Raw genomic sequence first — 72089 nt, forward strand, 5'->3', positions numbered from 1 at the left:
GAATGTTTAATTTTAAGCCAGCTTTTTCACTGTCTTCTTTCACCTTCATCAAGTGGCTCTTTAGTTCCTCTTCACTTTCTCCCACTCAGGTGGTATCATCTGCATATCTGAGGTTGTTGATATTTCTACCAGCAATTTTGATTCCAGCTTGTAATTCACCATTTTTCATGATGTACTCTGCATATAAGTCATGCCGCATCTTGGTAAGTCATGTTTGGCAACATTTGGCATTACTTGCCATGTACCTGATTAGATCTCAGAATTACAAGTTACCATTTTCTGCTCTGTGCCTTTTACAATCTCTCTTTGTAAAAATTGTCTGTTTTTGCTTTCCTGTCCTAATCTCAACAATGCATACTGGATGTGTGTGTGTAAGTTAACTTGTCTACCTAGTTTAAAGGAATTCAGATAAAGTGTTCTGACATCTGAAGATCCTTATACACAACTGGAACTCACTATATTCCAAATCTCAAACCTGACATCTTGACTGTGTTACAAAGAGACATCTGCTGTTCTGGGGTGGGGAGTAGAGAAAGTGAGTGTATTTTAATGTGGGGGAGAAATGTGAGTCCTTCAGAGACAAATGGTATACTACAGTTATCTGTTAAATGATGATTGCAAATGAACTATGCTCTCAGTATTAGATTCTTGTATTGTCTCCTTCTGAAACTGGGATGGGCTTGAGGGTTACTTATAGGAATGGAAGGTGGCAAAAATAATATCAAGCCAAATCTCTTAGAAGGCCTAGACATTACTGGATTTGGGCTCTTGGAAAATATGACCACATAAGCATTTTTTTTTTTTCTTTTTTCCCAGCAGGCTGGAGAGATACAATGGTTGGGGCAAAGGATTGAGAGAGGAAAGTGAGAGAAAGATCATTCAGTGAGACTCCAGCTAATCCTCCAGCTTTCAAGACTAGTGGATTCTTTCAGGTGAGCATAGCACAGGTTGTAGGATCTGTGAAATAAACCATTCTTATTTTAATAATAATGAAAATATAGCAATAAATAATCAACTTTTCAGCCATTAGTTTGCTTATTCATTATGCAGCAGTAGATAATCATGATATCTTTCCCCTATGATCCTTTTATTTCTTAATCTTAGACATGATACCCAGTGTTACTGTAGAATAATGGTTACTAGAAGGCAGCAGAAATGAGGATAAAAATCACATGATAAGAACCAGAGAAGGAAAAGGGAGGAAAACCTGGTTATGTGCTTTTATCATGGAGATCCTACACCAGTTCTACGCTGTCTTTTTCTGGACTTCTCTTATTATATGAGAGGAATCCCTTTTCCTGGAAGCCATGTTAAATCAATTTGCAGTAGATCACATTCTTTCCTAATAAAATGTGCCCAGGCTACGCTATGATATGGGGCTTATCATATGAGTTACTCTGGTAACTCAGCTGGTAAAGAATCCACCTGCAATGCAAAAGACCCTGGTTCGATTCTTTGGTTGGGAAGATCCCCTGAAGACTGGATAGACTACCCACCCCAATACTCATGGGCTTTGCTGGTGGCTCAGATGTTAAAGAATCTACCTGCAATGTGGGAGACATGGCTTTGATCCCTGAGTTGGGAAGATTCCCTGAAGGAAGGCATGGCAACCCACTCCAGTATTCTTGCCTGGATAATCCCCATGGGCAGAGGAGCCTGGTGAGCTACAGTCCACGGGGTCGCAGAGTCGAACACTGAGTAAATATGACTGAGCAAACACAGCATATGCTATATTATATTATAGTCCCTGCTTTTGGTGAGGATTATATTATATGACTATGAATATAAGCCACATAACACATACTTCAAAAACATAGATTCTGAGAACAAGACACTAAAATAACAATCATAACACTGGGTTCATGAATTATCTTTTGAAACATGAACTGATGGAACAAAAGAGCATGAAAATCTTTTGGTCTCCAGGCAGATTTGATGAACAAGCAAACCAAAATATTATGCTAGGACCTATATGGAAGTATTAGGAGATTTGGGACTAGTCATTCTTCTTCTCTGTAAATGGAAGTTAGCCAGAACATTATTTTTCTCCTTTTGTTTCATTTATTTTTAACCTTCTATTGTTACTGTGCTGCACTCACCAGCAGTGTCTATCCAGAAGAATTTTAAAAGTTAATAAAGCAGTAACAAAAGAGTTACAGCTAAATGTGAAAAAAAAAAAAATGAAAAGACAACCAGATTACCTAGGGAAAACTAAAAAATAAAGAGTTTTCATAATATAAAATTTTTTTCTCTGTATTCCAGCTTTGCTTAATAGCAGAAAATAAAATATTGTGAGCAAATATTCAATTTCAAATATCTAGTACATTAGAATACAACCCCAGCAGCAGTGGTTTATTATACAGATAATGTGGGCCACAGTATTTTATTTCTTAATTATGAAATATCTTGCTTGAGAGTAGATTCGATAAAATATGTGAGGTCTAAAACAATTTATTAAAATCAGAGCATCCAAATCATGAAGAAGTTAACACTCACCAGCTTCTGAGAAAATATTATCTCCATTAGAGTCACATTCATTAAAAGAATTTCTTTTGATTAGGCTTTGTCATCTTCAATGGAAATTTTCAGGTCCATTGAAAAATTTCACACATTATTTTCTGTGTCATTCTAAATTCTTTAGAGAGTGAATAAGGAAGCTGAATGGCTCTGTTAGACGTTTTTCAGTCATCTTTAAATGGGTCATAGTTTTAAATAGGATATGTCAAATTGGAACGATGTGAACAAAATTATATCTAAATTTCACTGTATCATCTGCCTAATGAATTCTTAGCAGGGGGTCAGTGTGTCATCAAATACTAATTGCAATTCATTTTTGAAAATGTCTAATCAATGCATATTTTTCAACTGAAGTGGAGGTGAAAAATTAGCCCTCAGGAAATACTGAAAAAGAGGTAGCTGAACAATGGCCATAGGTATTCAGTGTCCACAGCAAACAAAAAATCTCCTTACTAATGCCTCATATATAATTTGTTGCTAAATTTAAGCTCCTTTTTTATTTAGTTCCATAGCTGGGTTTTTAACAAGGACACATAATTAAAATAATCAAGCTATTAAAATATCTTTGACCTTTCAAATGTCCCATAACTTATGTTTTTCTATGTGCACAAAACTTATATTTCATGTAATAGTTATATTATTGCAATGTTGACCTTTTCTTATTTTCATTATCTATTATTTTTTATCTCTTTTAGACTTTATCAGTTTGAAATGTACATTCTATTTTAAATGTTCAGTTTCTTAGTTAAAAACTTTTCATAACCAAATTTCATAAAATTAGATCTGCATTCTCCTTCTGAGCTATATAAAATATAATTAGGATTTCATTCCTTCTGAGCCATTTTCCTTCTAAAATGGCATTGTGTCTGTATTTTAATTCCATCTTTATAACTGCCAAACATCTAGCATCAAATATTTACTTAGTGTTAATACTTGTTTAGATTCACCACCATTTTTACCTATTTCTGATATTACAGTAAGATATATGTCTATTTCTGAATGCTATCACTTAAAAAATACAATAACTTCACTGAAAGTCTGTCAATGTTAGGCTCTATGCTCTTGTTTATTTATAACATTTTTATTTTCCCTAAATTTTGTTTTATGGTTAATTGTGTATACAATTTTAGGCTGAGAATTATTTTCTTCCATCTTTCCTTCAAGGAAATGATCTAATTTCAATTTTTTTCATTGAAAATTCTGTTGTCATTTTATTGCCATGTTTTTAGGAAATCTAAATGAACATTAGATTTTAAAAACTTTTCCTTACACTTGATACTTCATAATTTTATCTTTGCTGACAAGGGTCCATATTATCAAAGGTACAGTTTTTCCAATAGTCATATACAGATGTGAGAGTTGGACCATAAAGAAGACTGAGCTTCGAAGAATTAATACTTTTCAACTGTGGTGTTGGAGAAGTCTCTTGAGAGTCCCTTGAACTGCAAAGAGACCAAGTCAGTCAATTGTAAAGGAAATCAATCTTGACTATTCATTGGAAGGACTGATGCTAAAGCTGAAACTCCAATACTTTGGCCACCTGATGCAAAGAGTCGACTCATTGAAAAGACCCTGATGCTAGGATAGTTTGAAGGTGGGAGGAGAAGGGGACAACAGAGGATGAGATCATTGGATGGCATCACCAACTCAATGGACTGGAGTTTGAACAAACTCCAGGAGATGGCGAGGGACAAGCCTGGCATGCTGCAGTCCATGGGTCACAGTCAGACACAACGGAGCGACTGAACAACAACAACAATTCTACCTGAATGTTTTTGGATTTATTCAACAAATCTTTGTTGTTATTTAGTTGCTAAGTTATGTCTGACCCTTTTGAGACCCTGTGGGCTGTACCCCACCAGGCTTCTCTGTCAATGGGATTCCCCAGGCAAGAATAGCAGAGAGGGTTGCCATTTCCTTTCCCAGGGGATCTTCCCTATCCAGGGATCAAACGCATGTCACCTGCTTTGGCAGGCAGGTTCTTTACCACTGATCAATGAGGGAAATGTTTGCTAAGTCATTTACTGTTCTAAGACTGTTGGATACATCAGTTTTGGAATCATGTTACCTCAGTTTGGGGAATGACATCCTCCATCAGACATATCTCAACTGGTATTCCTTAAGGATTCCTTCTTTCACACTCCATGGCTTCCTAGACCTTTTTCTAAGATATGTGTTAGACAGTATTGATCTGCATACATGTCTCTCAAACTGTCTTTCATAACCTTCCATCGTTGCCTTTCTGTGGTAATCATTGAATATGCCTTTTCACTGATATATATATATATATATATATATAGTTGTGTCTTCTCTCAAGCTGAATCTAAAGTCTGTTTTATTATATTAATTTTAGGCATTTCTTCTTTCTTAATACAATTATTTAGAGCTATAAATTTCAATCAGAGAACTGCTTTAAGTACTTCATGTAATTTTATTGTAACTCTTCATTTACATTCATCTCTAAATATTTTCAAATTTCCATTGTAATTTCCCATTTGATACACTAGCATTTAAGAATAGATTGTTTAATTTTCATACAGTTGTAAGTTTCCTCCTAATAATGATTCATAGTTTTAAGAGAGTAGATAATATATTTTATATTATTTCAATCTTTTTTTCTTTTTATTGAGGCTATTTTTAGGGCTCCACATATGGTTTATCATGGATAATGTTCCCGGTGCACTTGAGAAATGTGTACTGTGCTTTGCTGAGTGGAGTGTTCTATAGATGCCTGTTCAATTTACTTGGTTTATACTGTTATTGCAGCTTTCCATTTCCTTGTCTATCTGCCTAGGTTTTCCATCCTTATTGAAAGAGGAATATTAAAATCTTAAAATATAATTTTGAATAACCTATTTTCCTTTGGTTTTTTCAGTTTTATCCTAATGCATTTTGGAACTTTGTTGAATAGTGTTTATATATTTAATTTTTAAAATATATTCCTGTTTGATTTACTCAACGTTATATACTCTCCCTCTTATCTCTAGTAACATGCTTTGTTTTAAAGTTTTACTTTTTTAATACTAATAAAGCCACTTCAGCTCTCATTATTGCTCTTCACATAGTGTATCTTTTTCTAGTATTTTTCTTTCAATATGCCTTTATGTGGATCTAAATTGTCTCCCTTGTAAACAGCATAGTTGGATGTTGATTTTCTTTGTCAAATTTCACAGTCTTTGACTTTCAGTTGTTTTATACAACCATTCACATTTAATGCTATTATCAATATGGCTGGAGTTGGACATGACTGAAGCGACTTAGCAGCAGCAGCAGCAGCACAATATTTTAACTTCTTAAATGATATTTAATTACATTGTTTGGTTATTTTTGTGGTTGTTCTGTGGATTAAAAGTGGCTACTAAAACCACCAAATCTGCTTCGCATTTGTACTGACTTGAATGCAGTGAAAGATAGAAACTTTGTTTCCATATACCTCCACTCTCTCCTCCATCTGCGTCTGCTATTATTCTCATAAGTATTAGATTCATATATAACCGACACTTGGAAAAGATCCTGATGCTGGGAAAGATTGAAGGCAGGAGGAGAAGAGTATGACAGAGAATAAGATCGTTGGATGGGTTCACTGACTCAATGGACATGAGTTTGAGAAAACTCCAGATTTGGTGATGGACAAGGATGCCTGGCGTGCTGCAGTCCATGGGTTCGCAAAGAGGAGTTGGACATGACTGAGCAACTGAACTGATAACCTACCAACATATTGTGAAAATTACCATTTCATATAGTCTTATGGCTTTTTAGAGAGAGAAAAGAGAGAGAGAAACTTTACCTGGTAGCTCAGCTGGTAAAGGACCGGCCTGACATGCAGGAGACCCACTACCCACTCCTGTATTCTTGGTCTTACCGGGTGGCTCAGATGATAAAAAATCTGTCTGCAATGAGAGAAACCTGGATTCAGTCCCGGAGTTGAGAAGATCCCCTGGAGGAGGACATGGCAACCAACTCCAGTATTCTTGCTTTGAGAATCCCCATGGACAGAGGAACCTGGCAGGCTACAGTCCATGGGGTCACAAAGAGTAGGGCATGACTGGGCAACTAAGCACTTAAAGAAAGAGAGAGTTTAAAGTTCATTATATTAACCTTCTTCTAATTTATTTCTGTTTATCTTCATTCTTTATGTGAATTCCAGTTACTGTTGAAAAAATCATTTTTCAATACAGTTTTCTTTCTTTTTTTTGGTAATAATTGAATTTATTTTTATTTTTGGTAAATATAGTTTGTTTTTAATACCTTAAACACACTTTTATAAATAATATACTATAAATGTTTGGAAGAATAAATGGTGAAATTAGAGCCATTAAGACATTTTTAGCAACACAGCTTTTTTTGGGGGTAGGGACTATTTACAGAAAACACTGAAATTGTCTACACTATTTTTCAGTTAACTCTGTCTTCATAGTTTCCATGGAGATATATATAATTTTTTCTAAATGAAGAAACGTGTGAGTGGGGTGGGCTGGGTATAGTGTGACCAACTTAGGTCACAGAGAAACATATTGCTTTCCTAGTGACAGAGCACCAATTTATTTCCAGAGTCAGTTTCTAGTAACAGCATCCTTGCTTGATATTGTTGATTTTATTGTTTATTTAGTTGTTTATTTTTTCTAGTGACTGATTGAACTATCTCCATGAAGCCTATTCCCCTTACTTTATGCTGCCTTTGATGCCCCAGTTCAAATTGCTTTGCTTGTTTATTGTCATCTTTTAAACTGGCTACTTACAGTCACCACTGGGTTGTTATATACCTCTTATTGGTCACAGGTTGTACTTAAGCCACTTTAGTCAATTAGACTTGTTTTTCTTCTTTGACTCTTATTTGTGTGACTTAGAAGCTGCTACAGGGAGTTTATATTTTTTGCTTCATATTCAGACAATGACTGATTGTTTGGGGGGAGGGGGGTTGTTCTCTGATCACTCCTGAGAAGGTGAATCCTTGAACAAGCACAGTCCTGCAGACTGACAGGGATCTGTGCAATTTTAGTTTTGTCTGACTTCCTAAGAGTTGCCCCTAAGAGAAGTTCATGCTTCAACCAGTTTTCATTAGAGATTGTGCTTAAGGTCCTTGTGCCTGCAAGGCTTCTTCCTTGCATTGATGGATCTGTGTGTCAGCTGGGAAATTATTTTGAACTAATTCATGTCCTACTCTGCTGCTCAGCAGGTCAACCCATCCCATGCCACATGGCATTTCCCAACCCCCAAGGGTCAGAGGCTCTTTGGATCCCAGGATTATTTTTCTTGGCTGACTGGGTTCTCTCTGAAGAATTTCTGGCTGCTCTGTTCTTTCACTTGTTGCCACCAGTATCATGAAGCTACCAAGATCCTCATATCTGCTCTCCACCAAGCTCTTCATTCTTCTTGACAATGTCTTTGTGTATAACCTTTTTCATGCTCTGTTTTAAAGTCTGCTTCAGCAGAGCAGGGGCTATCTTTGTACAGCTGACTTACCTCTCCCCTCGGAAAGAAACTCTGCATCAAAACAAAGAAGCTGGGAGTGTGGGGAACAGCTCACTTCTTCTGAGATATATTCCTGCTCAATGAGCAGGCATTATTGGGGTGGGGCAGAGTGGACCCTCATCTCCTTAACTTGCCCTTCTCAGTATTAAATCTCCTCCCTATAAGTGAGCTGGGGTAGGATCCACCAGGTCTCCGGGATTCATAGCCTTTGCTGCTTGGGAATGAAGCTTCTCTACTAATACGGGCAAAGTGGGACAGGGATCCTCCATCTTTTAGCCCAGGCCACCCAGGGTAAATTTTCTGCAACAAGGGGCTGGAGTGGAGAGGTAGCATAGATGGAGTGAAGAAGTGCCAGCAGTCTGTAACTCCAAGAGTAAAACTCTAGACTTAAACTGGAAACTAGAGGAAGAGAGTCCCTTTATTCTTAGCCATCCCCATACAGACGCTCTCCAATAGAGCATCTGGAGGAGAGCTCAGATAACGTGGGGAACTGGTGAGGAAGCAGGTTGAAGCTGACTGGCTGTACTTACCAAGATTTAGGAGGTTCTCTTAAATTAATATTTCTCCATATGTCATGTGCCCTTACTTCAGTTTTCTAAAAGTTAAACCATTATATTACACATATAGTTTTTTACCAATTAAATAGCTGGTTTTTTTTTTTTTTTTTTGCTGGGGAGAAGTTCTGCCAGGATCCTCACTCTATCATTCCAGAAAATGAAAGTGTTAGTTGTTCAGTTGTTTCCAACTCTCTGACAACCCATGAACTATAGCCCACCAGGCTGCTCTGTCAATGGAATTCTCCAGGCAAGAATACTGGAGTGAAAAGCCATTCCCTTCTCCAGGGAATCTCTCAACCCTGGGATCAAACCTGGGTCTCCTGCAATGCAGGCAGATTCTCTACCATCTGAGGCCACCAGGGATCATTCCAGAAACCCTACCTCAATACCTGTCTTTTAATGTGAATACTTCACCTTGGAGACCTCAAGTCCATGCAGGAGAATATTTTTCTCTACAAGCCTATATGTATAATTTTAAATTTTGAAGCATCGAAACTAATATACTCACAGTTTCTTGGAATCACATTTTTTTATTAGGCCTATGTTCTAGGTTCTTTTTGAAATAACTTCTCAGAGGTCCCATCTTTATGTGGGACTCTCAGTATAAATTTGTCCTAAACTTGGTGTGAACTCAGTATCAGTTTCTCATGCTTGTACAGCAACAAATATCATATTCTTTAATTTCCAGGAAATTGTTCTCTTCCAGATGAAGCCTTAAACCTCAGTATAACTTTCGTCTTCAGTTCCCTCTTTTCTGTTACTTTCTTGAAGTTCCAAATATTGATTTTAAAAGGATATTTATTGTAGTACACCTATCATTTTATGTTTTGTTGTGTGAGGATTTTCTAATTAACCAATGCTTTATTCAGATTATATAATTCTCCATTAATCAGCACAACAGAGCAGTTATATTTTTAAATATATAGTGTGTGGTAAGTCAACATATGATTATATTATATTTGAAAATGTGAAGAATATACTTGACCAGTTATTTTCTTTTCAAACATGACTCATTTTTAATATTTTATTTTAATAACATAGTAAAAACTAATCTTTAATATTTACTTAATTCATAAATTTATTAGAATAATTATAATTCCATTTTATATTTTACAATGTATATGTTTATAATAGCATAGTGAAATATATAATGTGAAATACTGAAATTCCATCCCCCAAATACACATATATTTGCTCTTCATTTCCTCTTGAATTTTGCTGAGAGCTTACTAAAAGGTAAGGTAATTTAAAACCAGAATTGTGTTTGTACTTATACTTGGAGAAATTGAGATTTTTGCTATTTGAAATATGAGTGAAATAAACTTGGTAAAAGAAAATTAAAATTGTATTTTTTAAACATGAAACTTACAAACCATAAAATGAACTTGTTTACACTGTTCTAAGCTAGAAAGTGGAGAGTTATTAAATTATTCTAATGAAATTATGAATTAAGTAAATATTACAGATTTTTTAGGTTTTACTATTTTACTAACATATCCATATTCCAGGGCCTTAGGCACTGTTTTATGGTACTCAGAGAAGGTCAGCTGGGCCCTGGTCACCCTCTGCTGTCTTCACTGTTGATGTCTGTGATGTACTGGAGTATGGATATTGGGAGGGGCTGAGAAGGACAGTCTGTTCAGGTGCTACAGGTTCACTGCTGGTGGGACTCAGCCACTCCTGCATGTGGCTTGGGCTCTCAATATTAGAGAATTAGCTGGGGCTTCAACCACTTCACACAATTATCACTACCATAGAAAGCAAAACAGGCACCTGTCCATTTTCAGTCCCTTCCAGACTGCAGTTTAGTGTGCAGGAACACATGGATTTTCCCCCAGATACCAAGGGAGAAAGAAACACAGCAAGGGTGTAAAAGGCAGCTTCATCAAGTCCTTTCTAAGTCTCAGCCTAGACCTTCCTTACACACCATTCCACTCCAGCATGATTTCATGGGTGTACCACCTATGTACTTGCCCAGGGTCCCAGCCTCCTAAAAGCCCCTCATTTGGATTAGGGCTCTGTTGTCACCATCTTGCAATCCTTAATGATTTTTGAATAAGGAGACTTCCATTATTATTTTGAAATGGGCCTCACAAAATTTTGTAGCTGGTGTTGATTCTATGTGCAGCTGGGCTATGTCATTGAAAGAAAGTCCTCAGGAAAACAGTCTTCTTCTAGAGATCAGACAGAAAATAAAGACTACCCTGCTGTTCTTGGTTCCCTAAATTTCTTCCTGGAACTTTGCACCATTCCTGTGGAAAATGACCCAATCTGGTTTGAAATTTTATCTTCAGCCTTTTTTGTTCCCCTCTGTAAATGTTTTCAAGTCTCTCAATTCTTGAAATGATTTGTTTAATCTCTGGCACTGGGGAACTGCTCTTATCATTTGATGGCATTTACAGCTTTTGATTAAAATCATCCTGCTTGCACCCCTGCCCCAGTGGCTACCCCCCAGACCCCACACAAATGTGTACAAACATGTGTGCATACACACAGTCAGTGAAATCCACTGACTCATAAAACAACTTTTAAAAAAATGCAAAAAAATGCTAGCTTTTTCACTATTAAGTTCCCCTTTTTAAAAATTGAAATAATATGTCTGCTTTTGATCTACAGTAAATGTCAGCAGAATTGTTAAACTGAGAATGTACTTTTAAAAAAATCAACAATTCAAACTCTTGGGACTTGATCAGTGTGTAAAGCCTCCTAGTTGTTACCCTCCCCAGGGGGAAATCTTAATCTACCTTAAAATGCCAGAATGTCACTGATATTTGTATTAAAATCTGTCACATCTTTCTACAGAAGGGAATTATCCCAGTGTTCTGGCAAGATTTTCCCTTTTTGTCAGACCCGGTACTGCTTTGAAGATGAGACATCAGGGAGACTGTGCTGAAGAAATTTCTCCAAGCCTGCTCCTCCAATCCTACAAAGACCACTCTCTGTTGTATACTATGCTTGGGGAAATCTTTTTATCAGTAGCTGTTTTAATTTTCTACTGCTTCTATAAGAAAGTAATACAAAATGTGTCACTAAAAGCAACACAAAAGTGTTTCCTTACAGATCCGGAATTCAGACTTCCAAAATATGTCTTGTTTGGCTAAAACCAAGGAGTCCTAAACCAGCATTCATTTTTAGAATTTCTAGGAGAGAATCCATTTTCTTGATTTTCCAGCTTCTAGAGACTGCCTGGTGTTTATGAATTGTGCTCCCCTTCCATCTTGAGAGACAGCAATGACTGGTCAAGTGTCTCTCTTGGCATTACTTTGGTATGGATTCTCCCTCTTACCTCTTCCATGTTTTGAAGCCTCTAATGATCCCATTGTACTCCACAAGATTATCCAAGATAACCCCCTATTTTAAGGTCAGTTAGTTTACAACCTCAATTTCATCTTCAACTTTAATCCTGTCATGCCATGTAACTTACATATTCACAGATTTTAGGCTTTAATAGGTGGAATCCTTTGAGAAGGACATAACTTTATCTACCATAGTGCTTTATTTTTTCACATAATTTCCTGAACATAAACATTAGAATTGAATTAAAATCAGGAAATAGATCAGTCCATTTTTATACCACTTCAAAGGAGTGTCCTATAAAAAATATCAGACCATTTACAGCAAAGTGTAGGCAGCTAAGTGGTACAACATATCAACTTTAAACATTTGCATCATCACTCATGTATGTTTCAGAACTACAGTATCCAGGAATTCAAATAATTCTAAACTTCACTAATATTTCCAGAATAATATTACAGAATCAATATTTTATGCTAAAGAATGTCAATTTTAGTTGATGATATTTCGCTTTAATTACAGTTGTTTATAATCTTATGAAATTTTTGTAAATTAACTTTTTCAGAGTGGAAAGCAAAATGAAAACATTAGAAAAGAAAATATTAGAAAAAGGTGATAAAGTTAACATTGAATACATTCACATGTGAAAATGGTATAAGTCATATATATCAATATAACATATTTTTTTGTCAAATACACATATATGCACACTTATATCCTTAGGTTATGGGATATAAAAGAAGAATTAATGATGATGTGGTTTCTACTTCTTGCTTCAGGAAATCTCACTGAATCCCCCTATCTATCCAAATTTACTGAAGGCAATAATTCTACAAATCTTTGATACACTCTTAGACAGAATTAATTAAAATCAAGAACTCCTTCCATATCTCCTTAAGTGATTATCCGTGTTCTAATAAATTCTGATAAATACTTTACTCAGGCCTTCGAGATAACTATTGTATGGTTGTGTATGTGTGTGTGTACTTATGATAGGCATGCTCAGGATTTGAAAATTTCATGTCATCTTATGTTTTAATATTGACATGTCTTGCACAAAGGAATAAATACAAGATTACTGCTCTAATTTCAAAATTTTACCTGCTTTTTTTAAACAAACATATTTGCTCTTGTAAAGATTTGCATAGATGGAACAAAGAAAATAATAATGCACCTAAAGTATATTTTTCATATATATATATGTATATATATGCATATGTGTGTATGTGTATGTCATGGTAAATAATATTATTAATTCTTATATTAATCAAACTGCATAAGAAAAAATAAAAATCCCAATGGCATAGCACAATTGGCACTTATTTTCCACAAACCTAATGGTCTGCTGAGGTAACTCTTCTTCTACCTCTGTTTTATGCATCTTTTCCACTTCCCATGAACTGGGACCACTCAGGTTCTGCATGCTTTTCTAACGGCAATGAGAGAAGATGAAGTGGTCACAGTGAACTTCACAAGCACATTTCAAGGCTCTGCTTGAATCAAGTGCTAGCATTTTATTGGTCAGACCAAGCTTAACATGGGTGATGCCCAAATCGAGAGAGAGCAATTTTGCAACTTACAAACTACTACAGGAACTGCAAAGTTCCATGGCAAAGAACATGCATAGAGAAAAGGATAAACAAATGGAGCCAAGAATTTACTATGACCCAATTTCATTTTTTTTCTCTTTCCTAAAATAGATTAAAAAAATTGATAGTGGCTGAATTATTACTAATAGTCAAAAACAAAAAGTTCCAGTGACAGAAACTTCTATTGATGATGACTACTGGTCAGATTTAGTATTCCTTAAAAAGATTCATCTGGTTTTCAAAATAATTTTTGTGGTTAGGATAATTAATAACTATTAACTATTTTGGGTATGTCAAATAATTTATTAATTGCTTTATATTCATTATGTAATTTAAACTCTTTAAAGATGTTATGTTTTTCTATTCCGATATAGATACTGAGACATATATTTCCATGCCCAGTAATATCCAGTTATTATATATTGGTGCTGAAATATGAACTCATGTCTTCACTGACAGCTAAATATTTACAATAATATTGTAAAATATTTTGTTTAAAATATTTCCACAAACTATTAATTCTGCTTTGCGAGTTATATGTTTTTTTAACTGTGTTTTATTGCTCTCTCAGGAGAAGGAAATGGCAATCCACTCCAATATTCTTGCCTAGAGAATCCGGTGGAGAGAAGAACCTGATGGGTTGCCTTCCATGGAGTCGCACAAGGTCGGACATGACTGAAGTGACTTAGCAGCAGCAGCAGCATCTTTCTCTCTTTTATTTGTGCAGAGAAGAAGGGAAGGAAAAGTAGAATATAATGGGATAACTTGTGATAATTAACCTCCCAAATATAACTGGCAATCAGTTCAATGAAAAAATAGGTATAAAGTATTGCTTGAAAAATCAACTCTAGAAATGTGCAGGCAAGCCTTTGGTTTAAAGTGAAAGTAACTTGATACATCTTCATGTGTAATATAATCATTCACAAGATTTTTTTTAACGTCTTGTATCTTATTATAGTGAAAGTGAAAGTCACTTAGTCGTGTCTGACTCTTTGCCACCCAGTAGAGAATATCAGCAGAGAAGGCAATGGCAACCCACTCCAGTACTCTTGCCTGGAAAATCCCATGGACAGAGAAGCCTGGTAGGCTGCAGTCAATGGGGTCGTTAAGCGTCAGGCACGACTGAGCCACTTCACTTTCACTTTTCATTTTCATGCATTGGAGAAGGAAATGGCAACCCACTCCAGTATTCTTGCCTGGAGAATCTCAGGGACAGAGGAGCCTAGTGGGCTGCCGTCTATGGGGTCGCACAGAGTCAAACATGACTGAAGCAACCTAGCAGCAGCAGCAGCAGCAACAGACTATATCAGTTCGGTTCAGTCACTCAGTCATTTCCAACTCTTTGTGACCCCATTAACTGCAACATGCCAGGCCTCCCTGTCCATTACCAACTCCCGGAGTTCACCCAAACCGATGTCCTTTGAATCAGTGATGCCATCCAACCATCTCATCCTCTGTCATCCCCTTCTCTTCCTGCCCTCAATCTTTCCCAGCATCAGGGTCTTTTCGAATGAGTCAGCTCTTTGCATCAGGTGGCCAAAGTGTTGGGGTTTCAGCTTCAGCATCATCAGTTCTACCAATGAAAACCCAGGACTGATCTCCTTTAGAGTGGACTGGTTGAATCTCCTTGCAGTCCAAAGGACTCTCAAGAGTCTTCTCCAACACCACAGTTCAAAAGCATCAATTCTTCAGTGCTCAGCTTTCCTTATAGTCCAACTTTCACATTCACACATGACCACTAGAAAAACCATAGCCTTGACTAGACAGAACTTTGTTGATGAAGTAATGTCTCTGCTTTTTAATATGCTATCTAGGTTGGTCATAACTTTCCTTCCAAGGAGTGTCTTTTAATTTCATGGCTGCAATCAGCATTGGCATCTGGAGCCCCCCCAAAACAAAGTCTGACACTGTTTCCACTGTTTCCCCATCTATTTCCCATGAAGTGATGGGACTAGATGCCATGATCTTCGTTTTCTGAATGTTGAGCTTTCAGTCAACTTTTTCACTCTCCTCTTTCACTTTCATCAAGAGGCTCTTTAGTTCCTCTTCACTTTCTGTCATAAGGGTGGTATCATCTGCATATCTGAGGTTATTGATATTTCTCCCAGCAAACTTGATTCCAGCTTGTGCTTCCTCCAGCCCAGCATTTCTCATGATGTACTCTGCATAGAAGTTAAATAAGCAGGGTGACAATATACAGCCTTGATGGACTCTTTTCCTATTTGGCACCAATCTGTTGTTCCATGTCCAGTTCTAATGGTCGCTTCCTGACATGCATGCAGGTTTCTCAAGAGGCAGGTCAGGTGGTCTGGTATTCCCATCTCTAAGAATTTTCCACAGTTTATTGTGATCCACACAGCCAAAGGCTTTGGCATAGTCAATTAAACACAAATAGATGTTTTTCTGGAACTCTTTTGCTTTTTCGATAATCCAGCAGATGTTGGCATTTTGATCTCTGGTTCCTCTGCCTTTTCTAAAACCAGCTTGAACATCTGGAAGTTCATGATTCATGTATTGCTGAAGCCTGGCTTGGAAAATTTTGAGCATTACTTTACTAGCGTGTTAGATGAGTGTAAATGTTTGGTAGCTGAAGCATTCTTTGGCACTGCCTTTCTTTAGGATTGGAATGAAAACTGACCTTTTCCAGTCCTGTGGCCACTGCTGAGTTTTCCAAATTTGCTGGCATATTGAGTGAAGCACTTTCCACAGCATCATTTTTCAGGATTTGAAATAGCTCAACTCTAATTCCATCACCTCCACTAGCTTTGTTCGTAGTGATGCTTCCTAATGCCCGTTTGACTTCACATTCCAGGATGTCTGGCTCTAGGTGAGTGATACACCATCGTGATTATCTTGGTCATGAAGATCCGTTTTGATTTTCAGTTCTTATGTTTATTTTTGCCACCTCTTTTTAATATATTTTGCTTCTGTTAGTCCCTACTATTTCTGTCCTATATTGAACCCATCTTCGCATGAAATGTTCCCTTGGCATCTCTAATTTTCTTGAAGTGATCTCTAGTCTTTCCCATTCTATTTTTTCCTGTATTTCTTTGCACTGATCACTGAGGAAGGCTTTCTTATCTTTCCTTGCTACTATTTGGAACTCTGCATTCAAATGGGTGTATCTTTCCTTTTCTCCTCTGCTTTTCACTTCCCTTCTTTCACAGCCATTTGTAAGGCCTCCTCTGACAGCCATTTTGCTTTTTTGCATTTCTCTTTCTTGGGGATGGTCTTCATTTTTGTCTCCTGTACAATGTCATGAACCTCCATCCATAGTTCATCAGGCACTGTCTGTCAGATCTAGTCCTTTAAATCTATTTCTCACTTCCACTGTATAGTCATAACATATTTGATTTAGGTCATACCTGAATGGTCTAGTGGTTTTCGCTACTTTCTTCAATTTAAGTCTGAATTTGGCAATAAGGAGTTCATGATCTGAGCAACAGTCAGCTCCCGGTCTTGTTTATGCTGACTGTATAGAGCTACTCCATCTTTGGCTGCAAAGAATATAATAATCTGGTTTCAGTGTTGACCATCTGGTGTTGTCCCTGTGTAAATGTGGCGGCTGAGATGGACAGCGTAAGAGCGTGACAAAAGGAACTACACCACGGCCAAGGTCAGGGGCGGTGGCCGAGAGGAGCTACCCCACGTCCAAGGTAAGAGAAACCCAAGTAAGACACTAGGTACTGAGAGAGGGCATCAGAGGGCAGACAGATGGAAACCACAATCACAGGCAGCTAGACAATCTGATCACATGGACCACAGCCTTGTCTAACTCAATGAAACTAAGCCATGCCATGTGGGGCCACCCAAAACAGACTGGTCGTGGTGGAGAGATCTGACAGAAATGTTGTCCACTGGAGAAGGGAATGGCAAACCACTTCAGTATTCTTGCCTTGAGAACCTCATGAACAGCATGAAAAGGCAAAAAGATAGGACACCAAAAGATGAACTCCCCAGGTAGGTAAGTGCCCAATATGCTGCAGGTGATCAGTGGAGAAATAACTCCAGAAATAATGAAATGATGCAGCCAAAGCAAAAACAACACTCAGTTGTGGATGGGACTGGTGATAGAACCAGTGTTTGATGCTGTAAAGAGCAATATTGCATAGGAACCTGGAATGTTAGGTCCATGCATCAAGGCAAATTGGAAGTGGTCAAACAGGAGATAGCAAGATTGAACATCGACATTCTAGGAATCAGTGAACTAAGATTTACTGGAATGGGTGAATTCAACTCAGATGACCATTATATCTACTATTGTGGGCAGGAATCCCTTAGAAGAAAAGGAGTAGCCATCATGGTCGACAGAAGAGTCTGAAACGCAATACTTGGATGCAATCTCAAAATAGACTATATAGTCCATGGAATTCTCCTGGCCAGAATACTGTAGTGGGTAGACAGTCCCTTCTCCAGGGGAATTTCCCAAACCAGGGGTCAAATTCAGGTCTCCGGCATTGCAGGCAAATTCTTTAAAAGCTGAGCCAGGAGGGAAGCTGTAAAGTAAAAGTGAAAGTTTCCCTCAGTTCTGTCGGACTCTTTGGACCCCATGGACCATACAGTCCATGGAAATCTCCAGGTCAGAATACTGGAGTGAGTAGCTGTATCATTCTCCAAGGGATCTTCCCAACCCAGGGATCAAACCCAGGTCTCCCACATTGCAGAAAGATTATTTACCAGCTGAGCCACCAGGGAAGCCCAAGAATATTGAAGTGGGTAGAGGATCTTCCCAACCCAGGAGGAGAACCAGGATCTCCTGCATTACAGGTGAAATCTTTACTAGCTGAGCTACCAGGTATAGTTCATGGGTCAAATATATTTCGAAAAAAGTTATTCTTTTTTTTCTTTTATCTGTTTTTCCTTTTTCATATTAGATATTCACTTTGAACATTAATTATATAACAATATTTTTATTCAAATATGCCATGTTTATTTACTGTGTAATATGTATCAGGCACTCTTCTAAGAGCATTGCATGTGAGCTTTTGTGTGCTTCACAGCAAATGTATGTGGTATAATGGCAAAAACATATGCCCATGGGAATGGGAATTAAATAATATTTTGAAGTTTTTCCCACTAGAAAGTGGCATAGCATTTTTTACATGCAGACAGTTGATTTCTACAGTTAAAGATATGAATTATTGTGCAATATAACCCCTCTAGAAAAAAAAAAAAAACTTTGCTAAGATGACAGTATTCTCTACTCTATCATCTTTTGCTAGTTGCCAGAAGAACGTCTGGATATTACATACATTCCTGATTCTATTTTTTTAATAGACAATTTAGTTTTTATTGTTCAGTCACTCAACTGTGTCTAACTCTTTGCAGCCCCATGGACTGCAACATGCCAGGCTTCCCTGCCCTTCACTATCTCCTGGAGTTTGCTCAAACTCATGTCCATTGAGTAGATGATGACATCGAACCATCTCAGCCTCTGGCGCCCCTTTCTCCTCCTGCCTTCAGTCTTTCCCAGAATCAGGATATCTTCCAATGAGTCAGTTCTTTTAATCAGGTTGTTAAAGATTCGGAGCTTCAGCTTCATCATCAGTCCTTTCAATGAATATTCAAGTTTGATTTGCTTTAGGATTGACTGGTTTGATGTCTTTGCAGTCTAAGGGACTCTTAAGAGTTTTCTCAAACACAGCAGTTCAAAAGCATTAGTTCTTAAGTGCTCAGGCTTCTATAGGTCCAACCCTCACATACATACATGACTACTGGAAAAACCATAGCTTTGAATACATGGACCTTTGTCGGCAAAATAATGTATCTGCTTTCTAATATGCTGTCTAGGTTTGTCATAATTTTTCTTCCAAGGAGCAAGCATCTTTTAATTTAATGGTTGCAATCACTATCTACAGTGATTTTGGAGCCCAAGAAAATAAATTCTGTCACTGTTTCCATTGTTTCCCCATCTATTTGACATGAAGTGATGGGACCAGATGCCATGATCTTACTTTTTTGAATGTTGATTTTAAGCCAAATTTTCCACTCTTTCCTCTTTCACCATCATCATAAACCTCTTTAGTTCCTTTTCACTTTCTGCCATTAGGGAGGTGTCATCTGCATATATGAGGCTATTCATATTTCTCCCAGAAATTTTGATTCCAGCCTTTGATTCATCCAGCCTGGCTTTTGTATAATATACTGTGCATGGAAGTTAAATGAGCAAGATACAACCTTGATGTACTCCTTTTCCAATTTTAAACCAGTCAGTCTATTGTTCAATCCTCGGTTATAACTGTTGCTTCCTGACTTGCATACAGATTTCTTAGGAGGCAGGTAAGGTGGTCTGGTATTCCCATCTATTTTAGAATCTTCCCACAGTATGTTGTGGTCTACACAGTAAAGGCTTTACTATAGTCAGTGAAGCAGAAGTAGATGTTTTTCTGTAATTCTCTTGCTTTGTCTATGATCCAGTGGATGTTAGTAATTCAATCTCTGGTTCCTTGGCCTTTTCTAAATCCAATTTGTACATCTAGAAGTTCTGAGTTCAAGTACTGCTGAAGCCTAGCTTGAAGGATTTTGAGCATTACCTTGCTAGCATGTGAAATGAGTGCGCTTGTGAAGAAGTTTAAACATTCTTTAGCATTGCCCTTGGAGAAGGCAATGGTAACCCACTCCAGTACTCTTACCTGGAAAATCCCATAAAAGGAGGAGCCTGGAAGGCTGCAGTCCATGGGGTCGCTAACAGTAGGGCAGGACTGAGTGACTTCACTTTCACTTTTCACTTTCATGCATTGGAGAAGGAAATGGCAACCTACTCCAGTGTTCTTGCCTGGAGAATACCAGGGACAGAGAAGCCTAGTGGGGTGCCGTCTATGGGGTCTCACAGAGTTGGACATGACTGAAGCGACTTAGCAGCAGCAGCATTGCCCTTCTTTGGGATTGTAATGAAAACTGAGCTTTTCCACTCCTGGCCACTACTGAGTTTTCCAAATTTAATGGTATACTCAGTGCAGCACTTTGACAGCATCATCTTTTAGGATTTCAAATAGCTAGCTAGAATTCTATTACCTCCACTAGCTTTGTTTTTAGAAATGCTTCCTAAGGCCCACATGATTTCACACTCCAGGATGTCTGGCTCTAGGTGAGTGACCACACCATTGTGATTATCCAGGTCATTAAGACATTTTAATACAATTATATCAAATATGTCAAAAGTTTTAATTTGTAGAAATTCCTGACCTATATTCAGTGAGCACTTGCAAGCTATTTAATGGGTAACAGTGGGTATTAAAATGGCATTTTTGAAATATGATGAAATCTGTATTATTTTTAAAAGGTGCATTAAAACCCTAGGTAAGGAATGAGTTCAGATGGTTGCATACATTCATCCAGTGTTAATTGTTATTCTTGCTGAGATTTAGGACATGCTCAGCCACTATATATAACTCCCATCAAGTATGATATAGATTACCTCCCAGAAGCTGAGGGCAAGACCAGAGCTCTCTATGATAAAAGCCAATTTTTTTACTACACACAAAGGAAAGACTGAAGTCAATTCCATTTGTCATCATTGCCATACGTTTTCCTTTCCCAAGGTGGAGAATGACCTTATACTATGTACCTTATTAGACTACATATTTTGGGTGCTGTGCTAAGTTGCTTTAATCATATCTGACTTTGTGACCCCAGGGACTGTAGCCCATAGCCCACCAGGTTTCTCTCTCCATGGGATTCCCAGGAAAGAATACTGGAGTGGATTACCATTGCCTACTCCATGGCATCTTCCCCACCCAGGGATCGAACCCATGTCTCTTGTGTATCCTGCATTAGCAGACAGGTTCTTCACTAGCTTGCAGTAATGAAAATGTTTGTCCTTTTTACGTGTGATGAAAATATTTGAATTTTTGTAAGGATTAAAGCACCTCTATTTTGTTTTTGTGGTAACCATAAGATTATCCTGATGAAACAGTAAGCTACTTTATGTAATTTAATCTTATAAAAATGTGTTTCACCATTAAAGCAAAATATTAAAGTGGCTGCTTCTATAACTCACATTTTTATTTTCTTTAAAATTAAGAATGTCAACATTTATTAAATCTGCAATCATATGTACATATATATGTATATATTTGTATGTATGCATAATATAAGGTCTTCCTCTGTGACTGAACAATAAAGAATCCACCTCCAAAGCAGAAAACCCAGATTTGATCCCTGTGTTGTGAAGATCCCCTGGAGGAGGGCATGGCGCAATCCACTCCAGTATTCTTGCCTGGAGAATACCATGGATAGAAGACTCTGGTGGGCTACAGTACACAGGGTTTTATGAGCACCTTCAAAGAGTTGGACATGACTGAATCAACTGTACATGCATGCATGCATTATATATATATATAAAGTGAACTGAAGTCGCTCAGTCGTGTCCGAGTCTTTGCAACCCCATGGACTGTAGCCTACCAGGCTTCTCAGGCTATGGGATTTTCCAGGCAAGAGTACTGGAGTGGGGTGCCATTTCCTTCTCAAAGGGATCTTCTCAACCCAGGGATTGAACCCAGGTCTCCCGTATTGTAGGCAAACGCTTTACCCTCTGAGCCATATATATATATATATACACACAAACATACATATACATTATATATATATATACATAGTATATATATAGAACATTAGACTTTCAGCCAGATGGTGAATACTGAAATCAGATTGATTATATTCTTTGCAGCCAAAGATGGAGAAGCTCTATATAGTCAGCAAACACAAGAATGAGAGATGACTGTGGCTCAGATCATGAACTCCTTATTGCAAAATTGAGACTTAAATTGAAGAAAATAGGGAAAACCAGTCAGGTATGACCTAAGTCAAATCCATTACAATTATACGAAGGAAGTGACAATCAGATTCAATGGATTAGATCTGATAGACAGGGTGCCTGAAGAACTATGGACAGAGGTTTGTGACATTGTAAAGGAGGCAGTAATCAACACCATTCCCCCCAAAAAAGAAACATAAAAAAGGAAAGTGGTTGTCTGAGGAGGCCTTACAGATAGCTGAGAAAAGAAGAGAAGCTAAAGGCAAAAGAGAAAAGGAAAGATATACCCATTTGAATGCAGAATTCCAAAGAATAGCAAGGAGAGATAAGAAAGCCTTCCTCAGTGATCAATGCAAAGAATTAGAGGAAAACAATAAAATGGGAAAGACTAGAGATCTCTTCAAGAAAATTAGAGATACTAAGGGAACATTTCAAGCAAAGGTGGGCACAATAAAGGACAAAAATGGTATGGACCTAAAAGAAGCAGAAGATATTAAAAAGAGGTGGCAAAAATATACACAACTATACCAAAAAGATCATCATGACCCAGATAACAATGATGGTGTGATCACTCACTTAGAGCCAGACATCTTAGAATGCAAAGTCAAGCGGGCCTGAGGAACCATCATTATGAACAAAGTTATTGGATGGGACATAATTCCAGTTGAGCCATTTCAAACTCTATAAGGTGATGCTGGGAAAGTGCTCCATTCATTATGCCAGCAAATCTGGAAAACTCAGAGGTGGCCAGGAGACTGAAAACATTCAGTTTTTATTCCAGTCTTAAAGAAAGGCAATAACAAAGAATGCTCAAACTACTGCACAATTACACTCATCTCACATGCTAGTAAAGTAAAACTCAAAATTCTCCAAGCCAGGCTTAAACTTTACATGAACCATGAAATTCCAGATGTTCAGGCTGGATTTAGCAAAGGCAGAGGAACCAGAGATCACATTGCCGCCACCCATTGCATCATCGAAAAAGCAAGAGAGTTGCAGAAAAACATCTATTTCTGCTTTATTGACTATGCCAATGACTTTGACTATGTGGAACACAGCAAACTGTGGAAAATTCTTAAAGAGATGGGAATACTAGACCACCTTACCTGCCTCCTGTGTAATTAGTATGCAGTTCAGGAAGCAACAGTTAGAACTGGACATGGAACAACAGACTAGTTCTAAATTGGGAAAGAAGTGCGTCAAAGCTGTATATTGTCACCCTGCTTATTTAAATTATATGCAGAGTACATCATGCAAAACTCTGGCTTGGAAGAAGCACAAGCTGGAATCAAGATTGCCAGGAGAAATATCAATAACCTCAGATATGCAGATGACACTGCCTTTATGGCAGAAAGTGAAAAATAACTGAAGAGCCTCTTGATTAAAGTGAAAGAAGAGAGTTAAAAAGTTGTCTTAAAACTAAATTCAGAAAACTAAGATCATGACATCTTGTCCCATCACTTCATGGCAAATAGATGAGGAAACAATGGAAACAGCGACAGATTTTATTCTTGGGGGCTCCAAAATTACTTCAGATGGTGACTGTAGCCATGAAATTAAAAGACGTTTGCTCCTTGGAAGAAAAGCTAAAGACCAAGTAGACAGCGTATTAAAAAGCAGATTATTACTCTACCAACAATGGTTTGTTTAGTCAAAGCTATGGTTTTTCCAGTAGCCATGTATAGATTTGAGAGTTGGACTATAAAGAAACCTGAACATCAAAGAACTGACGTTTTTGAACTGTGGTGTTGGAGAAGACTTTTGAGAGTCCATTGTCCTGCAAGGAGATCAAACCAGTCCATTCTATGGAAAATCAGGCCTGAATATTCATTGGAAGGACTGATGCTAAAGCTGAAACTCCAATACTTTGGCCACCTGATTTGAAAACTGACTCATTGGAAAAGATTCTGATGCTGGGAAAGATTGAAGGCAGGAGGAGAAGGGGACAACAAAGGTTGAGATGTTTGGATGGCATCCTCAAGTGGATGGACATGAGTATGAGCAATTCCGGGTGTTGGTGATGGGCAAGGAAGCCTGGCATGCTGCAGTCCATGGGGTCACAAAGAGTCAGACATGACTGAGCAACTGAAATGAGACTTTTAGCAAATATGTAAGGTCTTTATTTATTTATTTATTGCATCTCAGTTAGCCAATTAGAACCATGGAAATAAAGTCTGGTTCTTTTTCCTCTGAAACTTTTTATTTTCAGAATAAATCTGTTTTAAATGTCCAACCCCTTAATTATATTCTTGGCATGTTTCCTGTGATTATGTTGTTGTACTGCCAATTTTCAGGACATAGAATACATTTTTTTAATTGCTAAAAATTAAAATTATAAGTTTAAAACTGTCATTATATTTTGTTTTTGTCAAATTAATGAGCATCTTCAAATTAATAAAACCCCAATGTTTTGGTTTTTTATATAATATAAATATGTCTTTTTTCCCATCAGTTTTATTCCTGAAACATTCATTTTTGAAAGAAAAGTTTCAGAAAATCAGATGTGTGAGCTTGTGTCATGTGTGTGCATGCAGGGGTGTGTCGTGGTATATATGTGTGTGCATTGATTATTTTCCGCAAAGGATAGGCTTGTATCTCAATGAATTGTTTCAAAATCTGTGCTCAAAATATAAGGGTGCTATTTTTGCAAACAAATATCTAGTTCTAAAACTCTGAAAAGCCCATGTGGCTTCTTTCATATCAGTTTATAATACCTTTGATTATACCACACTGCTAAAGGTCAAAACACTTCTACAGAAATATGGGTACTTTAATGTCAAGTCAGAAAGAGGTACTCCCCACATTAAAAAAGAGTTACTAACAGGTAAAACAACTCCCACATAGGCCTTGAAATGTTATTCTTATGATCATCCATCCTTTAATTAATAAGTTTATTTTTGAAGACTTCTATACAGAGATGGACAAATCCCTGGACAGCTGATTAACTCTTTAAACCCCTTTTCATCCATCATCACATTTCAAAACACAGTTGACTAAGGAGTTTTGTGTTATTTTAAGCAGTCTTTGTGTTTAAGATAAAATAAGGACTCACTTAATTTTTGCTCTAAGTAATCTGTTTTGGGAAATACATGAGAAGTTCTTCAATGAAGGTGATTGATTTTTTGACTGATTTCACAAAACTGTCATAGGCCTGTTAATTATAAATGTAGATCTGCTCTACCTGTAAGGCCCATGAGGTTGCCACTCTCCATCACAAGGCAATGAAGGGGAGGAGACAGACTCAATAACTTCAGTCTCATGGGCTGTTCTTTTTTGCTCCAAGAGGTGAAGGATAGGGAGATGGATGGACTAGCTGGCAAGTATGACAAAATTCATCTCCCTGTAAGTCATTTTGAAACCTCAGGAGATGCAACTCCACAATCTTCATCAACAAAATGAGAGGGATAATAGTTGACTTGAAGAATTAGCAAGTATGTATGCATGCATGCATGCACTGCTAAGTCATGTCCTACTCTTTGTGACCCCATGGACTGCAGTCCTCCAAGTTCCTCTGCCCATGGGATCTAGGCAAGAATACTGGAGTGAGTTTCCATGCCCTCCTTCAGGAATCTCCTCCCAACCCAGGGATCAAACCAGCATCTCCTACATGTCCTGCATTGACAAGCAGGTTCTTTACCCATTAATAAGTATAGTGATTAGTGTTAATCAGTCACTCATGTCCTACTTGCAACCCCATGGACTGACCATAGACCGACAGGCTCCTCTGTCAATGGAATTCTCCAGGCAAGAACATTGGAGTCGGTTACCATTCCCTTCTCCAGGGGATCTTTCTGAGCCAGTGATCAATTGCAAGTCTCCTGCATTGCAGGCAGATACTTTACCATCTGAGTCACTAAGGAAGCCCATTAATAAATATATCTGTCACTAAATGTTGTACATACAACCACCACAGCTCCAGCCAGATCTAAGAATATAACCCTGTGCTCCATGTCCACAAATCTTTCCCATTTACTTTCCATATATTTATCAAGTTTATATTTGATACCTTCCAAAAGTGCAGATAGCTTCTACATTTTGTTGTTCTTTGAAAATAATTTACAAACTATATTTGTGAATTTAGGAAATCAAAAGATACAAATTGAAATTTTTTTCTATATTCAAAGTACTAAATCATATTAATTTTAACACACTGACTTAGTCTTTTTTCAGGAGGTGAGACTTTTTTTATTTCACTGTGAGAAATTTTGGATACCAACCTTTGGAGGGTGGTGAAGTCTGATTTTGTCTACTACCTGCAGCAGACTGCATAAATACAATGTGCTGTCTGCATATTTCTAACCATTCCTGGACCAAAAATTAAGGGCAGTGATGGCATCTTTTTACATTTTTTATATATTTTTGTACATTTTAAATGGTTTTTGCCTTTATAATAACATGAAACATTAAGCAGATAAAATTTAAATGTAGTTCTTTCTAAGAGAGTTCTAAGCATGGTATTTTCTATATATTGCAATAAGTAAAATATATCTTTTTTGAGAAATGTAAGCACTGGTATTTGTGTGACTTTCTTGAGACCCATGGCTAGCTCCCAATTTATTTACTTTTTGTTGTAAACTTTTTATGCAAAAAGAGGATGGAATTATGAGGTGACTATTGGTGGCTCAGAAGTTAAAGCATCTACCTGCAACATAGGAGACCCAGATTTAATACCTGGGTCAGGAACCCTTGGGGAAGGGAATGGCAATCCACTGCAGTATTTTTTCCTGGGAAATCCCATGGACAGGGGAGTCTGGAGGGCTACAGTCCACCAGCTTGCAAAGAGTTAAGTGAATACAACTAACTAACACAAACATTGGATCTTAAAGGGCTTCAAGCCTATATATGGAAATAGTCTAAGCTTGATTAAAAATGTTTTACTGTAAATTAAGATTACATTGGTAAAAAAAAGAAAAAAAAACTTAAAAAATGTTTTTTGGTGCATGAGAATAATGATATAAAGTCCTCTTACTTGCCTGGAAGAAATATTTTACTCATATTAAGAGTAAATGTTTATCTAAAATATATCATGTTTAAGGGATATAGTGTGGAGGGAGGTGGGGGGGGGGTTAAGGATGAGGGGACACATGTATACCTGTGGCTGATACATACTGATGTATGGCAAACCCATCATACTATTGTAAAGTAATTGCCTCTGATTAAAATAAATTAATTTAAAATAAAAATAAAACATACCATGTTTAGAAGTGAATTTGATACAGAAATAGCAAATTTCCATTTCTATAAATTGTCCATACGAAATTCCTATTATTACCTTTATGGTGTGTTGCTGGTTAACAGAAAACATTCAGTCAAAACAGTATTCATTGAAACCTTTATTAACTGCTTTACAAACTGCGTTACTGTGATGAGAATTGTTATGGCAATAGACATGTAATTATCATCTAGTTCAAATATTCATTTACTGCACTAGATGAAAAAGGTTTTCTTTCTTTAACCCAGAAATTATAAATAGATTAAATGTATCTACCAAGATTTAAATGAACCTGTATTCTGAATCAAAACCTATATAATTGTTCAACATAACTATATACAATGAAATAAAAAAGTTATACCGGCCCTTCTGATGTTAATCTCTAGTTTTGCTTTGGTTAAAGAACTGATATTAATCAGAGTGCCTAAGGAAATGACCTTGGTCTAATCAATATTTTTCTTTCTGGTATCCAATTTTCTTATATTCTACAATGTCTTGTTTTCCCACAAATATTTTCCCCAGGATATTTTTATTAAATTTTAGTTTTTCCATATGCACTTGTTCCAAACACGTACATCAATAGCTATTCCTTAGCTTCTCCTCTAGAACAGTCTCTGCAAGTATGTGAAGTTTGGGCTCTCTCTTTTCCTCCTTATTGCTATTTGTTTTTATTTGTCTTCCTTCTGATCACTACACCATATTACTTGCTTTCTAGCATGGAAGAAATGCATCTGTGAATAGAGAAGTGATATTGGAGGGTTTTAGATACTTTCTAAGAGTCAGGCACGACTGAGTGACTTCACTTTCACTTTTCACTTTCATGCATTGGAGAAGGAAATGGCAACCCACTCCAGTGTTCTTGCCTGGAGAATGCCAGGGACAGAGGAGTCTGGTAGGAGGCCATCTATGGGGTTGCACAAAATCGGACACGACTGAAGTGACTTAGCAGCAGCAGCAGCAGATACTTTCTATAAAAAGAGCTACTCTTCTTATTGAATAAGCTAACAAATGATTCCTCCATTATGCAGACCATTATCTTTCCATTGTAGTAGTATTCAATTGCAATCAGTCTGTGGTAACAAACAAATGACAATATATATTTTAAAAACTAATGCTGTAGCCATGAGGCAGAGAAGAGCCTGCCTTGGGCTCTGGGCTAATAGCTGCTGCTGCTAAGTCGCTTCAGTCGTGTCCGACTCTGGGCAACTCCAGAGATGGCAGCCCACCAGGCTCTGCTGTCTCTGGGATTCTCCAGGCAAGAACACTGGAGTGGGTATGGGCTAATAGAGGCCTTCGTTATGACTGTTCCTCTGGCCATTTTCCTCCCCATAGGACGACAAATTTATATGGCCAAGGGGATGGGGCTAGTGCCAGCTAAAGACATCAGTTTGCTCCCACTTTTCTAGATCTTGCTGTGGTACTTTGAGACTTAGCTTTGAGACTGCTTACAGGGTCCATGTTCCTCTTCCCCAGCTGTGTCACACAGGTTACATGTACAATGTGGAAAACTAGCGACCCTAGGGACTAATAAGAAGTTTTTTATAGGAGGTATGGTAGTAGACTGAGCTTAGATGGGTCAATGAACTCCCGCCTCAAAGGCATCTACGAGACAATGTCTGCCAACTCAACTCATGTCCCCAGAATCTGATATTGAATTCTGAATATCCAGGAACAATAGTTGAAATCTGGCTTTAATTAAGAAGGTATATTTGTCAAAGTGGGAGACAAAGCATATTTTATGTCATAGTTTAACTTTATTTATAACTTTTAAATATTAAAACATATCATATGTGTCTTTATTATTCTTTCCTGGGCGTTAAGAACGTTCAAGTCTTATTTAAATATTTTATTAGATATAAGAAAACAATCGTGCATACTCACAAATGCAAATATAAACCTTAACCTAGTCTCTACTTTTAAAATATAATAACATATTCCATTTAACATCCTATTACAGTGCAGCGCTGGTAGCATCTCTGGTGATTCAGTTACATTTGTCTATTCAACAGGGCTAATTTTTCCTCGGGTGGGGGTGGGGGAGGGGAGTGTTCTTTTGCCACAGCAAAGTTTTATTTCTCAAAACTATAAAAGTATGGGACAGGTATGTTTTACCCACATAATTTTAATCTAGGTCATATTAATAAGACAAAATTTTGGTCATAAGTAAACTTTAAAGTTTTAGTTGAATCTTATAGCAGTCTTCCCTGGTACCTCAGCTGGTAAAGAATCCACCTGCAATTCAGGAGACCCCGGTTCGATTCCCAAGTTGGAAAAATCTGCTGGAGAAGGAACAGGCTACACACTCCAGTATTCTTGGGCTTTCCTGGTGGCTCAGCTGGTAAAGTATCTGCCTGCAATGGGGGAGACCTGGGTTCAATCCTAGGGTTGAGAAGATCCCCTGGAGAAGAAAGTGGTTACCGACTTCTGCATTATGGCCTGCAGAATTCCATGAACAGTGTAGTCCCTTGGGTCACAAAGAGTCAGACACGACTGAGTGACTTTCACTCAACTCTCTTTACTTACAGCAAGTTAGTTGTTAATATATGCTTCACACACACACACACACACACACACACACACACACACAATTATCTCAAGTAGAAGCTATAAGAAGTTGACTTGGATGCATTAAGAATTGTAATCTATGATAACTTTATAGTAACTCTTTGAATACTAATACTTGTGTAGGTGAACCCAGTTTAAAATATTTTTGTTTCCTCCATCTAACTGGTTTGAACCTGTTGATGGGTAAACAGGCTGGCAGTGTTTTGCACATGAACTCCTGTATATCTCTACCAAAGTATATTAACATTTTCAGCTCAGATGGTCTTACACAGTATTTATCTAATCAGGGCCTTATTTATTTTGGTCATTATGTTAAAGGTCTGTGGTGAATTTTATGAAGTAATTAATGCCTGTTTAGGTTTGGGAAATAAAAGCCTGTAGAAAAAGCTTAAGTATGTCTCTGATACCTTCTTTTCCCCTGGCTATGGATCCATAAATGTTATATTCATATATAATTTGGAACACCCATGTCCTTCCTTCAAACCTTCCACAAGAGACTGAGACTCATAATGAGACACATTAATGAAGCCCAGTTACCATCTGATAATACTCTCATTAACACTTATTATCACATAATTAAGTTGGACATTGGCCATCTCAGAGCCAATTTAAAAGAAGAAGAAAAAAAAAACTTTTTCAAAGAACTATATCAGGATAAAACATTATGAAGAGTGTCTGAATACTGATAAAGATTCAGAGAGAATGAGACATCTTATCACTTGGTCAATTAGCACTTCAGAATGGCAGTAATCAAATCAACCTCTTCCCCCAATCTTATATATGGGTTATTTGTTAAATCTTCCACCATCTCAAACTGGAGCAGTTATCTCAGCAATGACATTTTTTAGTGATGGCAGAAAAATCATAATAACTGTGGGTAATTGTTAGAAAGAACCAACACAACTCTCAACTTTATAGGTCACGATATCTCTGTAGCTTGTGGGTATAACTGCAGTTTGAAATAGCTAAGTGTTTCTCTTAGCATCTCCTTTTTAAATTTTTTTAAATGTGTGTAAGTTTACAAAGGTCAAATGCCAGTATGATCTAGAATAAGAGCTTTTGTGGCTGATATTGAAATGTTACTTTAGAGAAAATCTCGTGATGCAGCAGTACCCCAAAGTGCTGTGGGAAATGTGGCTAAAGTCTTATTACTTCCTAACAGAGTTTCAAACACATTTGAATTGCAGAGTGTTGAATGTGTGCATGAATCTGAGGATTCCGGTCTCTGTTTACTAAATAAAAGTTAAAAGGCATCTCAAGGTCACATTTACATTTCTGAGGTCATGTTCATGTGATATCAAAATAATGTGAAAATCATTTCTACCATAAGAGAAAAATTTGAAACACCTATGTAATGATTTACTGAAAGTCATAGGCCTCATTTCTCTACTGACTATTATACTATCTTTTGATACTGAGGAAAATGATGGAATGATGTCTGTTCATTTCCAAGGCAAACCATTCAAAATGACAGTAATTCAAGTCTATGACCCAAACAGTCATGCTGAAGAAGCTGAAGTTGAACAGCTCTATGAAGACCTACAAGACCTGCTAGAACTAACACCAAAAGGCTGGGGGGGGGGGGGGGGGGAGATGTCCTTTTCATCATAGGGGACCGAAATGCAAAAGTAGGAATGCAAAAGTCGAGAGATACCTGAAGTAACAGGCAAGTTTGGCCTTGGAATGCAGAATGAAGCAGGGCAAAGACTTATAGAACTTTGCCAAGAGAACGCATTGGTCATAGCAAACACTCTCTTCCAAAAACACAAGAGAATACTCTACACCTGGACATCACCAGATGGTTGATATCAAAATGAAATTGATTATATTCTTTGCAGCCGAAGATGAAGAAGCTCTATACAGTCAGCAAAACCAGACAAGGAGCTGGCTGTGGCTCAGAACATGAACCCCTTATTGGCAAATTCAGACTTCAATTGAAGAAAGTAGGGAAAACCTCTAGACCATTCAGGTATAAACTAAATCAAATCTCTTATGATTGTAGAGTGGAAGTGACAAATGGATTCAAAGGATTAGATCTGATAGACAGAATGCCTGAAGAACTATGGATGGGGGCTTCATAACATTGTACAGGAGGCAATGATCAAAATCAACCTAAGAAAAATAAATGAAAAAAGGCAAAATGGGCATCTGAGGAAGCCTTACAAATAGCTGAGAAAAGAAGAGAAGCTAAAGGCAAATGAGAAAGGAGAGACATACCCATTTGAATGCAGGATTCCAAAGAATAGCAAGGAGAGATAAGAAAGTCTTCCTCAGTGATCAATGCAAAGAAACAGACAAAAACAATAGAAGGGGAAAGACTAGAGATCTCTCCAAGAAAATTAGAGATACCAAGGGAAGATTTCAAGCAAAGATGGGCAAAATAAAGTCAGAAATGTTATAGACCTAACAGAAGCAGAAGATATTATGAAAAGATGGCAAAAATACACAGAAGAACTATACAAAAAAGATCATCATGACCCATATAACAATGATGGTGTGATCACTCACCTAGAGCCAGACATCAAGGGATGAGAAGTCAAGTGTGCATTAGGAAGAATCACTAGGAACAAAACTTGTGGAGGTGATGGAATTCCAGTTGAGCTGTTTCAAATCCTGAAAGATGATGCTGTGAAAGTGCTGCATTCAATATGCCAGCAAATTTGGAAAACTCAGCCGTGGCCACAGGACTGAAAAATATCAGTTTTCATTCAAATCCCGAAGAAAGGCAATGCTAAAGAATGTTCAAACTTTTGCACAATTGCACTCATCTCATAAAGTAATGGTCAAAGTAATGGTCAAACTAATGGTCAAAATTCTCCAAGCCAGGCTTTAGCAATACATGAACTGAGAAATTCCAGATGTTCAAATAGAATTCAGGAAAGGCACAAGAACCAGAGATCAAATTGTCAACATAAGTTGGATAATAGAAAAAACAAGAGAGTTCCAGAAAAATGTCTACTTCTTATTTATTGACTATACCAAATATTTGGTTTGAATCACAGCAAACTATGGAAATTATACAAGAGATTTGAATACCAGACCATCTTACCTGCCTCCAGAGAAATCTGTATGCAGGCGAAGAAGTAACAATTAGAACTGGAAATGGAACAATGGTCTGGTTCAAACTTGGGAAAGGAGTATGTAAAGGCTGTATACTGTCACCCTGCTTATTTAATTTGCATGTAGAGTACCAGAGTACACAATGCAAAATGCTGGGCTGGATGAATCACAAGCTGGAATCAAGATTGCTGTGAGAAATATTAGTAATCTCAGATATGCAGATGACACCACCATTAGGACAGACAGTGAAAAGGAACCAAAGAGCTTCTTGATGAAAGTGAAAGAGGAGAGAGAAAAAGCTGACTTCAAATTCCACCTTAAAAAGCAAAGATCGTGACATCCAGTCCCATCACTTCATTTTCTTAGATTTCAAAATCACTGAAGAGAGTGACTGCAGTTCAGTGAGTTGAGTTCAGTTCAGTCATGCAGTCATGTCCGAATCTTGCAACCAGTGGACTGCAGCACACCAGGCTTCCTAGTCCATCACCAGTTCCTGAAGGCTACTCAAACTCATGTCCATCTCCTTGGTGATGCCAGTCAACCATCTCATCCTCTGTCATCAACTTCTCATCCTCATTCTCAGCATCAGGGTCTTTTAAAATGAATCAATTCTGCACATCAGGTAGCCAAAGTATTGAAGTTTCAGTTTCAGCATCAGTCCTTCCAATGAATATTCAGGACTGATTTTCTTTAGGATGACCTGTTTGGGTCCCCTTGCAGTCTAAGGGACTCTCAAGAGTAATCTCCAACACCACAGTTCAAAACATCGATTCTTTGGCGCTCAGCTTTCCGTATAATCTAACTCTCACATCCATACATGACTATTGGAAAAACCATAGCTTCGACAAAATGAAACTTTGTTGGTAAAGTAATGTCTCTGCTTTTTAATATGTTGTCTAGGTTGGTCATAGCTTTTCTTCCAAGGAGCAAGCTTCTTCTAATTTCATGACTGCAGTCACCATCTGCAGTGATTTTGGAGGCCCCCAAAGTAAACTCTCTCACTGTTTCCATCGTTTCCTCATCAATTTGTCATGAAGGGATGGGACATGATGTTATATCCTAGTTTTCTGAATGTTGAGTTTTAATACAACTTCTTAACTCTTCTCTTTCACTTTCATCAAGAGGCTCTTTAGTTATTCTTTGCTTTCTACCATAAGAGTGGTGTTATCTGTGTATCCAAGGTTATTGATATTTCTTCCTACATTCTTGATTCTAGCTTGTATTTCATCCAGCCCGGCATTCCGCATAATGTACTCTGCATATAAGTTAAACTAGCAGTGTGACAATATACAGCCTTGATAAACTCCTTTCCAGATTTGGAACCAGTGTGTTGCTCCATGGCCATTTCTAACTGTTGCTTCTTGATCTGCACACAGATTTCTCAGGAGGCAGATCAGGTGGTCTGCTATTCCCATCTCTAAGAATTTTCCACAGTTTATTGTGATCCACACGGTCAAAGGCTTTGGTGTACTCAGTAAAGCAAAAGTATGTTTTTCTCTGGAACTGTCTTAGTTTTTGATGATCCAACAGATGTTGGCAATTTGATCTCTGGTCCCTCTGCCTTTTCTAAATCCAGCTTCAACATCTGGAAGTTCTTGGTTCATGTTCTGCTGAAGCCTGGCTTGGCAAATTTTGAGTATTACTTTGATAGCATGTGAGATGAGTGCAACTGTGCAGTAGTTTGAGAATTCATTGGAATTGTCTTTCTTTGAGATTGGAATGAACACTGACCTTTTTCAGTCCTGTGGCCACTGCTGAATTTTCCAAATTTGCTGGCATATTGAGTGCAGCACTTTCACAACATCATCTTTCAAGATTTGAACTAGCTCAACTGGAATTCCATTGCTTCCACTAGCTTTGTTCATAGTGATACTTCCTAACGCCCACTTGACTTCTCATTCCTTGATATCTGGCTCTAGGTGAGTGATCACATCATCGTTGTTATCTGGATCATAAAGATCTTTTTTGTATAGTTCTTCTGTGTATTCTTGCCACCTTTTCTTAATATCTTCTGCTTCTGTAAGGTCCATACAATTTCTGATGTTTTTTGTGCTCATCTTTGCATGAAATGTTCCCTAGGTATCTTTAAGTTTCTTGAAAAGATTTCTAGTCTTTCCCATTCTATTAATTTCCTCTATTTTTTTGCATTGATTTCTGAGGAAGTCTTTCTTATCTCCTTGCTATTCTTTGAATCTTTGCATTCAAATGGGTATATCTTTCCTTTTCTTCTTTCCTTTAGCTTCTCTTCTTTTCTCAGCTTTTTGCAAGGCCTCCTCAGACAACCATTTTACCTTTTTGCATTTCTTTTCTTGGGGATGGTCTTGATCACTGCCTCCTCTACACTGTCATGAACCTCCATCCATATATCTTCAGGCACTCTGTCCTTCAGAGCTAATCCATTGAATCTATTTGTCACTTTCACTGTATAATCGTAAGGGATTTGATTTAGGTAATACGTGAATGGTCTGGTGGTTTTCCCTCTGGAGAGCTGATCTCAGGCTGTGACCGTCCTGGAGGATGTCAACCATCCAGGATCTCAGAAAGACTTGGTTAGCAGCTGAGAACCTTTACACAGTCATGATTAAAAGACACTTGCTCCTTGGAAGAAAAGCTCTGACCAATCTATACAGAGACATTACTTTTCTGACAAAGGTCTGTTTAGTCAAAGCCATGATTTTTCCAGTAGTCATGTATGGATGTTGAGTGTTGTTTGTAAAGAAAGCTGATTACTGAAGAATTGATGCTTTTAAACTGAAGAATTGATGTTTTTAAACTGTGGTGTTCATGAAGAATCCCATGAGGAGGAGCCTGGTAGGCTGCAGTCCATGGGGTCGCGAAGAGTCGGACACGACTGAGCTACTTCACTTTCCATTTTCACTTTCATGCATTGGAGAAGGAAATGGCAACCCACCCCAGTGTTCTTGCCTGGGGAATCCCAGGGATGGCGGAGGCTGGTGGGCTGCCATCTATGGGGTCACACAGAGTTGGACACAAGTGAAGCGACTTAGCAACAGCAGCAGCAAACTGTGGTGTTGGAGGAGACTTTTGAGAGTCCCTTGAATTACAAGGAAAACAAAAACGTCAATCCTAAAGGAAATAAATCCTGAAAATTCATTGCAAGGAGTGATGCTGAAGCTGAAGCTCCAATAATTTGGTCACCTGATGTGAAGAACAGATTCATTGGAAAAGACCCTGATGCTGGGAAAGATTGAAGGCAGGAGGAGAAGGGGACAACAGAGAATTAGATGGTTGAATAGCATCACCGACTCAATCAACATGAGTGTGAGCAAGCTCTGGGAGTTGGCGATCAACAGGGAAGCCTGGCATGCTGCAATCCATGGAGCTGCAGAGTTGAACACAACTGACTGAGTGAACTGAACTGATGATATTGTATCAAGCTTTCCAAAATCTGGAAACTTTTCATTGGCTGTTTATCCCACAAAACTATATTTTAAGGAAAACAGTGAAGTTCAGGATGCTGCTAGTATTAAACTAAGGTAATCTATTTATAAATTTTTTTTTAATTTTTCAGAGTGAAAGACTGGTAACCAAAAAAAAAAAAAAAAAATCTGCATAAATCAACCCTAGATGTTTAAGCTGTGAATGACTATAATTGTAACTGAAGTAGTCTAATTATGCCTTGTATGAATGTGACCTAATAACATTTAATATTTCATTTTTTTTTATGTTTTGGTGATTTTTTTTTAATTTTTATTTTTACTTTATTTTACTTTATAATACTGTATTGGTTTTGCCATACATGGACATGAATCCACCACGGGTATACATGAGTTCCCAAACATGAACCCCCCTCCCACCTCCCACCCCATAACATCTCTCTGGGTCATCCCCATGCACCAGCCCCAAACATGCTGTATCCTGCATCAGACATAGACTGGCGATTCATTTCTTACATGATAGTATACATGTTTCAATGCCATTCTCCCAAATCATCCCACCCTCTCCCTCTCCCTCTGAGTCCAAAAGTCTGCTCTACACATCTGTGTCTCTTTTGCTGTCTTGCATACAGGGTCATCATTGTCATCTTTCTAAATTCCATATCTATGTGTTAGTATACTGTATTGGTGTTTTTCTTTCTGGCTTACTTCACTCTGTATGATCGGCTCCAGTTTCATCCATCTCCTTAGAAGTGATTCAAATGTATTCTTTTTAATGGCTGAGTAATACTACATTGTGTATATGTACTACAGCTTTCTTATCGCAGCACTGTTTATAATAGCCAGGACATGGAAACAACCTAGATGTCCATCAGCAAATGAATGGATATTTCATTTTTAATGAAGAAATATATTTTAATAAAGCATGGACTAGTTCTTTTTCTGAGATGCTCATATGTTAAATAGTACTAGAAATTTACTACAATTAATGTTTCTTCACTTTTGTTTTTTATTATTTTTCAAGGTGGGAGGAAATTCTAGTCTTGGAGCTGGGTACAGGCTGAATTGAGTAACCAATGGTGTGTTAACTTTAAGGGTACACATGATGATTAAAAACAAGATGCATTTATAAACTTAAGTGTTCTGTGTTGATAGTGCCTTAGAGACAAAGACAGAAAGAGACAAAGGGAGATACACAAAGAGAAAGATTTGACAGATATACATATGCAAATGTAATCATCCACTAGATCTCATGCAGGAAATTTTAAGTGCTAGATTCTTCTTCTTTTTTTTTTTTTCTTTCACTACCTTCCTTGTTAATCATTCTGTCATGTTTGACTCTGCAATCTCACAGATTGTAGTCTGCTAGCCTTCTCTGTCCATGGAATTCTCCAGGCAAGATAACTGGAATGAGTAGCTCATCCATTCTCCAGGGGATCTTCCCAAGCCAGGGATCAAATCCAGGTCTCCTACATTGCAGGTGGATTCTTTACCATCTGAATCCCTGGGGAAGTCTTATATTCATAGGGAAACATTAAAAGTACATATAGAAATAAATGTCACTGTTTTTAATAATTGCAGTAAAAACACTTTAAAAAGAGCTATCATGGGGTATAGTTCAGGAATTATTGCTCAGGTATTGATATATCTGAAAATCTTATGTTTCTGTATGTATCTATTAACTCTATTATCCAAATTATAATGATACAAAGCAATTAACATTTTCTAGAAGTAAATTCTTTTCTGCAAGGCATTTCTGAGAATCTCTGAATGATATTTGCATGATCTTGATGGTGACTGCAGCCATGAAATTAAAAGACACTTACACCTTGGAAGAAAAGTTATGACCAACCAAGATAGCATATTCAAAAGCAGAGACATTACTTTGCCGACTAAGGTCCATCTAGTCAAGCCTATGGTTTTTCCAGTAGTCATGTATGGATGTGAGAGTTGGACTGTGAAGAAGGCTGAGTGCCAAAGAATTGATGCTTTTGAACTGTAGCGTTGGCAAAGACTCTTGAGAGTCCCTTGGGCTGCAAGGAGATCCAACCAGTCCATTCTGAAGGAGATCAACCTTGGGATTTATATGGAAAGAATGATGCTAAAGCTGAAAGTCCAGTACTTTGGCCACCTCATGCGAAGAGTTGACTCTTTGGAAAAGACTCTGATGCTGGGAGAGATTGGCAGCAGGAGGAGAAGGGGATGACCGAGGATGAGATGGCTGGATGGCATCACTGACTGGATGGACGTGAGTCTGAGTGAACTCCGGGAGTTGGTGATGGACAGGGAGCCCTGGCGTGCTGCGATTCATGGGGTCCAAATTGTCGGACACGACTGAGTGACTGAACTGAACTGAACTTATCTGATGTCTATCCGGTGTTTGTTTCCTCTGCCAGAAAATATTATTTGACTGCTGTTTTAACACATTGAGGGGCAACACACATTTCCATAGATTTACAAATCTTGTGTTTCCCTTCTCCATACCAACTTTTTACCACAATTGGACATAAGTCACTTCTATCGCTGATCAGAATTTAGCCTATACCTGACTGCAATTTTTGCCAAAACTTTTCTGGAAGCTTAAGAAATAAGGAAAACGCAATACAGAAAATGACTTCCCTTGGTAACAAAGTGATTATTCTCAGGGCCCTGGAGTCCAGCACAAATATCAGGATCTTAGGAAGTTTTCATATGTTCAAGGTCTGCTCAATTACAATCCATCAAATTCGTTTTTGGTTTGAACTGAACTCTGAGTTCTCCATTCACCAGATTCTTAATTTCTGTATCCTGATTCCCAAAACTTAAAGATTGAAGGGTTAAACTAAAACAACATTGTATATCAACTATACTTCAATAAAAATCATAATGAGGAAAATCCTTTTATCATTCTATAAGGTCTGTCTTTCTCATTAGTGACAGCTTTTGGCTTAAAATCTATTTTATCTGATATAAACATAGCTACCCCTGCTCTCTTGCTTACTATTTGCATGGGATAACTTTATCCATCTCTTCAGTTTCAGTCTATCGATTTCCCATATCTGGAATGAAAATCCTGTATATTACCATGCTTGTGGTAATGGTTTCACAAGGATATGCATAATTCCATACTTATCAAGTTGCATATATTAATATGTTCAGTTTTTCTTTTGTATCAAGTGTATCTCAGTAAGCTCTTTCAAAAATAATGGTGAAGTGTATCTTCTCTCAAATTCAAAGCTTGTTTATTACTCTAAAGGGGCTTCCTTAGCGACTCAGTGATAAAGAATCTGTCTGCAATGCAAGTGACAGGGGTTCAAACTTTGGGTAGGGAAGATCCCCTGGATAAGGAAATGGCAACCAGTTTCAATGTTCTTGCCTGGGAAACCCCATGAACAAAGGAACCTGGCTGGCTACAGTCCATAGGGTTGCAAGGATCAGACACGAATTAGCAGCTATACCACCACATTACTCTAAAATTGGGTGACAGCACAAATATCTTTTTTTTTTTTTCCCCTCTCTCAGTGTCTCAGCCTCTCTCCTATCTTCAGGAATTATCAAATCTCTATGTCTGGGAGAAAATAGCATAGCACTGAACATAGCTTGAAATAATTAATCCTAAATAACATTATATGTGGACCACCAGAATTCTTTCTAACTCCTTATTAATACAGTGAAACTGTGTTCTAACTCTTTAAAAGGCAATCCTCTTAAAAGCACACCAAAGCATATGTGTTCAGGTATATGCTGGCTATATAGCTCTCATTTTCATGTATGCATATACGTAGGTGGATACCAATAACCACATATAGAAATAAGTCAATTATTCTGCATTTGTATAAATGCAGTATCATTTTGTTGACTTTCAATAAAACAAATAAAGAATTCAAGTTGAATTCATGCTTTATCTGGTAGAGAACAAACAATGTGTTATGAGCTGATTAGTATCCTCATCAAATTTATGTTTGGAATCCCTGATTCTCAGTACCTCAAAATGTGGCCAAATTTATAATTTTTAAAGAGATATTTAAGTTAAATGAAGTCACTAAAGTAAGTCCTAGCCTAATATGTCTGGCCTTGTTATTAAAAGAGATTAGGACACAGAGACACACCAGGCATGTGTGCACACTGAGAGGCAAACATGGGAGGACAAAGAGAGAAGAAAACCATCTGCACATCTAGGAGAGAGGCCTGGGAGAAATGAAGCCTGCCAACACCTTGGTATCAGGCATCTGGATTGCAGACTGTAACATTGAAGATATTCTCTTTTTTAAGCCACCTAGCCTGTGGTACTTTGTCATGAAGCGTCTAACAAATTGATTTATAATTTTTAACAGATTCTGAATCACAAGCCTGTTGTGATATGGAAAGAATGATAATACTAGGACTTTGTCACCCTATGTATAGATAATGATATACAAGGCTATATAAAAGAATTATTCTCTAAATTAAAGAAAAATTAATACCATTAGCATGGACTCATATACTTTAAAATCTGAATGAGTAGTTATATAGGAACTTTTTCCTCTGACTTGATAGAAATTTAAACCAGAAATGTCCACATATTTGTTTTTTAAATATTTTAAAATTTAATTGGCATCCTGGAGTTCAAAGCAATGCTGTAGCCATGACATAATTAACTGCTCATGCAACATCTACAATGTTGGCAGGGATGATTTTAATTTTCCCATTATACAAATTTTATAAATGTTAAGTAAATAAGTAAAACTACCAAAGTCAAAAGTATCTACACAACCCAATTTTTAAGGCCCCAAGTTAATTTGATCTTACCTCTGGAGATAGAAATGGCAACCCACTCCAGTATTCTTGCCTGGGAAATCCCATAAACAGAGAAACTTGACGGGTCATAAGTCTATGGGGTCACAAGAACTGGACACAACTTAGTCACTAATCCAAAACCACACAGAGTACCTTTTATTTTAAATATGCACAATATATAGTTTTCAAAGATAATAACAATATTTTAGCACTTCTGTGTTTAAAGGCTGGTGCTAATCACTCTACAAACATCATTGTATTTAAATATCACAACAAATTCATGTTATAGGTACAAGTCTCTAAATTATAGGTGTGGCAAAAGAAGTTCAGAAAATTAAATTATTTGCCTAATATTACTTAGCTAGTAATTAGCAAAGCCAAAATCTGGACCTTTCAAATTACAAAACTATTATTCTATTCAATAAGTAGAACAAAATATTGCCATGTATTTAATTGTATTTATACATGCAATAATGGGTTTACTTTTCTATGTAAGTACAATATACTTTGGAACCTTGAGATATATTCAAAGGTAAGATACTAGAAAATTTTAAAACAAATAAAAAATCAATTCAAGTATTTCCCTTGTATTCCTTGAGGTACATTAGAGTATACTTAGTAAAATTATGCAACATTATATAAATATTTTACTCTCAATATTAGTAGAATTCTTAAATCACTCTCAGATCTCCCTAGATAGTCCAGGAAATGATGTACTTTACCACTTCAACCTACTAAAAATGGAAAAACAATGATCAGTTCAATTGATATACAAAACCTTTGATAAAATTGCATATAGATTAAGATGTAAAAATTCATAGATTGTCAGAAATAAAAAATAATAATTTTAACTTGACAAATGGCATCCACTAAAATCTACACACCCTTAGATGAGAAGTGATACAAATATTTCCATGAAATTAAACAACATAATAAACTAGCTACTATTACTGTTTTTTTGCAGTGCTGTCTGAAGGACCTAAGGCATCAAAAATTAAAAGGAATTAGCAAGATATGATAGTCAATTTACATATTAGGCTATGCTGATCTGGGTTGTTTTGCATTCATAAAAATAATATTTTTTTTATCAAAAGTACCCCTTTATTTGTGGCAAAAAACATGGACGGGTCACATAAGTGCATACAAGTGCTGAACTTGCACGCCACAGAGCCAAGCTGGGACATAAATCTTGTAGAACAAAATGTCAGCATATGTTATTGGATATAGTGTAACAGTACTGACTCCCTGCCACTTAATTTTATTCTTACTACAATAGCACACCCACAGCAAAAAATTGAGGGCACACAGTCTCCTTGGAAGCTATACCCAAAGAAATTGTGAGCCAATTGCTATGACCCAGATGAGAGATGAAGATTTCAGGAAAGTTTCCCTGAGAGATACAGACTTTGATGAAATGGAAAAAAAGACCAAAAACATCTCTGGAAAAAGAAGAAGTAAAATCCTCCTCCTGGGATAGGTAGAATGTATCAGTGATTCATGAGTATGGTTTGGGAAAGTATTGTGCTTCACATCTGAGCCAGTTATGAAATCATTTGAGTTTTTCTAAGGAATACAGTTCCATTATCCTGAGGGTGAATCATGAGGACTTCAAGTTCTTAGAGAGGTAAGGAAGATTTAAAAAGTATTAGGATAATATGCCTTTATTCAAGAATGTAGAAATATTAACTCTAAGTTTATTAACGTGGCCAGAACATCTTGTACAAGATAATTAATTATTGAGAGATATTCAGGTGAGAAATATATCAGACCATTGGAGATAATATGTGCCACTTCTGAGTGAAGAATATTTGGTGAACTTTATGTAGATACTTCCCCTGATTGTTTGAGCACCATATATACTTGTGTCTCAGAAGATGATATTTCTTCAGAATATAGTTCTGATTCAGACAATGTGAATACTAGACCAACGAAATGACAAGGAACTTTAGTGATTGATTCTGATACAAGAAGTGAAAATAAAACTCCCAAGCTGGAGAAGACTTTACAAGTGTGTCAGGTGTAACCATTAAGTGTATGACCCACAAAGTGTTAGCGAAATAACAGATTCAAATTTTGACCAGCCAAGATAAAGAGTGTCATCCACTGTTGTTAGTTTCTGCAAAAATCAATAATGAGTTAACATCTGAAGGACTGAGGGCCCTAACAAGGACCCTCTTCATTTAGTCAGATTCTGCGTGGTGCTCAGAACCTAGTAGTGCCCGTAATCATCCATCAAAAGAAAGACAGATTCAAGAGGTGAACTAACATGAAGTGTGTTCAGCCCAGAAATTAGTTTCTACACAAGGGAAAATAGCATTTGTACAATGCTGTAGTTATTTTAGATTTCTAAGCTTTATATTATCTTGAGATCTTTGAACACCTTTAATTTTACAGTCCCCGCTCTGCCAATTATTCATTTGGTGTGAGTCAAAAGTTGGTATTTTGAAGACTAAAGTAAATTCTAAGGAGAAGTGATTATTTTCAGTGAGATAAAGACAATATCGGTTCAGTCAGTTCAGTCACTCAGTCGTGTCCGACTCTGTGCGACCTCATGAATTGCAGCACGCCAGGCCTCCCTGTCCATCACCAACTCCCGGAGTTCACTCAAAGTCATGTCCATCAAGTTGAAGATGCCATCCAGCCATCTCATCCTCTGCTGTCCTATTCTCCTCCTGCCCCCAATCCCTCCCAGCATCAGAGTCTTTTCCATTGAGTCAAATTTTCACATGAGGTGGTCAAAGTACCGGAGTTTCAGCTTTAGCATCAGTCTTTCCAAAGAACACCCAGGATTATCTCTTTTAGAATGGACTGGTTGGATCTCCTTGCAGTCCAAGGGACTCTCAAGAATCTTCTCCAACACCACAGTTCAAAAGCATCAATTCTTCAGTGTTCAGCTTTTTTCACAGTCCAACTCTCACATCCATACATGACCACTGGAAACACCATAGCTTTGACTAGACGGACCTTTGTTGACAAAGTAATGTCTCTGCTTTTTAATATGCTATCTAGGTTGGTCATAACTTTTCTTCCAAGAAGTAAGCATCTTTTAATTTCATGGCTGTAATCACCATCTGCAGTGATTTTGGACCCAGAAAAACAAAGTCAGCCACTGTTCCCACTGTTTCCCCATCTATTTCCCATGAAGTGTTGGGACCAGATGCCATGATCTTCATTTTCTGAATGTTGAGCTTTAAGCCAACTTTTTTGCTCTCCTCTTTCACTTTCATCAAGAGGCTTTTTAGTTCTTCTTAGCTTTCTGCCATAAAGGTGGTGTTATCTGCATATCTGAAGTTATTGATATTTCTCCTGGCAATCTTTCTTCCAGCTTCTGCTTCTTCCCGACCAGCGTTTCTCAATATGTACTCTACATATAAGTTAAATAAGCAGGGTGACAAATACAGCCTTGACATATGCCTTTTCCTATTTGGAACCAGTCTGTTGTTCCATGTCCAGTTCTAACTGTTGCTTCCTGACCTGCATACAGGTTTCTCAGGAGGCAGGTCAGGTGGTCTGGTATTGCCATCTCTTTCAGAATTTTCCACAGTTTATTGTGATCCACACAGTCAAAGGCTTTGGCATAGTCAATAAAGCAGAAATAGATGTTTTTCTGGAACTCTCTTGCTTGTTCCATGATCCAGAGGATGTTGGCAATTTGATCTCTGATTCCTCTGCCTTTTCTAAAAGAAGCTGGAACATATGGATGCTCACTATTCATGTATTGCTAAAGCCTGGCTTGGAGAATTTTGAGCATTACTTTACTAGCATGTGAGATGAGTGCAATAGTGCAGTAGTATGAGCATTCTTTGACATTGTCTTTCTTTGGAATTGGAATGCAAACTGACCTTTTCCAATCCTGTGGCCACTGCTGAGTTTTCCAAATTTGCTGGCATATTGAGTGCAGCGCTTTCACAGCATCATCTTTCAGGATTTGAAACAGCTCAACTGGAATTCCATCACCTCCACTAGCTTTGTTCATAGTGATGCTTTCTAAGGCCCACTTGACTTCACATTCCAGGATGTCTGGCTCTAGGTGAGTGCTCACACCATCGTGATTATCTGGGTCGTGAAGATCTTTTTTTTTTACTTTTCTTCTGTGTATTCTTGTCACCTCTCCTTAATATCTTTTGCTTCTGTTAGGTCCATATCATTTCTGTCCTCTATTGAGCCCATCTTTGCATGAAATGTTCCCTTGGTATCTCTAATTTTCTCTAGTCTTTCCCATTCTGTTGTTTTCCTCTATTTCTTTGCATTGATTGCTGAGGAAGGCTTTTTTATCTCTCCTTTCTATTCGTTGGAACTCTGCATTCAGACGCTTATATCTTTCCTTTTCTCCTTTGCTTTTCGCTTCTCTTCTTTTCACAGCTATTTGTAAGTCCTCGCCAGATAGACATTTTGCTCTTTTGCATTTCTTTTCCATGAGGATGTTCTTGATCCCTGTCTCCTGTACAATGTCACGAACCTCAGTCCATAATTCCTCAGGCACTCTATCTATCAGAACTAGTCCCTTAAATCTATTTCTCATTTCCACCATATAATCATAAGAGATCTGATTTAGGTCATACCTGAATGGTCAGTGGTTTTCCCTACTTTCTTCAGTTTAAGTCTGAATTTGACAGTAAAGAGTTCATGATCTGAGCCACAGTCAGCTCCCAGTCTTGTTTTTGCTGATTGTATGGAGCTTCTCCATCTTTGGCTGCAAAGAATGGGCTACCCTGGTGGCTCAGACGGTAAGGCGTCTGCCTGCAATGTGGAAGACCCAGGTTCGATTTCTGGGTCGGGAAGAGTCCCTGGAGAAGGAAATGGCAATCCACTCCAGCACTCTTGCCTAGAAAATCCCATGGACAGAGGAGCCTGATAGGCTACAGTCCATGGGGTCACAAAGAGTCGGACACAACTGAGCAACTTCACTTCACTTCAGTTCTATACTTTCTTCAATTTAAGTCTGAATTTGGCAATAAGGAGTTCATGATCTGAGCCACAGTCAGTTCCCAGTCTTGTTTTTGCTGATTGTATGGAGCTTCTCCATCTTTGGCTGCAAAGAATATAATCAGATTTCGGTGTTGACCATCTGGTGATGTTCATGTGTAGAGTCTTTGGTCCATTGGAGAAGGGAATGGCAAACCACTTCAGTATTCTTGCTTTGAGAACCCCATGAACAGTATGAAAAGGCAAAATGATAGGATACTGAAATAGGAACTCCCCAGGTCGGTAGGTACCCAATATGCTACTGGAGATCAGTGGAGAAATAACTCCAAAAAAAATGAAGAGATGGAGCCAAAGCAGAAACAATACTCAGTTGTGGATGTGACTGGTGATAGAAACAAGGTCTGATGCTGTAAAGAGCCATATTGCATAGGAACCTGGGATGTCAGGTCCATGAATCAAGGCAAACTGGAAGTGGTCAAATTGGAGATGGCAAGAGTGAACGTTAACATTCTTGGAATCAGCAAACTAAAATGGACTGGAATGGGTGAATTTAACTCAGATGACCATTATATCTACTACTGTGGGCAGGAATACCTTAGAAGTAATGGAGTAGCCATCATGGTCAACAAAAGGGTCAAAAACACATACTTGGATGCAGTCTCAAAAAGGGCAGAATCATTTCTGTTCGTTTCCAAGGCAAACCATTCAATATCACAGTAATTCAAGTCTATGTCCCAACCAGTAGTGCTGAAGAAGCTGAAGTTGAACGTTTCTATGAAGACCTACAAGACCTTCTAGAACTAACAACCCCAAAAGATGTCCTTTTCATTATAGGGGACTGGAATGCAAAAGTATGAAGTCAAGAAACACCTGGCGTGACAGGCAATTTGGCCTTGGAGTACAGAATGAAGCAGGGCAAAGGCTAATAGAGTTTTGCCAAGAGAATGCACTGGCCATAGCAAACACCCTTTTCTAAGAAAACATAGAACTTAGCAAAAGAGTACTTATCAAATATTGACTGCTGATGCTTTGCGGGGAGATTGCTGAAATAAATTCCGCTAATGCTGCTTCTCAGTTCCACTTATATAGTAACTAGCAATGATAATTTTACAGAATGACTTGAATTTCTTGGAACAGGAATTTTCCTGTAGATTTCTAGTTTCTCCTAGAGACAATAGTCACAGGGAATGTTCTTTCATTTGAAACAGAATAGTTACTAATCTTTTCAATTATGTAAGTAATTCCTGGGTAATTTATAGATTTTTTTTAAACAATGTATTTTATATGATGTTATTTCTTTAAAAATACATAATATCTGATAATATTAAAAAGATCGCCATTTTGCCAAGCAAGGACTTTGGGCTTAACTAAAAATCCTAATAGGGACCGTAGGGCAATGTATGTGACAAAGTCCAGGAAAGGGTCTAGCTGCTTGGTAGAGACAAATGGATCCTGAATAACTGGCTGTTGTGAGCTCTGCATGGTTGCTCTTGTGTTGTCCTTGCATTGGTACTGGTGGCTGTTCAGGAGAAGGTGACAAACTATAGAATCCTTTCACCATGTCCTGCCACATTTCTCAAAACCCAGGTAGCTCAGAGGTGAGTGTAACCAGAGTGACCTCTCAATGACCAGGCATGGATTTCAATTCACTTTCCCTTTCCTTACACACAAGCCTCTCTTTCAAGTACTCACTATAGTCCTAGGTGTTTAATTTCTTCACCAGAGTATGATATGGAAGCATTGTGATATATTTTAATAGGAAAATAAATAAACATTAAACTCACACGAAAGTGTTACCTCATCCATATAGAGATAAGAAAATGTGAGTCGTTTGTTTTACCCTTAGAGATTTCCAAGAAATGAAACAAATTTTAGGTAGTAGATCCTTACTAAATTCACAAACACTAAGGCAAACATATCTCAGCCCTCCATTCTGTCCCCTTACTTCTAAATGCTTTTGAAATATTTTGTCTGTCCAAGAAATTCAAGCCTTGGTAATGCCCCAGCAATCTAAGCCTGTTTATCACAAAGTTTCCTAGCTGGCCTTACCAAAAAAACTTTAGGGATCACAAACTTAGTCTTGTTTTATTTTTTAATCAACCTTTTGTTTTGTTTCCTGATTTTTAATTCCCTGTAGACCTAACCAGTTGCTCAGTGGTAAAGAATCCGCTTGCCAAGACAGGAGCCTCAAGAGACACAGGCTTGATACGTGGGTTGGGAAGATCCCCTGGAGAAGGAAATGGCAACCCATTCCAGTATTTTCACTAGCAAAGCCCATGGACCAATGAGATTGTGGGCTATAGTCGATGGGTTCATAAAGAGTCAGACGTATCTGAATAACTGAGCACAGATGTGTGCATGCACACACACACACACACACACACACACACACACAAACAAATATAGCTATATAGGCAACTGAAGTCCAGAGAACTTATAAAACATACTCAATCCAACTCATAATTTACTATAAAGAATTAGATATCAATTTTATTAATTCAGAGTTTGAATGCTATCAACAAATTCATTTTTATTTGATGTAATATATACATATTATTTATGAAATTTTTGATAAGGAAGTATATCAAAGAAGTATATACACTTTATAGATTCAGGTTATTATAAGTCCAATTGTATGTCTTAAGTATGAAATCAGTTATTTTTATTAAATTATGGAAAAGTCATTTTGTATAAATAATGCAAGGTATATATAATCCTGATGATAATAGTTTTCTATTAACTTGCAAAGTTTTTGCCATAATGACAAAGTATTATGAAATTCTTTATTCTTATTACTATAGAAAAGTAATCATCTGAAATTGAAATTTGCTAATTTTATCACTTTTATGTATATTTTTGGAAAGACAAAGCATAAGCTTTTTGCTCTTACTGATTAATCACAACCTACTGAAGCTGGGATGAATGAAAACACGTAATTTTATTCATTTATTCCATCACTAAAAGTATTTCTAAAGATTTTAAATTAGGAGTTCCTCTTTCCATGAAAAGCACAATCTAGTGGGCAATACTCATTCATTCCTTATGCAGTTAATTGAATTAATTAAATGTTCCTTCTTTGTCCTCCTCTCAAAATGTTAACTCTGTCTTAAAACTTGAGGCAAAATCTGTTAAAATGCTCAGAACTAGCTTTCAGTCCGGGGAAGGCAATGGCACCCCTCCCCAGTACTCTTGCCTGGAAAATCCAATGGACAGAGGAGCCTGGTGGGCTGCAGTCCATGGGGTCGCTAAGAATCGGACATGACTGAGTGACTTCACTTTCACTTTTTACTTTCATGCATTGGAGAAGGAAATGGCAACCCACTCCAGTATTCTTGCCTGGAGAATCCCAGGGATGGGGGAGCCCAGTGGGCTGCCGTCTATACGGTTGCATAGAGTCGCACACGACTGAAGCGACTTAGCAGCAGCAGCAGCAGCAGCTTTCAGTCAAATCTGTTAACCATTGGCATTTTGTGGACAATGATAACTCACTCCATCTATTTAATATAGTCTCACCAAGATCAGCAGCTGTCAACCTCAGTTGCACATTTGTATCATCTGGTTAATGTGTGTGTATATGTTTGTGTGTGTATATGATAGAGAAGAATCTCCAGATAAGAAGGTATAAATCAGGTATCTGTATTTATAAAAATCTTGCCGGTTTACTCTGATTGAGAGTTGAGAACAACTGGCATGGGGATAAAAACATGCTAATCAATTTAAATGACAATTCAGTAATTGCATGCCATCCGGCACATTTTTACGACTGTATATTCCCTGGTTACCCTTTTAGCGGCTAGTGACTGTTTTTAATCTGTGTAATACAGATATAATGAGAATAATGGAAATTGCTTGTAAAGTTACAATTAGAACATTTCTTTAAAATTACAAAACATAGTTTAGCTATAATCGTCAGGATATTGAGTAAAAAAGAAGAAATAAAAACAAATTATGGTTTGGTCCTATAATTGGCTCTATAATAGCAAAGAATTGATTCTGCATGTACACAGTAAAAGGCAGCACAAATCAGAATGTAAAGCAGTCCCATTTTGATTTGGGGAATTTGTAAGAAATAATGCATTCTATCTTTAATATAACACTATTTCTGGAGAATAAATAACCTACAAACAATCCTAATCCCAAACATATTGCCAAGTACCTTTTGACCTTCATATCAACCCCAAAGTGAATAGTAAATTGGATTACATGGCTGGGCATATTTATAGCAGAATTTGATCTTAACTACACAGAATGCACCTGCTTACCCAGACATGATTTTAATATCAGAGTATCTGTGGAAGGCTTAAAACAAATCCTTTTAAGAAGTCTATTGATAGATAAAATTTCCCAGTAGAAAAGTTAGTTCAAAATAACAAGTCAGCAGAGCACTGGCTGCTTCACTGTGTCTGTAATGGAAGTTAGAGATAGAGAAATTCAGAATTATTTATAAGAGGATTAAAAAAATATTCTACCCCAAATACGCTAAACATAGGAAAGTGGTAAGTTTTGATTTAATCATCAAATCATTAAGGAAGTTATACATCCTGCTTCTTTCTTTTTGGTTTGATATATAGCATGGGCTAAAATAAAAAAATCATTATTGAAAAAAGATTTCATTATGAATCTGACATTGCACATTGTGATAGTCAGAAGGAAGACCCCCCCCCCATCACACACACACACACACATACACACACACACACACAGATGTCTGTGTTGTCATCTCTAGGATTTATGTAAATAGCAACTTATGTGTATATGTTACTATGTGTGTATTGTGTTTGCGTGCATGCTCAGTCATGGCCAACTCTTTGTAACCACATGGACCGTAGTCCGCGAGACTCCTCTGTCCATGGAATTTTCCAGGCAAGAATACTGAAGTGGTTTCCATTTCCCTCCTCCGGTGGATCTTCCCAACCCAAGGATCGAACCCTTATCTCTTGCATCTCCTGCATTGGCAGGTGGATTCTTTACCACTGAACCACCTGGGAAGCCCTATATGTGTCCATACATGGACTTTATATATCTAAAGAGACTTTGAAAATGCCATTGAGTATATTGAGATGGAGAGATCATATTGGATTAATCAGGTGGATCTAGTCTAATCATTGTTGTTGTTGCTGTCCAGTCATCCAGTCGTGTCCAAATCTTTGTGACCCCATGGATTGTAGGACACCTGGCCTCCCTGTCCCTCACCATCTCCTGAAGTTCGCTCAAGTTCATGTCCAGTGCATGGGTGATGCCATCCATATGCACCCTTAAAAGCAGAGAACTTTTCTTGGCTGTGGTGAGAAAGAGAGTTGTGACCCTGGAAGATTTTCCAGAGAAATGCAGCTTTTTGGCTTTTATGGAAGAAGGAGGTCAAGAGCTAAGGCATGCAGGTGGCCTCCAGAAGCTGAAAAAGTCAAAGCAGTAAACTCTCTTTTGTAGCCTCCAGAGAGGAACACAGCTCTGCCAACACCTGTGTTAGCCCAGTGAGATCATATCAGGCTCCTAAACCTACAGAACTGTAAGATAATAAATCTGCGTGGTTCTCAGCTGCCACTTTGTAGAGATCTATCACTGTAGAAATACAAAAATAATACATACCCACACACTTAACCATTTTAAATTCTTTGTATCTACATTTTAATTCATTATTACTGTTCTGGATTTACTTTCCCGGGGACCTTATCATCATTTCCCTCTCTATCTCCTTATATATGTTCAGATGGAAGAAAGCACAGGACCTGTTCTATTTAAGAGCAAACTCAATCTAAGGAAACCTGCTGTTTGTCATGCAGTCAAATTCATTGTGAAATGTAATGTGATTCATTTATCTTATTTTTTACATATAAACATTGCCCCCATGAAATTGTTGTCTAATTTAAGAAAAAAAAAGTTTCCTGTGAAGTGTTTTTACTTATTTTGTGACCATTTATTCATAAATTTACATCTTTAAACATCATAATTATCATGTACTTTCCCGAAGCCAATTTAATTTCTCTCAAAATTATTTATCTTGAGATGACAGCTAAATTACTATGCATGCAAATAGTTATAGAACATTAAACCTGAATTTCCCAGAATATCTTTTATTAAAACTTTCATGTAAATTATTCTGACTCAATCAGGGAATAATTTGCTTTGTTTGAGGATTCTTTGGGATACTCAAGTGTTAAAAAAATAAAGTATGGAATAATTATAACCCTAGGTTTTACTCACATGCATAGGTTTTTATGAAGGCTCAACTCTCAACACTAAATTATAAAAGACATAAAAGGAGAAGGATTTAGAAAAAACATATAGACACACACATGCACACACTCATACACATATGTATATTCATGAACAATGAATAAGTGTAGCACAAAAGTAATATATAAACAGTAGTTTTATTAATTGCACTTTAATGCTATTCTTGGTAACCCTAACCAAGTCATCTGCACATTCTGTATCTCTTCACATTTTTTGTTTTGTTGGTTTTAACATCAAAAAGCTATGTATTTCAGTTTAAAGTTATCAAATCAATGTCTACTATCTGACCATTTCTACTAAAGAAAGAAGTCATGCATTTGAATGCCAAAAACAACTGATAATCTTATTTAATATTTATTAATGACTATTATGGAAACAATTATTTTATAATAAAAATATTTAGAAAGTTGAACAAAGGCATGCAACTCATTCAAGAGTAATAAATATGTTTTCCCCAAGAAACTAATTTTAATATACTAATTTTAATGTCCTCATTTTCACAAAATTATAAAAATATCATAGAGACTTGTTTATGCAAATAAGTGATTGAAATAACATGACAGAATCATAATGACCTCTAACAATTATGACAAGCTGCAAACAAGAATACTCATTAAAAAGCTTGTACAATTAATTTTGTAAAAATGTTCCAAACACAATTTGGCAAGAGAAAGATGTAAGGAGTCCAAGGATAATTTATAGTCTTCATTTAAACTTGTAATTTTTCCAATTAAAGTCCAGTAATGAAATTTTTAAAATTTAATTTTCAATGTCTTTTCTTTCTACTTTATTAGTTAATTGTTTGTCTTTAAACATAACACTGGGAAATTTGAAGACTTTCCAGGTAATATGCTGTGTTAAGCAGAAATATCAGGTTTAGTCTGTACTTTTTATTGTAAACAGCCAAGAGAATGCAGATATACAATATATATATATACTTATATATAGTTAAAATATTAAAAAGTTAGAGGCTTCAAAAAACAAATATAAAACACACGGATAAGCATAGAAACAGTTCTAGCATTTTCTAAGAGAAATTGGAAATAACTTAACTTAAGAATAAATTAAGTAACAACTGTAAAAGTATACAACTATCAGTTCAGTTCAGTCGCTCAGTCGTGTCCGACTCTTTGTGACCCCATGAACTGCAGCACGCCAGGCCTCCCTGTCCATCACCATCTCCCGGAGTTCACTCAGACTCACGTTCATCAAGTCCGTGATGCCATCCAGCCATCTCATCCTCTGTCATCCCCTTCTCCTCCTGCCCCCAATCCTAAGTATACAAAGTAGTTATAAAGAGGTTAACTCCCTATCTTTGGATTAAAAAGATAACATGAATTAAGTAGAAGGGGTGGGAGGGGAGCAGAATCAGAGTTCAGAGTTCCTTAGGAAACACCTGCCCTCAGACTTGTGTTGATCAGTTGGACTGGTAAGGTTAAAATCCAAGATAGAAGAGAGGAGACCATAAGCAAGGGACCAGAGTATCCTAGACCAAAATTAAGCCTACTGTATGTTCCTAGAAATTCACTAATTGGGTAGGCAGGTGAAAAGAACAGAATAAGTTTCTAGTAGAACTCCTACCACTCCCAAATTGTTCTTTTGTTTTTTGTTTAAAATTCTTATGCCATTTCTCAAATCTCTCTGCAAAGGAATTGTCCCAACATCGCATACCTGGATCAGCTTCATTAAATTATTAAAAGTCTACAGTGTTTTCAAATACATTCTCTCCATATAGGGATTCTCTGGTGGCTCAGACGGTAAATCATCTGCCTACAATGCGGGAGACCCAGGTTAGATCCCTGGGTTGGGAAGATCCCCTGCAGAAGAAAGTGGCAACCCACTCCAGTACTCTTGCCTAGAAAATTCCATGGATGGAGGAGCCTGGTGAGCTATAGTCCATGGGGTCACAAAGAGTCAGACATGACTGAGTGACTTCACTTTCACTTTTCTCTCCATATATAGATTTATAATTGGTCTGCCCAGTATCTGAAATGGAGACACAGTTAGCCTCTAAATGGACTATCAGACAGCTGGGTATGCACTCAACTGCTCACCACTACCAGACTCCCTAAAAAGTCAGAGGAAGCAGGGTCATTTGAGCAGTTAAGAGTTTGGTTACTCTCTAAAGTTAGTCAGCTCAGATTCAAATCTCAACTCCATCACTTATTAAGTAAATGACTTTGGGAAACTATCTCTAATGTCTAAATTCTAGGCACATCATCAGTTGGGGGGAAAAAAAGCAAGATAGTGCTACCTACTAAAATCATTTTAAGAATTTAATTCAGTAATTCTGGACATATGATAGATTGAAAATAACTATTGGTGAGAAAGAGAGAATGAGAAAGGGATAGAGAGAGAAAAAATCTCAAGTACAAAGAAAGAAATTTTAAAAAAAATTCCTTTATATTTAAAAGTGGAGAAAAGACAGAAAAGAAATTTCAGGGGAAATGAAATGCTGTTCATTCTTTTGGTTTGTTTTCTTTCTTTTTAAATATTTATTTATTTATTTGTCTGTGACAGGTCTTACTTGCATCATGCAAGATCTTCATTGTGGCACACAGACTCTCTAGTCTCTCCGTGCCATGTAGGATCTTAGCTCCCCAACCAGGAATCTAACCCATGTCCCCTGTATTGCAAGGCAGATTCTTAACCACTGGACCACCAGGGAAGTCCCTGTTTATTCTTCCTTAGTTCAGTTCAGTCACTCAGTCTTGTCCAACTCTTCACGACCCCATGGACTGCAGCATGACAGGCCTCCCTGTCCATCACAAACTCCCGGAGTTCACTCAAATTCATGTCCATCGAGTAGGTGATGCCATCAAGCCATCTCATCCTCTGTCATCCCCTCCTCCTCCCACCTTCAATCCTTCCCAGAATCAGGGTCTTTTCAAATGAGTCAGTTCTTTGCATCAGGTGGCCAAAGGTTTGGAGTCTCAGCTTCAACATCAGTCCTTCCAATGAATATTCAGGACTGATCTCCTTTAGGATGGACTGGTTGGATATCTTTGCTGTCCAAGGGACTCTTAAGAATCTTCTCCAACACCACAGTTCAAAAGCATCAATTCTTAAGTGCTCAGCTTTCTTTCCAGTCCAACTCTTACATCCATACATGACTACTGGAAAAACCATAACCTTGACTAGACGGACCTTTGTTGACAAAGTAATGTCTGCTTTTTAATATGCTGTCTAGGTTGGTCATAACTTTTCTTCCAAAGAGTAAGTGTCTTTTAATTTCATGACTACAGTCACCATCTGCAGTGATTTTGGAGCCCAAAAAAATAGTCTGTCACTGTTTCCATTGTTCACCACTATTTGCCATGAAGTGATGGGACCAGATGCCATGATCTTACTTTTCTGAATGTTGAGTTTTAAGCCAACTATCAGAATAGTTAGGAAAAAAAAATTTCAGCTTTCTAATGAAAATTCAAAACTTTATATGATTTTTCAACCATTAAAACAGAGCATAATTTATCCAACTCAAAATATATACGAGAAGTTACTCCTTCCCCATTAGAGTTAAAGACATTAAATAGTGAAACAAATTTTAAAATCCTTGTTATGATTTGGGCACATTGTGAGTTTTATGAAGAGTGCTTATAGTGTAGTTATTGATTAATTTGTTTGGATATGTTATTGTTTTTCACATGGGACACCTGGAATCAGTTTACTGAGACAAAGTTTTTGTCTTTCTACAGGAGCTGTTACTTGGTTGATCATTCACATTTGATCCTTGGTTTCAGTGAACACTTCTATAAAACCAGCTATGAATCAAACATATATGAAGAGTTCTGCAAATGATATATAATTAGAAAGTTTGAGATATGATTATTGAAAATATTAATGGATATATGGATTAGTTGCTTTAGTAGTTATTATAAATATATAGGTCATAACCAATGAGTTTCCTGACCAAAATATGACTCTTTTTAAGAAACCATTTGAGAATTTTCAGGATTTTCTTCTAAGCCATGTATCTAATTTTCATTAGTTTCTTTTTATCACTTTATTACAGAAAATAATCTGACTTTTGGGTTGGTTCTCCCTACACTATACAGCCTAAGGTGTTTTGAGATATGCATATTATATAATGGTTTCTATCTTGCACACTAAGCACACACTCAAACAAAGTATCTGGCCCCAGCTCTAAATTACTGAATGTGGTAGAAAATTATTTCCATAGGTGCTTTAAATGTAGAGTATTTTAAAATTCTTTATTGCTTTTATGTGCATTTTCTCTTTGCAAATTTTAAGTATTTATATTAGTATCAGTAAAGAGGGAAAAGAATATTGCAGAAATTTGTTTTGGATTGTTTGATTTATGAAGTTTAGAACTCGTAATTGTGCAGAGTAACCCATTCTAAGGTCACCTCTTAGTAAATAAATAATATGGGATTCATAATGAAAAATAACTTCAAACAAATGTGAGATTAGGGTGTTAGCTCTGTTCTGAAGAATTTACTTGGTTTTGAACTTGTTTTCTTTGGGAAAAATTGGCATTGCTCTCACTTGTTTGATCTTTTCTTTGTAGCTGAAAATCTTGTGCCATGGAGAGTAGAGAACAAGAAGGAATTCCTGTTTTTTTCCTCTTAATATGCCTTTTGGCAACTCCTTTGTGTCTCTAATCAGTGGTTCCTCCATCATGTGTGTAGGTATGCCGATTAAAAATATGATAATTTCTGTATTAATTTTACTGACAGTTCATTTGTCTTTAATAGGTTTACCTTTGAAAACATGAACATGAGTGCATTTTCATTTTGGAGTATATTTTGCTAGCAAGTAGGAAGTCAGGAAACACCTGGAGTAACAGGCAAATTTGGCCTTGGAATGCGGAATGAAGCAGGACAAAGACTAATAAAGTTTTGCCAAGAAAATGCACTGGTCATAGCAAACACTCTCTTCCAACAACACAAGAGAAGACTCTACACATGGGCATCACCAGATGGTCAACACTGAAATCAGATTGATTATATTCTTTGCAGCCAAAGATAGAGAAGCTCTATACAGTCAACAAAAACAAGACCAGGAGCTGACTGTGGCTCAGATCATGAATTCCTTATTGCCAAATTCAGATTTAAATTGAAGAAAGTAGGGAACACCACTAGACCATTCATGTATGACCTAAATCAAATCCCTTATGATTATACAGTGGAAGTGAGATATAGATTTTAGGGCCTAGATCTGACAGATAGAGTGCCTGATGAACTATGGAATGAGGCTCGTGACATAGTAGAGGAGGCAGGGATCAAGACCATCCCCATGGAAAAGAAATGCAAAAAAGCAAAATGGCTGTCTAGGGAGGCCTTACAATAGCTGTGAAAAGAAGAGAGGCAAAAAGCAAAGGAGAAAGGAAAGATATAAGCATCTGAATGCAGAGTTCCAAAGAACAGCAAGAAGAGATAAGAAAGCCTTCTTCAGTGATCAATGCAAAGAAATAGAGGAAAACAACAAAATGGGAAAGACTAGAGATTTCTTCAAGAAAATTAGAGATACCAAGGGAACATTTCATGCAAAGATGGGCTCGATAAAGGATAGAAATAGTCTGGACCTAACAGAAGCAGAAGATATTAAGAAGAGGTGGCAAGAATACACAGAAGAACTGTACAAAAAAAATCTTAACGAGCCAGATAATCATGATGATGTGATCACTAACCTAGAGCCAGACATCCTGGAATGTGAAGTCAAGTGGGCCTTAGAAAGCATCACTATGAACAAAGCTAGTGGAGTTGATGGAATTCCAGTTGAGTTGTTTCAAATCCTGAAAGATGGTGCTGTGAAAGTGCTTCACTCAATATGCCAGCAAATTTGGAAAACTCAGCAGTGGCCACAGGACTGGAAAAGGTCAGTTTTCATTCCAATCCCTAAGAAAGGCAATGCCAAATAATGCTCAAACTACTGCACAATTGCACTCATCTCACATGCTAGTAAAGTAATGCTCAAAATTCTCCAAGCCAGGCTTCAGCAATACGTGAACCATGAACTTCCAGATGTTCAAGCTGGTTTTAGAAAAGGCAGAGGAACCAGAGATCAAATTGCCAACATCCTCTGGATCATGGAACAAGCAAGAGAGTTCCAGAAAAACATCTATTTCTGCTTTATTTACTATACCAAAGCCTTTGACTGTGTGGATCACAATAAACTGTGGAAAATTCTGAAAGAGATGGGAATACCAGACCACCTAACCTGCCTCTTGAGAAATCTGTATGCAGGACAGGAAGCAACAGTTAGAACTGGACATGGAACAACAGACTGGGTCCAAATAGGAAAAGGATTCCGTCAAGGCTGTATATTGTCACCCTGCTTATTTAACTTCTATGCAGAGTACATCATGAGAAACGCTGGACTGGAAGAAACACAAGCTGGAATCAGGATTGTCCGGAGAAATATCAATAACCTCAGATATGCAGATGACACCACCCTTACGGAAGAAAGTGAAGAGGAGCTAAAAAGCCTCTTGATGAAAGTGAAAGAGGAGAGCAAAAAAGTTGGCTTAAAGCTCAACATTCAGAAAACGAAGATCATGGCATCCGGTCCCATCACTTCATGGGAAATAGATGGGGAAACAGTGGAAACAGTGTCAGACTTTATTTTTGGGGGCTCCAAAATCACTGCAGATGGTGACTGCAGCCATGAAATTAAAAGACGCTTACTCCTTGGAAGAAAAGTTATGATCAACCTAGATAGTATATTCAACAGCAGAGACATTACTTTGCCGACTAAGGTCCATCTAGTCAAGGCTATGGTTTTTCCTGTGGTCATGTATGGATGTGAGACTTGAGCTATGAAGAAGGCTGAGCGCTGAAGAATTGATGCTTTTGAACTATGGTGTTGGAGAAGACTCTTGAGAGTCCCTTGGACTGCAAGGAGATCTAAGCAATCCATTCTGAAGGAGATCAACTCTGGAATTTCTTTGTAAGGAATGATGCTGAAGCTGAAGCTCCAGTACTTTGGCCACCTCATGAGAAGAGTTGACTCATTGGAAAAGACTCTGATGCTGGGAGGGATTGGGGGCAGGAGGAGAAGGGGACGACAGAGGATGAGATGGCTGGATGGCATCACTGACTCGATTGATGTTAGTCTGAGTGAACTCCGGGAGATGATGATGGACAGGGAGGCCTGGTGTGCTGCGATTCATGGGGTGGCAAAGAGTCGGATACGACTGAGCGACTGAACTGAACTTAACCAGGGAAATAATACAGTTAAGTAAGTGAAAGGAAAGAAAAACAGAGGAAAAAAAAATTATGTCTCCAAAATTAGAGCTAATTCTCCTTCATTAAATAACAATCTAGAGGAAGATACACTAATATGCTTTTGCTATATTACACTACTTTTTGGTTTTTAACTATGATGATTATTTATTATGGGAGTTTTAACAATTTTATTTTTATTACATATTCTTGATACAAAGTTTTCCAAATTTCAGATATATATTATGGCAGAGATTGTTAGATAAGGATTCTGTAATTTATGTTTACTTAGCAAACCTACATAATGAGATCATATTCAACCACTATAGAAAATAGCTGACTTAAAACAAATAGACTGCCAGTTATTTCTCCAGGAGGGAAAAAAAAATAAAAAGGCTTATTCATGATTAGCACAAAATTGCAGTAGAAGGAGAGCAATAGTAAAGACTCCATGATTTTTCATATGCTGAGTCCATTGCCTGGAAGTAGGAAGCATCTCTTCTTCCTGTTGGAATCACTAGTTTCACAGAGCATGAGAGCTCCTCGTTCTAGTCTCCTAACTCTATTTAATTGACATTTCTGTTGTTTGTTTTTTATAGAATATTTTTATCTATGATAATTTGTTTAAAAAATATGATTTTAATTTTAGAGTAGAAAGTTGAAAACGAGATTAAATAATATATGGCATAGACTTTTGCACAGCAGTGCTGGTGGGATTTTTTTGAATTATTTTAATTGGAGGATAATTAGTTTACAATATTGTGAGGTTTTGTTTTGTTTTTTTTTTTTTTTGCCATGAATCGACATGAATCAGCCACAGATGCATGTGTCCCTCCACCCTGAACACCCCCAGCTGGTGGGATTTTAAATACATTTCTATCTTTTAAAAGGAAAATAAAGCTTCAGTATAAAATGTCATATACACACAGGGAAGGGAAAAGGAAGTCGCTCAGTCATGTCCGACTCTTCCCGACCCCGTGGACCGCAGCCTGCCAGGCTCCTCCATCCAGAGGATTTTCCAGGCAAGAGTACTGGAGTGGGTTGCCATTGCCTTCTCCATATACACACAAACATGAACCAATTAGATAATTCAATTAAAAGGAATTATTTGGTGGTTTGGATAGGATGCTGGAGTTAGGGGGCTTTCCCAGTGACTCAGAGGTAAAGAATCTGCCTCTAATGCAGGAGCCACAGGAGACTCAGGAGACACAGGTTTGATCCCTGGGTCAAGAAGATCCCCTGGAGGAGGGCATGGCAACCCACTCCAGCATTATTTTCTGGAGAATCCTATGGACAGAGGAGCCTGGTAAGCTACAGCCCATAGGGTTTCAAAGAGTTGGACATGGCTGAGGTGACTCAGCATACATGCATGCACACTGGAGATATGAAAATGCCCTTGTATAACTTAACAAGAGGTTAAAGAAATTTAGGCAAATGATGGACTTCAGAATGTTGTAGGAGTAGCCAGCATACCATTGAGAGTGATGTGATTAAGGAATAGCTGAGAATTTGTTGCCAGAAAAATGTTCAATGATTTTAAATAGAAAGAGTCATAGGAGATATTTTCCACTTAAACTTGACAATAATGTAGCTCTTCCTAGAATAAAATGCCCTCCTTTCACCTAAGCTCCTGGAGAAAATGATGCTGTCTCAGCCAGAGTTCAAAGAGAGCAGTAATTCAGGTTTTTGAGAAAGTTTCCCAGTGAAGCAGACAAAACACGGGCCACGTTTAAGAAATTAAACCAGTATGACCAAGTGTAAATAGATTGTAGGAAAGAATACCTTCCCCACATTTCCAGGATAGACTCTGAAAGTGCAGAAAGGAGTTTTAAGTGAGAAGCAACAGGTAAAAAATATTCCTGGGTTGGGAAGATCCACTGGAAAAGGGCTAGACTACCCACTCCAGTATTCTTGGTCTTTCCTGGTTACTCAGCTAGTCAAGAATCTGCCTGTGATGAGGAAGACCTAGGTTCGATCTCTGGATTGGGAAGATTCCCTGCAAAAGGAAATGGCTACCCACTGCAGTAACCTGGCCTGGAGAATTTCATAGACTCTATGGACAGGGACGCCTGACGTGTTGCAGTCCATGGGGTCATGAAGAGTCGGACACAGTTGAGTGACGTTCACTTTCAATCTCAAATAAACAATGGCTTGCTCAAGGAAAGAAAACAAAAACTCAGACTGTCTGCAAACAAACCACTCCTTTTGCCACACTGACAAAGCAACCCTATTATATTTTTAAGTTAGCATCAGTAGTTATAATTACTTACATTCGTATTTAAGTTACTATATAATAAACCCAAGTTTTTAATTACAGTGCTTGCATTCCATTATTTTAAAAAAAACCTTTTGCCATCTTTGAAACCCTAAAGACCTGGAATGAATTCAGGTAAATATTACTTGATTTAGATGGATCTTGCCAGATTATTAAGAGATGGCAAGAATACACAGAAGAACTGTACAAAAAAGATCTTCAAGACCCAAATAAACACGATGGTGTGATCACTCATCTAGGGCCAGACATCCTGGAATCTGAAGTTAAGTGGGCCTTAGAAAGCATCACTAGAAACAAAGCTACTGGAGGTGATGGAATTCCAGCTGTTAACCTCAGTCACTCAGCCATGTCTGACTCTTTGTGATGCCATGATCACAGCACGCCAGGCCTCCCTGTCCATCACCAACTCCCAGAGTTCACTCAGACTCACGTCCATTGAGTCAGTGATGCCATCCAGCCATCTCATCCTCGGTCGTCCCCTTCTCCTCCTGCCCCCAATCCCTCCCAGCATCAGAGTCGTTTCCAATGAGTCAACTCTTCTCATGAGGTGGCCAAAGTACTGGAGCTTCAGCTTCAGCATCATTCCTTCCAAAGAAATTCCAGAGTTGATCTCCTTCAGAATGGACTGGTTGGATCTCCTTGCAGTCCAAGGGACTCTCAAGAGTCTTCTCCAACACCACAGTTCAAAAGCATCAATTCTTCAGTGCTCAGCCTTCTTCACAGTCCAACTCTCACATCCATACGTGGCCACTGCAAAAACCATAGCCTTGACTAGACGGACCTTAGTCGGCAAAGTAATATCTCTGCTTTTGAATATACTATCTAGGTTGATCATAACTTTTCTTCCAAGGAGTAAGCGTCTTTTAATTTCATGGCTGCAGTCACCATCTGCAGTGATTTTGGAGCCCAAAAAAAATGAAGTCTAACACTGTTTCTACTGTTTCCCCATCTATTTCCCATGAAGTGATGGGACCGGATGCCATGATCTTCGTTTTCTGAATGTTGAGCTTTAAGCCAACTTTTTCACCCTCCTCTTTCACTTTCATCAAGAGGCTTTTCAGCTCCTCTTCACTTTCTTCCGTAAAGGTGGTGTCATCTGCATATCTGAGGTTATTGATATTTCTCTGGACAATCTTGATTCCAGCTTGTGTTTCTTCCAGTCTAGTGTTTCTCATGATGTACTCTGCATAGAAGTTAAATAAGCAGGGTGACAATATACTGACAGATTGTGGTCCATTGGAGAAGGGAATGGCAAGCCAGTTCAGTATTCTTGCCTTGAGAACCCCATGAACAGTATGAAAAAGCAAAATGATAGGATACCAAAAGAGGAACTCCCCAGGTCAGTAGGTGCCCAATTAGCTACTGGAGATCAGTGGAAAAATAACTCCAGAAAGAATGACAGGATGGAGCCAAAGCAAAAACAATACCTTTGTGGATGTGACTGGTGATAGAAGCAAAATCCGATGCTGGAAAGAGCAATATTGCATAAGAACCTGGAATGTCAGGTCCATGAATAAAGGCAAATTGGAAGTGGTCAAACAAGAGATGGCAAGGGTGAACGTCGACATTCTAGGAATCAGCGAACTAAAACGGACCGGAATGGGTGAATTTAACTCAGATGACCATAATATCTACCTCTGCGGGCAGGAATCCTCAGAAGAAATGGAGTAGCCATAATGGTTAACAAGAGTTAGAAATGCAGTACTTGGATGCAATCTCAAAAATGACAAAATGATCTCTGTTCGTCTCCAAGGCAAACCATTCAATATCATAGTTATCCAAGTCTATGCCCAAACGAGTAACGATGAAGAAAGTGAAGTTTTATGAAGACCTACAAGACCTTTTAGAACTAACACCCAAAAAATTTGTCCTTTTCATTATACGGGAACTCCAGATGAGCTAGTTCAAATCCTGAAAGATGATGCTGTGAAAGTGCTTCTCTCAATATGCCAGCAAATTCAGAAAACTCAGCAGTGGCCACAGGACTGAAAAAGGTCAGTTTTCATTCCAATCCCTAAGAAAGGCAATGCCAAAGAGTGCTCAAACTACCGCACAATTGCACTCATCTCACACGCTAGTAAAGTAATGCTCAAAATTCTCCAAGCCAAGCTTCAGCAATACATGAATGGTGAACTCCCTGATGTTCAAGCTGGTTTTAGAAAAGGCAGAGGAACCAGAGATCAAATCGCCAACATCCTCTGGATCATGGAAAAAGCAAGAGAGTTCCATAAAGACATCTATTTCCGCTTTATTGACTATGCCAAAGCCTTTGACTGTGTGGATCACAATAAACTGTGGAAAATTCTGAAAGAGATGGGAATACCAGACCACCTAACCTGCCTCTTGAGAAATCTGTATGCAGGCCAGGAAGCAACAGTTAGAACTGGACGTGGAGCAACAGACTGGTTCCAAATAGGAAAAGGATTCCGTCAAGGCTGTATATTGTCACCCTGCTTATTTAACTTCTATGCAGAGTACATCATGAGAAACGCTGGACTGGAAGAAACACAAGCTGGAATCAAGATTGCGGGGAGAAATATCAATAACCTCAGATATGCAGATGACACTACCCTTATGGAAGAAAGTGAAGAGGAGCTAAAAAGCCTCTTGATGAAAGTGAAAGAGGAGGGTGAAAAAGTTGGCTTAAAGCTCAACATTCAGAAAACGAAGATCATGGCATCCAGTCCCATCACTTCATGGGAAATAGATGGGGAAACAGTGGAAACAGTGTCAGACTTTATTTTTTGGGGCTCCAAAATCACTGCAGATGGTGACTGCAGCCATGAAATTAAAAGACACTTACTCCTTGGAAGAAAAGTTATGACCAACCTAGATAGTATATTCAACAGCAGAGACATTACTTTGCTGACTAAGGTCCGTCTAGTCAAGGCTATGGTTTTTCCTGTGGTCATGTATGGATGTGAGAGTTGGACTTGTGAAGAAGGCTGAGCGCCAAAGAATTGATGTCATGTTGGAGAAGACTCTTGAGAGTCCCTTGGACTGCAAGGAGATCCAACCAGTCCATTCTGAAGGAGATCAACTCTGGGGTTTCTTTGGAAGCAATGATGCTAAAGCTGAAGCTCCAGTACTTTGGCCACCTCATGAGAAGAGTTGACTCATTGGAAAAGACTTTGATGCTGGGAGGGATTGGAGGCAGGAGGAGAAGGGGACGACTGATGATGAGATGGCTGGATGGCATCACGGACTTGATGGATGTGAGTCTGAGTGAACTCCGGGAGTTGGTGATGGACAGGGAGGCCTGGCATGCTGCGATTCATGGGGTCACAAAGAGTCGAACACGGCTGAGCGACTGAACTGAACTGAACTGAACTGCCAGATTATTAGTAGCAGGAATTCAGTGTTTATATCACAAATATAAGTACAGTGAAAATATTTAATAGATTTTCTCTTTTATAGAGTAAAGCTATCAATTGATTTGAAAAGGACATATGTTTTAGAGTGAAACACCTGGGTTTGACACGTGCTTTTGTGTTTCTTATGTTTGTAACTATGGGGCATTTACTTAATTTCTTTACATCTCACTTCCCCAAGTATATAAAGTATGATTAGTAAAACAATTTAAGTTTATTATTAACATGAAATTGCATAATGTATGTAAACTACTGAACTCCAGACATGGTATAGAAAAAATATTCACCATAGACTTACTGTAACTGTTATCACTGATATTCTGAGTTCAATTAATAATCCTTCTAAGATGAGATAAAATTATTTGTTGTGAAATTATTTTTAAATGATAAATTAAGTAAACAAAAGCTTTTTAAAATAATATTAAAATGAATATTATTAAATATCTCCAGTTAAATTATTCACTGGAGATATTTAAAATAGTATAGCTCACAGAAAAGATTTTGGCTTCTAACAATTTTTACTGAATATGTAAGAAAAAAGTTTGAAGTTTGCTTAAAAATATATATAAAAATATATTCAACATTTTTTTGAAGTTAATTAGATACTTTTTAGAACCAATCAGTTGTAAGTTATCCTCCAGCCATGAACACAAGAATACAAAGGTAGCATTTCTTCTGTTATAAATTCTCCTGAAATGTTTAGAGTAGCAGATCTTAATTTTTCACATTGATTCCCCCGTTCAAATACTAGATTTTTTTTTAATTTGGTAAAGTAAGATGCAGTTTTAAAAATATTGTAAAGTAAAAAATAAATAAATAAATAATAAATTAAAATAAATAGAATATTCAAATAATAAAATGCTTTCTGATTCATTTTTTTCTTCTTTCTTCTCAAGATCCCATGATGATAAATGTGGTTGTCTTTTTTTTTTGAATCCTGGGAAATATAAATCTTCCAAGCTCAAAGGGCACAATGTCTCTCTTCAATGTTTTCTCCTGATGCTGAGTGTAGAATTGGTTTCAGAAAGAAAATTGCTGACATTAAGCAAGCATCTAACTTGGCAAGTCATTGCAACATATTTCTATATGATGCTGTGAGATGTACTGGAAAAAAGGATGTTTCAGACGCTGCGAGACTGTTGCCTGTTCCCAGGGAAATTGAAAAAAATTAAAAAGTTATATCTAAGCTCTAGTTCTTGATTTATAGAACAATGCATTAGAGGAACAAATTTCTGAGCTTCTTTGTTCTTCAATAGGTGGAGTGATATAGTCTGTTTGAATTCCTTCTTCAGTCAGGGAAGGTCCTAAAATAGAATACTTCAACTCGTTCAGATATTAGACAATCAATCACATTGCAAATATTTTCTACAGGCAAATATTTAAGAAGCTTTTTCAACACAAACATGGTTCAGTTATATCCATAGATTTTATATTAATTTTATTAGACTGTATTTATTTTACAGTGCTGCGTTCATTTCTGCTATACAGAAAAGTTTATCAGTTATATGTATATGTATATGCACTCTTTTCTAGATTTCCTTCCCATTTAAGTCACCTAACAAAGTATTGAGTAGAGTTCCCTGTGCTATACAGTAGGTTCTCATTAGATATCTACTTTATATATGGTAGTGCATATGTAAATTTTGATCTCACAATTCATCCCATCCCTTCTCCCACTTGGTATTTGTAAGCTTGTTCTCTACATCTGGGTCTCTATTTCTGTTTTGCAAATAAGTTAATCTGTACCATCTTCTAGACTCCATATATAAATGATATACTATATGATGTTCGTTTTTTCTCTTTCTGATTTCCTTCACTTTGTATGACAGGCTCTAAGTCTATCCACATCTCTGCAAATGATACTATTTAATTCCTTTTGATGATTGAGTAAAGTTCTATTGTATTTTTTTTTTTTACTTTATTTTACTTTACAATACTGTATTGGTTTTGCCATACATTGACATGAATCCACCACGGGTGTACATGTGTTCCCAAACATGAACCCCCCTCCCACCTCCTTCCCTACGACATCCCTCTGGGTCATCCCCGAGCACCAGCCCCAAGCATGCTGTATCCTGCATTGGACATAGAATGGGGATTCGATTCTTACATGATAGTATACATGTTTCAATGCCATTCTCCCAAATCATCCCCCCATCTCCCTCTCCCTCTGAGTCCAAAAGTCCGCTATACACATCTGTGTCTTATTTGCTGTCTTGCATACAGGGTCATCATTGCCATCTTTCTAACTTCCATATATATGTGTTAGTATACTGTATTGGTGTTTTTCTTTCTGCCTTACTTCACTCTGTATAATCGGCTCCAGTTTCATCCATCTCATCAGAACTGATTCAAATGAATTCTTTTTAATGGCTGAGTAATACTCCATTGTGTATATGTACCACAGCTTTCTTATCCATTCATCTGCTGATGGACATCTAGGTTGTTTCCATGTCCTGGCTATTATAAACAGTGCTGCGATGAACATTGGGGTACATGTGTCTCTTTCAATTCTGGTTTCCTCGGTGTGTATGCCCAGCAGTGGGATTCCTGGGTCATATGGCACTTCTATTTGCAATTTTTTTAAGGAATCTCCACACTGTTCTCCATAGTGGCTGTACTAGTTTGCATTCCCACCAACAGTGTAGGAGGGTTCCCTTTTCTCCACACCCTCTCCAGCATTTATTGCTTGCAGATTTTTGGATCGCAGCCATTCTGACTGGTGTGAAGTGGTACCTCACTGTGGTTTTGATTTGCATTTCTCTAATAATAAGTGATGTTGAGCATCTTTTCATGTGTTTGTTAGCCATCCGTATGTCTTCTTTGGAGAAATGTCTATTTAGTTCTTTGGCCCATTTTTTGATTGGGTCATTTATTTTTCTGGAATTGAGTTGCATTAGTTGCTTGTATATTTTTGAGATTAGTTGTTTGTCAGTTGTTTCATTTGCTATTATTTTCTCCCATTCAGAAGGCTGTCTTTTCACCTTGCTTATATTTTCCTTTGTTGTGCAGAAGCCTTTAATTTTAATTAGATCCCATTTGTTTATTTTTGCTTTTATTTCCAGAATTCTGGGAGGTGGATCATAGAGGATCCTGCTGTGATTTATGTCTGAGAGTGTTTTGCCTGTGTTCTCCTCTAGGAGTTTTATAGTTTCTGTGTTCCATTGTATTTGTGTGTCACATCTTATTTACCATTTTTCTGTTGTTGGACATTTAGGTTGCTTGTATGTCCTGGCTATTTGAAATAGTGCTGCAATCATGTACTTTTTTTTTTTTTTTAATTTAAATTTTCTGGATATATGCCCCAGGAATGAAATTGCTGTGTCATATCGTTGTTCTATTTTTAGTTTTTTGAGGTTACCTTCATGCTGTTCTCCATAGTGACTGTATCAATAGTACATTACATTCCCATCAGTAGTGTAGGAGGGTTATCTTCCCATCAATAGTGTAGGAGGTTTATCTTTTCTTTATATCCTCCAGCATTTTTTCTTTGCAGATTTTTTGATGATGGCTATTCCTATTGGTATAAGGTGATACCTCATTGTATCTTTGACTTGCAACTCTTTAATAGTGATATTGAGCATCTATTCATGTGTTTGTTAGCCATCTGTATGTCTTCTTTGGAGAAATGTCTATTTAGGCTTTTGCTCACTTTTTTCTTTTCTTTTCTTTTTTTTTGAGCCACATAAGCTGTTTGTATGTTTTGGAGATTAACCCCTTGTGAAGTGCTTCATTTGCGAATATTTTCTCCCATTCTGAGAGCTTTTTCCTTTAGTTTATGATTTCCTTTGTGGTGCAAAAGCTTTTAAGTTTCATTAGATCCCTTTTATTTGTTTTTGTTTTTTATTTTCATTACTCTAGGAGGTGAATCAAAAATGATCTTGCTGCAATATATCTCAGAGTGCTGTGCCTATGTTTTCCTCTAAGAGATTTATTATGTCCCACCTTACATTTAGGTCTTTAATCTATTTTGAGTTTTGTGTGTGTGTGTGTGTGTGTGTGTGTGTGTGTGTGTGTATGATGTTAGGGAGTGTTCTAATTTCAAACTTTTACATGTAACTGTCCAGTTTCCCCAGCACCACTTATTGAAGAGACTATCTTTTTCTCCACTGTATATCCTTTCCTCATCTGCCATAAATTAGATGACCACAGGTGCATGAGTTCATCTCTAGGCTTTAAAGCCCATTCCATTGACCTATTTTTGTTTGTTTGTTGTTTTTTGTGCAAGTACCATATTGCCTTGATTACTGTGACTTATAGTATACTCTGATGTCAGGGAACATGGTTCTTCCAGCTCTGCTTTTCTTTCTCAAGATGCTTTGTCTATTTACAGTCTTTTCCATATTTTGAAAATGACTATACTACTTAAAGCAATTATAGATTTTATGCAACCTATAAAATTACCAATGGCATTTTTCACAGAATCCATTTACTTTAATTGTCTCATTATGCTTAGTATTAATAACAAGTCATACTCCATTACAGATATTTCCTAATTTAATTGGGCTTGTGATAACAATTTCTTTTAAATTACACTATATTTGTGATAAGTTATTCGGGGTTATAAGGTTTGGAAACATGTGTATGTCACAGAAATTAGTCAAGAGTTTACTATTGTGAGAACAGCAAATAGATAAAACCAATGAATATCAAATCACAATTAAGGAAAAAGCAGTAGCTCTATGACAGTATCTATAAGGATTTTTGTTTTCTCCACATTTTCTCTATTTTTAAGCTTATTTCCTTTTCATCAGGAGCTATTCTTGCTCAATAGAAGTAAGTATCTTTTAAAAGTGGTCAATTTACTTACCATAAGCATTCTTTCTCAAGTCAGTTTCTCATCATTATCTGTCCCGGCTGCTCTCAGTCTCTGCTTGTGGAATAACAGTTACCACTCTATAGCTTCTATCTGTTCTCCATAGCCTTCCTCTACCTAATGCATGCTGCTGCTGCTGCTGCTAAGCCACTTCAATCCTGTCCGACTCTGTGTGACCCCATAGATGGCAGCCCCCTAGGCTCCGCCATCCCTGGGATTCTCCAGGCAAGAACACTGGAGTGGGTTGCCATTTCCTTCTCCAATGCATGAAAGTGAAAAGTGAAAGTGAAAGTGAAGTCGTGGCCGAGTCTTAGAGACCCCATGGACTGCAGCCTACCAGGCTCCTCTGTCCATGGGATTTTCCAGGCAAGAGTACTGGAATGGGTTGCCATTGCCTTCTCCATACCTAATGCATAATGTCTTTTAAATCAAACCTGCAACATTGCAACTTAACAAGAGAAGCTCCTGTCTCATGTTTCAAGTTTAATGTGTTATCTTAATTCACCTTTCAGCTCCTGTCCCTGCTACAAATTACTACCACTCTCTTCTCATATTTTACATCCAAATTACCTAAAATCCATTATTATTCAACAAATCACTACTCTTTGTCAGGAGTTGTTGTAAAACAAAGAGATACATCCCTTAATATAGCAAAGTCTCTGCCTCCACTATATTTGTGATGAAGGCTCTGATCATCCAGTAAAAACTGTTATTCCTCCTATGCAGAACTCTCTTGCTGAACTACTCAATGCCCAGCCAATAAATTAGTGACCTCTTGGATCAAAGTACATATGTTTATATAATCAACTTTGGGTAGAGTGGTGGAAATTTTCCTTAGCTTTTCTAAATGAAGAACAAGAATACAGCCCAAACGAAATCCCCATAACCTACTCCCAAAACAAGTGTTTTGATAATAAACAAAACTTTCAATAAAATATAATAAAGTGGTTGCTTTTGTGTCTCTTAGTTTTCTTTAAAACTTGTGATCTTGTTTACCTCAATTTGTGTTAACTCAGTATTTTGCTTGAATGGATACAAAATTAAATTCACTTTGCCTCTATAGACTGGAAATATGAAAATCATGTTTTCAGTGCCCAGATATTTCTGAATGTTCAGCTTTCCACTATGCTTCTGCTTTCCACTATGCTTCAAATAAAAATGTTTCTTTCCTCAGAAACAGGAGAGCTGCCCCCCATTCCACAATGTAGACACTGTTGCATCTTAAATGGAAAGGATGAAAATAAGTCCACATGAATATTTGATGTCAATATTCACACATTGGAACTCTCTAAACTATAACATTTTTCTTTTAACAATTTTACTCTTGTATTTAATATTGTGTAAAGCATATTTTTAAGGTTCAGAAATTTGGATCTATTATTTATAATGATAGCTTTTACTTTTAAAATGGTGAATAATATACACATATGTGTGTGTATATATATATACACATATGTTTGTGTGTATATATATATATATATATATATATATATAGTTTGATTTATCAATGTCTGCCTATTTTTTTTTATTTTGTGCATCAGAAACTCTTGGGATATTACCAAATGTTATAAAACAGGTAAGCATAAAACTAATGACATTTTTTATTTTAAAAAAGCAGTCATGAGGCTTAGGGAATATAATAAGTGCTATATTTCAGTGACTTCCAGATCCCTTCCAAAGCTTTCAAAATTTTAATGTTCAAGTGGCTTCGCCCTTCATTATTATTGCAACTTTGGGCAAATTACTCGACTTCTCTTTGCCTCCACTTTCTCACTTATTCAATGGGGAATGATAAAAAAAAAACTTTATCACATAATTCACATAAGAATTTATGGAGTAATGTGTATAAATCTCTTAATATGGACTCATATGAGAAGTGGTTAAAAGCATTAACTAATGTTTTATAAAAATGGGAATATACCATGCACATTATTCTGAAAAACTGTCTTTTTTTTCTTTTTTTAAATATAAATGTATTTATTTTAATTGGAGGTTAATTACTTTACAATATTGTACTGGTTTTGCCATACATTAACATGAATCCATGAAAGGTACACAGGTCTTCCCCATCCTGAACCTCCCTCTCTAAACCCTCCCCGTACAATCCCT

The sequence above is a fragment of the Budorcas taxicolor genome, chromosome 20 (genome assembly GCF_023091745.1).
Source record: "Budorcas taxicolor isolate Tak-1 chromosome 20, Takin1.1, whole genome shotgun sequence".
In the NCBI taxonomy this organism is placed as follows: domain Eukaryota; kingdom Metazoa; phylum Chordata; class Mammalia; order Artiodactyla; family Bovidae; genus Budorcas; species Budorcas taxicolor.